This window comes from Lottia gigantea, assembly GCF_000327385.1.
Source record: "Lottia gigantea unplaced genomic scaffold LOTGIsca_44, whole genome shotgun sequence".
NCBI lineage: Eukaryota > Metazoa > Mollusca > Gastropoda > Lottiidae > Lottia > Lottia gigantea.
Window position 1 is genome coordinate 1,837,671 of NW_008709540.1, and position 72,089 is coordinate 1,909,759.

Sequence of the window (72,089 nt, forward strand, 5' to 3'; positions counted from 1 at the left end):
CAGCTGGTTGGTGGATGACAAGTTTGCATCTGCTGCTAGCTGGAGCTGATATCGCAGCCAGACATTGCTAACATAAACAAAGAAAAGTTGTTTTGGCATTGGCATTTTTACATGATTTCATTTGATATCTTTAGATTAGCTAACTTTTTACGATATTCATAAATTCACGCAACAAAATCTACACCAAGAGTTAAAACTGGGTCACACGTGCAACCCAGAATTTTACTTAATACACCAATCAACATACAAGATTATCAATACTTACATTAATGGTTTAACTGGTATCAAAATTTCATATCTAAATCATTACTTTCCCGGACTCCTATTTTGAGGAGATTTTCCTATTTCCTAACAAGTTCTTATGTGGTATAAGCATAAGCATTTATTTTCTTAAGGGAATCGAACCTATGGCACCAATAGTCTCACCACATGTTCATTACCAGAATTGTTAATTAATCCAGTCGACTGAAACTAAATGAGCAAAATGTTTTCTTATTCAGTTGATCATTACACCGTATTCGTCACAGTATAAGAACAATTCCAAGACGAGAAGAAATCCTTATTTGGTAATATTCCACAGAATGGCTCTTTTAACTTGTTCAAGAAACGCTTAATAAATACAAAGAAAATACCTCACTTTTCTGTCATTTTAACTGAAAGTGGACGTTAGTGACTGTGTATACTTTTATATAAGCACGAATCTTAATAATTTTATGAATATTGCTGTTTATACACAGTATTTTATATTTAATCCTCAAAGTACATTAAGGGGAAGAGATATCACATTAAATAACGGAACACAATATTACGGTATACTACTCCTGAGTTTTATTGTTCTATATTATATATGTCAGTGACGGTTTGACTGACATAAAAAGTGAAGAGTGAAGCAGTGTTCATGCTGAACCAGCGTGATAGACCTACATAGACATACATAGTTACCTACATAATAACGGCATGTGTATTGTCCGAAATAGTCTGTATGTATACCAGCTGTAAGAGGCTGACTGAGAGAATACATTAGTGTGACAGAGAAATTTGGGCAAGCAACTCCTTGGAAACCATCACTGCTCCAACCTTTCAGCACTTTCAGAGAGCAAAAGCATGAAAACAAAATTGAAACAATGCGGTATATAAGTCTTGACTGCTTGTTATTTTCTCATTAGCAATGACGCTTTGCAGTCTCTGACACCCAGACTTCCGTCACATATCATTCGTGCTCATGGCTAATAGTGCATTAGACGTTGATTTATAGGAGCATTGCTTTACATAGAAGTCAAGATTTGATGCAATATATAATCAGAACATTTCGGTCTATTCCCATTCCTCACAGCTGCTAAAGTAAGTTATTTTTAACATAATCATCTCATAAACTTTTAAATCAGCTGATAACCGCCTGTTTTCATATCTTTCATCTTACTCATTCATGTTCTGATATGACAGACAAACCAGCCAAAAGGGTAATAACCGTAAGCTGTAAATTTTACATTTTACTTGCGCTTTTGGTGGATTTGTCTGCGATTTCATATCGGTTAATAAATGCAAAGTTTCATGTTCTCGTACGCATGTGTAGTTTCATTCAGTTTTAAGGTCAAGGTGAAAACAAATCAGCCGACAAAACCGCCAAAAGGGCAAATGTACTGAGGCAACAATTCAATGGATACTTGAGATTTTGGCGTGTGTCGTTATTCAATATGTCTGTCAGACGAAACGTTTCAAGTTCATGTAATATCACGTGATAACTTCAGTCTCAATGTCAAGGTTAGGAATTTTTTTAATGACGGCATGAGGCAGGGTGAACGAACTAGGCCTTTATTATTCATATGTTTTATCGCGACCTATACTACGGTATGGTAAACATGTACATGCCGTTATCATTGATTTTCTGAGTGTTGTGCGTATATTATGTTAGAATGGCCTATATAAACATTTCGTCTTGTTTGCCATTCTGGTTTTAGGATATTTAACAACATTGTAATGAAATGAAAATAATTTAATTTTTACGTCCTACTTTTCTGCATCATGTATCTACTAGCAATGATATCACGTTTTGTCCCAAAAGATGATAAAATCTCACCAATCCAACAAAACCACGTATTACTTCCTTTCAGTTAACCTCGTACGCGTGTTTTAAAAAGGAAACAAATCACCGGAAAGATCTATGTAATGATCTGAGATAAGCCAAGCCAAGCTTTCCAAAAATATTTTCTATGCTTCGTTTTCCGGCTGACATTCATTAATTCGTTTCACATGCTGTTCTGGTTGCAATGCAATTATTATGATGACCAATAAGCAATCTGATTTTATGGTTAAAGTGACAGGTAGGCCATTTTTTTGACGAAACTGGAATTTTTTAGTTGAGCAATCAGCAATTGTTCAGAGCTCACCGTCGAAATTTGAGCCTTCAAATCCATGTGTGTCGAGAATCATTCGCGTTTGAATGTTAAAATGACGACTCGTAAAGTTAAGATACTTTTTAAAGGAATTATGTGACTTTTTACATATATTGAAGACTAAAATCTGTCCTTTTAACACATACTGCTGAATAGCCTGGGCCTGAAACGGATCATGAATTTGAATAGTAGCTGTTTACTGTATACTAGTCAACTTTAAGTTCAATGTCAAAAGGAACTTAAATCGGAAGTTGAAGTACTTAATAAGACAGGATTCATAAGATGTTGTTGTGTTACAATTCAGTCCTCATTGAAAAAAAACTGCAGTAACAAGTTCTGTTTTTATTCATAAGTCGAAGAGCATGCATTACGTGCTTGTAAAGTACATTCTACCATTTGCATGTTGTAACGTAGAGAAATCCCTTTTCGGCACGACAACCCAATTAACACATGCATCAATAACTAAGTCAATCAGTAGTTAGATTGATATGACAAGAATAGCATAGTCATCGAACGATATACCGGTATTTATATGGAAGACAGAGCATGTTGACAGCTTAACTGTCAAGTAGAAGGATGTTATTGTAATATACGGAGAAAAATGTTAGGCAATGCAATATACTCTAGATAGGAGATTATACGGCGTTTGCATTTTCAAAAAGCTAGAACAAATTAGTTGTACAAAACACAACATGACAGTATTGAAAGAAAATCAGTGAAAAACTAGATGAGTGGGTGCCCATCGACTTGAATGGTTTGGGGCCCAGTCCTGCATTTTTTTCTCGGCGTTGGGGATCCCTATAGGGGCGGCTGGCCATGGCCTTGGTTCAACAGGTCCATATTGTAGTTCAGCCACTGATGAAAATAGGCCCAAGTATACGACTGGACACCACAATACAAGAGCGTTAGTGATGCTTTTTTTTCTATAACTGAGGGCAAGAGGACATGCGGGAGCTGCATGTACACTAGGGTTCACCGAACCTCCTGATAAATGATACATCTAACCGAGTGAAACGGGCCATAAAAACTGAGACTTGATATTCATTGTCACCATTCATAATCCCTCTTCATCTGACAATAATACTACTTCGTCACGCACCAAACAATTTTGGCTATCAGCTTTTTGACAATTTCATTACGAAGTTGATTCATTGAACGTCTAGAACAATTTGTCATTCTTACTATATACGTTTCAGCTATACATACAGCTTTTACTGGCACTATTCTATTAACCAGTCCGGAGGGATACACGATATTTGTCAATATTTCCGATAGTGGTACAATAATCTTGGTTTTACTGGAATAACAGGAACATCAGACGGGATATCAAAACATTGCCAGATATAAACAGGCAAGGAAATGTTTCGAATTCGCGATCCTGTAACTCTTTTTGTCAACTTTATGAAGTTGGTACAAAAGGGAAGTGGCCTAATTAGAAGTCTTATAAGTTGTCTAAATAAAACTTAACCCCCCCCCCCCTCCCACCCCCTTCCCACCCCCTTCCTAGTCACTGCCTTTTTAAACCGACTGATCTTACGACTGATCAGTAAATGTTATGCAACAATGCAATGAGAGGCAGTTTCGACAGGATGTGGCAACAGTGATGCCACATAGTCCACAATGCTAACCTCAATCAAAAGTTTCTTGGCGAAAAGCAAAATTAATTCACATAAACAAACTAACAAATCTAAATTGGGTACATTGAACCACAAAACATAGCCAAAATACATAGATTATTATAGTGGGTCAGGCAAACCATTCAAAACATGCGTGATGTGATACATTATAGTGAATCGGAGTTGTGTTCACGCTAGCATCGAGTGATAGGAGGTGTTTACGTAATTGTTGAACTAGGTGATTGAATGTAGGTGTTGACTCACGAAAACGTAGGTCGTGGTTAGTAATGTACTAATGGAGAGAACTTAACATCTAACTGGCTGTACATCTTATTAAACTAATGATGCCACCAGGTTTATCAATAAAATCTGTTACCTCAGTCATTGATCAATAATCGATAATCAATCAGTCTATTCAGTTGTTATCAATTAATCAACAAGAGTTCTACATCATTACCTGAAGAGTACCAGCTGGTCAATATTGGCGAGCTACTTATATGGCTAGTGAATTACACCAAATGTATATCCCCTACATATATTATATCTTCGATTACAATGTACAGTCTGGTCAAACATCCGAGGTACTTATATAAAACACCAGATTTCATTACATCAGCTGGTCGAAATGGTCGAGCTATTGATGTAATAAGAGAACTCAATTACAAATGCATCAGAATATCAAGCCGTCCCCTACTTAAGTTATATCATCGAATACCATGTACCAGCCGGTTACAATGATTAAGCTACTTTGGTGGAAGTCAACTGCATCAGAACTGCATCAGATTCGGCTGATCCCTACCTTGGAAAAGGTGAAGATGCTCACCGAAATGATCCAAAAACTGTGATGGCAGTAGAGCAGTCAATGTTTCTTTTAAAAAAAAAACAAGTGTGCCAATACGATGGTGATCAACCGTGATCACACAGAGCAAAATTAGTAGTGCAATGGTCATTGTGACGTTATAATGGAACACACACTGTAAGAACAAACTGTAAAATTCTTTTAACAACTGAAAACAACATTTTATCATAATATCATTCCCAACAATAAAAACTCTGAGCAACATTCATTATCAAGTTTTTATAATAATAAAGGCTTTAAGTGATTTTTTATAGATTTGTAGTTTTATTATAGATCATAGATCATAAGGATGAACTGTATCAAAGTATATTGCTGTCACCCTCAATCGTAGAGTCATCAAGCGTTGAAGAATACTGTATTGTGCCCTTATATTATGGATCATACACGGTAAAAATAAACTGTTAAATACAGGCGTATTTATAACTGAATATTTGTCTCCACCATGTCGTGCTACGATCAATATTTTTCTCACTGTCACCTTTCCTTCAACCCGACTGTTAATTCTCTCTGATACAAAGTCAATAGAAAACAACGATTTTCTTGGTTTTATCATAAAAACTGTTCTACATTTTATGGCGAAAGAGAAGACGGAAATCTCCCGTGTAAGCTTATTTTATGGTGACAGTTTTTGAGGATGAGGTGCGGTTGATGGTGACATCTAAAACGTTGTGTAACACATTCTGGTTGCAACTTGTACGTTTAACAAATCTTAATATACTTATCTAGTCTTTCCACAGAGAATTGTCAAAACCAAACAATGCAATGTAAGGGTACCAAATATTATGTCTTAAGAATATTTTTAGGTTGGTACGTATATACCATGTTATTATAATATTTTTTGTACCTCCTTCCCACTTCATGTATATACATGGATTCGAGTTTCGCTGTTGACATTTGAAAGCGCATTAAGATGCATCAATGTTAATATGGCACAGAATTTAACAGAATAACATAAAAATTCTGCGATATAGAAATATCACTGTAAAAATATTGCTTAATACATCAATTATAGAGTGATATAGAAATACCATTGTTAAAATAGTATTCAATACATCAATTATAGAGTGATATAGAAATACCATTGTTAAAATAGCGCTCAATACATCAATTATAGAGCAATATAGAAATACCACTGTAAAAATAGTGCTTAATACATCAATTGTAGAGCGATATATAAATACTGCTGTTAAAATAGTGTTCAATACATCAATTATAGAGCAATATAGAAAAACCACTGTAAAAATAGTGCTCAATACACCAATTGTAGAGCAATATAGAAATATCACTGTTAAAATAGTGTTCAATACATCAATTGTAGAGCGATATAGAAATACCACTGTAAAAATAGTGCTTAATACATCAATTTTATTGTAGAGCGATATAGAAACACCACTGTAAAAATAGTGCTCAGTAGCCTACATCAATTGTAGAGTGATATAGAAATACCACTGTAAAAATAGTGCTTAATACATCAATTGTAGATCGATATATAAATACTGCTGTTAAAATAGTGTTCAATACATCAATTGTAGAGCAATATAGAAATATCACTGTTAAAATAGTGTTCAATACATCAATTGTAGAGCGATATAGAAATACCACTGTTAAAATAGTGTTCAATACATCAATTGTAGAGCAATATAGAAATACCACTGTTAAAATAGTGTTCAATACATCAATTGTAGAGCGATATAGAAATACCACTGTTAAAATAGTGTTCAATACATCAATTGTAGAGAAATATAGAAATACCACTGTTAAAATAGTACTCAATACATCAATTATAGAGCAATATAGAAAAACCACTGTAAAAATAGTGCTTAATACATCAATTTTATTGTAGAGCGATATAGAAACACCACTGTAAAAAATAGTGCTTAATACATCAATTGTACAGTGATATAGAAATACCACTTTTAAAATAGTGCTCAATACATCAATTGTAGAGTGATATAGAAAAATTACTGTTAAAGTAGTGCTCCACACATCAATCGTAGAGCGATAAAGACATATAACACAAATAGATTTTGTTAGGTGCCTATCACTGCATGTTTTGACCATAACAGTAAATATAATGCCCTTGGGTCTTAGCGCACCAGCAATGTATTATTAAAACAACGAATTAATAACTTTATTGGCAAGGATTTCGCATAACTGCCCTTTGATATTCTAATGTTTTTCGAGACTAAGCTTATATGCCCCATATTTGATAACCTTCTATAAAATTGTACTCTGTGTTGGCAATCCTTATAAACCGATCCTCTATAATTTGATATCAGGGTTCATCGAGATATAAAAGCAGTAGATAGTTATATTTATAGAACTGATTTCATAATCAGGCGCATTATTACATAAATTGCTTCCGAGAGGAACATTTTTCTTCAATAACCTTATAACTTGTAAGACTAAATCTCTCGAAAATTTAGTAACAAATCCCCCCTCCCCCAAACTTTCTCAAACTACCCACACTAACGTTATCAAACGTCATGTAATTTCCAACACGCAAAAAAATAGAGTCTTAAACGTTCAGCAAATTAGATTAGAATACTACTGTCCATTTCCTTTTTGCACACCCCCACCCCCATCTCTCATATCACCCCGCGGAAACATTTTGTTACGGTAACAATATGCCACGTAATTCAACTGACGGTATGTAATCATCACCCCAGGGAGTAATAAAGAACAATGACGATATTATCATTAATTTTTAAAATTTAACCTAATACCTGTCATTCTTATATTTTAATATACTAGCCCCTGGTCATCGTACCATATTTAGACAAACAATTACCCGTCAGCCCCAGGCAGAAACATGCTTCTAGCAGACGAGAAGGCAATTATCACTATCAGCTGTTAAACGTCATAATCATAAATATAATACAAGCAATATTGCCGGCTGATCACTTATCGGACTAAATCTATATCAGCAATTCGTTATAATGATTATTCATATTTAATCAATTTCCTCCTACCTTTCTAGTTTATATTTCCTATATATTCAGTCTCACTATAAGTCCAACTCAAGCCAGGTACATTCAGAATGTATACTGGCATTTACCAAAACACTCTACATTAGCTACATTTTCAAGGACGTTAACAGATACCACGTGACATCATAATACCTCTTCGTCACTGATCACGAACCCTTTATAAAGAATCAACCAATCAGATTCATGTGCTGAGAATTATCAACCAATGAAAACTCTAGTCTAGGAAACGACATTGACCTTCAAGGAAAGTACTATGTAGTCAATTGTTAGTATATACCATAGTGCTAGCTAACTGTCACTATATTGGTCACGTATACACGAAACCACGAATCATGCTTGTGGTTAGAAACTAGTGAAATATGTGGTTACTAGACTGATGAAATTGTCAGTATTTCGACCAAATTACATCATATCCCCTTACATGTACATTGAGGGCTCCATTATCTATATGTTCGACATAAGTTCCATTAAAAGGTAACAAGACGACATGATTCATGTTTGTGGTTAGAAACTAATTAAATCTGTCGTTTTTTCATTGTTTTTGGTTATTAGGCCGATGAAATTGTAAGAATTTCGACCAAATTACATCATTGCCCCATTATGTTGAAGGATCATTTCATATGCGATATAAAGTTTCGATAAAAAGTAATATGACGATTTGATCACTCTTTCAGAACACCCTACTCCACCCTCCGATTGGGTTTGTCAACTTATCTTTTTCAGCGAATTACTTATCTAATTAAAGACCTACTATTCTGCTGTGCGGTTGTGCAATTCACACGTAATAATTTTTGTCTGATACGGATTTATCCCCGAGTACAAATAGTAAGTTTTCGTTGTGGAATTTTACGGGTATTTTTTACAGTGTACTTGGATCATTTCTATGCGTATCCCAAATCTTTTATAAAAGGCTCAACTATATGATAAGGTGCTCGTGTACTTGTCCCCCCCCCCGCCCCCTCCTACCCCCCGGAAAATTCTTTTCAACATATCATGCTCTCCTGCATTTTTAATAAGGGTGGTGCCCCCTTAGGGGTCGGTGTCAGTGGGCTTAAATCAGTCCCTATAATAGTTGAGACACTGTTGGCTAGGTATATGAAAACGAAACATTTCTCTGGAAAATATTTTAAAATTTTGATAATATCTTCCTTGTTTCATTCATATATTCATTCACAAAACATTACAAGTTAAAAATTATATTGAAATTTAATCTTTTATAAATAGGACCTTCCTTTTCTTAATTCAATTGTAGCGTGGCAAGGAGTTTAGATTATTACGCAATTTTACACTTAAAGGGACAGTGCGCCACGTTGGGGGGTTGATTTGAGTTTTGAATATATGTAAATAGTCTTCAGAAGTACTAGAAATGTACGAAAATCACATTATTCCTTTAAAAATTCTTCAAATTAGGAATTTTACGCACTATTTTTATATCTATATATGGTATCTTAAAATGGCGAGTCGTCATTTTAACATTCAAACGCGGATAATTCTCGACAAACATGGATTTGAAGGCACGGCGACCTGTGAACATTATTACTAATTGGCTTCGCTAAAAAAAATCCCGTTTCTGATACTACAATTGGTAAAACAAAATGGCGCACATGTCCCTTTAAGGTATCTGTGCAATCGCTTACTTTGCATGGCCTGGTAAGGACTTTATGTCCAAAAAACAAGTAAGCACTTTAGCTAAGGTACATTTATATAAATAACTTGACGAATCAGCGTCTTATCGTCTATATGCATAAAATGAAATGAAAGGATTTTTACGTCCTACTTTTGTGTACCTCATGGGTTAATAAAGACAGACAACACAATGCATGCAGTGTACAATGAGGGAAATCTTGTCATGACAGCAGCATTGACCCTACATTTTTAACTGTCTGGGGTAGACAGTGTGATAAGATTATGGGGAGGGGCAAGTTGACAATCGTTTTAAGACCTTGACTGTGCCCCTAATGCATGTCCTTCTACTCAAGTTGAGTTGATAAATAAAGACAACTTGAAATTCTTTAACATTCAATCGTCACAGCTACAATACATGTAAAGTACACGCGTCCTGGTTTCAGTCTTTAGTTTCGTTTGTCCTAGTTTTAGTACTTTTATGTAAAACTAACTAGGTCGCGTTCTTTCTCGACCAGCTGATCTCGTTTTATTATGACATGGTACTCTTATAGTTCTTTTATTGAATGGACTTTAGCGTCTTATTTTTTCCAAATTTACTGTCCTTATTTGATGAAATTTAGTTTTTCGTCCTACAGGTTCTTATTTTGGATTTCTCGTCCCACAGTTTTGCAAATTAATAGACAACTAATATGAAAAGGTTCTTTGTTTTGTTCCTTAAAAGTTATGAAACTTGTACCTAAAAAAATCGTCTCTTCAATCTCCGTGGATAATTATTTCACTTTAGTAAGTAAACCCCATATTAGGGACTGGAGTTATATTCACAATTTCACGTCGTTTTCAATCCCGCCAATCAACAAGTTTCTTCATACGGTTTGTTTTGTAAATATAAACACACATAAAAAACAGCACGGGCTGCACCCCTCTCGTATGAAAAGGGCTGTTTTGATTGGTTAAAATTCACTGCATGCCTAATTGATAAGGAATGGCTTAAACAACGATGATCCATGACCATTAAGACAATATAGAAAAGGTTCTTTGTTTTGTTCCTTAAAAGTTATGAAACTTGTACCTAAAAAAATCGTCTCTTCAATCTCCGAGGATAATTATTTCACTTTAGTAAGTAAACCCCATATTAGGGACTGGAGTATATTTACAATTTCACGGCATTTTCAATCCCGCCAATCAACACGTTTCTTCATACGGTTTGTTTTGTAAATATAAACACACATAGAAAACAGCACGGACTGCACCCCTCTCGTATGAAAAGGGCTGTTTTGATTGGTTAAAAATCACTGCCTGCCTAATTGATAAGGCCCACCTTAAATAAGATTACCCAAAGAATTCTCAAAACTGAAAGCTTACCTTGGGGTTTTGGAAGAGAGTGGTTTTCCTGTAGTAACGTCGATATACCCATTCTGAATATTACACACTTTTAATGATTGATTGAATATCTGAATGTCAGCTACAACATAACATTTAGCAAGTCACTTGATCTGGTATTGCTCACACGTGTCCACTAGCCGATTGCAAATGTCAGTAATGAATTCCAATATCACATCAGTATTACACAAAAGTCTCTGATTCTCTTTAAAGAGTAATAAATTTCGTCTGATACTTTAAGATAATATATTATTTATATTAGTATAAAGTAGAAATCTCCAAATCAATATTTCTGCAAGTTTCTTCTTCTATGTCCATGTAGAGTAAATATCATAAATAAAGACAGTTACGAGAAATTTTAACAGCGTAATAAACTCACGTATGAACAGTTATCGGGAACAACTATTGGTTAATATCAGTCACATTACCTAATCAAATCATTGTTTTTATCAAATATCAACATTACCTCAAGTGTCTCATTTAAACTTTATACCCTCCCCAATCATGTCATTAAGGTTTTGTAATTTATGCTCACCGCAAAAATGTGACCGATCTGCACTTAACCCATGAGAACACGTTTGTCTCGGAGCTACATTTATTACCTAATAATACTATTACTACTTATTCTATTATTGAAAGTTGACTTCCGCAATAGTTGACTTCCGCAACTGGCGTGTGTGACAAGGTGCTATAGAAGCGTAAGCATCTATATATGATGAAACATTCTTTTCTTAGTTATATATGTTATCTTACTATATTAATACGACTATGTATTATATAACTAACATTACCCTCAAAAGAGTTGACTACCTCAATTGCAGAGTGCCATGTGAGGCCAGGTGCTGTAGAAGAGTAAGCATACATGATGAAGTATTGTTTTCTGGTAGTTGACCACAATTGCAGGGTGTCGAGTATTGGTAGGTGATAATGAAGAGTAAACAAACACGATAAAATGGTTATTGAAATGCTAAGCCGTGTGTGAAGGCACGATTGCAAATGCTGCTGAAAGGGTTTTGTCGATAGTTACGTCAGCTTTAGATGAATAACAGAGATCACAGACGTCTGACTGAAATTTGGAAGGATGAAAATCGTTGCTACTAGTGTCCCCGATACACTTACAAAATTCAGACATCTCTCTAAAACCCGTTTGAAAAAATCTACAGGTATCAAACCATTATGACGTCATATATTTCTCTTTTACTAGTGCTTCACATTTGCATTTTGAAGGATTAGAATCATGTATTTTAAATACAGTTGTGGACTTAAACCAAAAGTCTCATAAATGACCTTGGGGGTCAGTGTGCTTTTATTTAGACCTGATAAACACTGCATATTATGTATTATGTTTGCTCAATAACATGCAACAAGTGTAATATAATAGTCTAATATAAACAATAACAGTTTTATTATATCTCAGTTGTTTGTTATTGTAATTAATTCAGTTTTTATTATGTCAAGCAAATCCCAATGACCTATCTGTACCGGAAGTGAAAGGGCGAATGTCAAGAGAGAGAAAACATATCTAGTTCTTGTATTGTACACGTATATTAACACGATAAATGCACTTTAGCCTTGTTCTATTAACAACAAATCTAAATACAGAACAGACGTTTAGTGCAGAAAGTTTATTTATGGTTTGTTCGAGCTAATAAACCATACCTTTTTAAGATATAAGACTATTGAAACACAAACATTTTTTGAAACTAGAACCAATTTGGTACAAGAAGTCTTTAATTTGACCAACCCCTATACCGACCCTAAATGCAGTAAACAGTATAGTGTACAAAGTTAATGTACTGCCGAGCTTTTTAAATTCCATCGTACAAATGCTTGACGTAAAACTCCATTTCATTTCCTGCCAGAGCTTTTGGATCTCGAACCAATTTGGTCTGAGACGTCAGAACCTATACAATTAACCTATCCAACAACCGATCCTTCAAACAAGACATGTCACTAATTAATGACTCTATGATTATATTCATCATTGATTGGAGACTCTTGAAAATAGCCCGAAATGAATTTTGCTTTAATGCTGCTTATATGCGTGTTCAACATCTTGCATGATCAAAGACCTTAAGTTTAAGTGCATTTGTGTTACTGCTCGATCTACACAAATTCAAATTGCACGATTGGTGTCAATATGCAAATGGCCTGCATACGAAAATGTAGATAAAGTTTAGTACATATAGTTCATACATTATGTAGTGCAAATGCCTGGTTCCATATTAGTATAACAGATAGTTATGTCGTGGGGTAGTCCGAGACAAGCTGGCTCTTATTAGCTTATGATTGGTAATACCGATTCTAACGTGCACTCCTGTCTAGCTTTTGATAAAATTCAAGTTTGAAAGTTACGGACTCTTACCTAGTCTCTGATAGATATTATACTAGTCTGAAACTTACTGACTCTTACCTAGTCTCTGATAGTTATTATACTAGTTTGAAACTTACTGACTCTTACCTAGTCTCTGATAGTTATTATACTAGTCTGAAACTTACTGACTCTTACCTAGTCTCTGATAGATATTATACTAGTCTGAAACTTACTGTCTGAAACTTGTTGACTCTTACCTAGTCTCTGATAGTTATTATACTAGTCTGAAACTTACTGACTCTAACCTAGTTTCAGATAGTTATTATACTTGTCTAAAACTTACCAACTCTTACCTTGTCTCTGATAGTTATTATACTAGTCTGAAGCTTGCTGACTCTTACCTAGCATCTGATAGTTGTTATACTAGTTTGAAACTTACTGACTCTTACCTAGTCTCTGATAGTTATTATACTAGTTTGAAACTTACTGACTCTTACCTAGTCTCTGATAGTTATTATACTAGTTTGAAACTTACTGACTCTTACCTAGTCTCTGATAGATATTATACTAGTCTGAAACTTACTGACTCTTACCTAGTCTCTGATAGATATTATACTAGTCTGAAACTTACTGACTCTTACCTAGTCTCTGATAGTTATTATACTAGTCTGAAACTTACTGACTCTTACCCAGGCTCTAGTAGTTATTATACTAGTTTGAAACTTACTGACTCTTACCTACTCTCTGATAGTTATGATACTAATCTGAAACTTACTGACTCTTACCTAGTCTCTGATAGTTATTATACTAGTCTGAAACTTACTGACTCTTACCCAGGCTCTAGTAGTTATTATACTAGTTTGAAACTTACTGACTCTTACCTAGTCTCTGATCGTTATGATACTAATCTGAAACTTACTGACTCTTACCTAGTCTCTGATAGATATTATACTAGTTTGAAACTAGCTGACTCTTACCTAGTCTCTGATAGTTATTATACTAGTCTGAAACTTACTGACTCTAACCTAGTTTCAGATAGTTATTATACTTGTCTAAAACTTACCGACTCTTACCTTGTCTCTGATAGTTATTATACTAGTCTGAAGCTTGCTGACTCTTACCTAGCCTCTGATAGTTATTATACTAGTCTGAAACTAACTGACTCTAACTTAGTCTCTGATAGTTATTAGAAATTAACGGTCGAACAAGTCTGTATTAGTCAAGGTAAGTTCAGTAAGTTTTGGACTGGCTTTAGGACTACTATTTCCGTATCGTATCTAGCACATGTAGGTTAAGAATAACTCAACTGCATTGATATGTAAACGTGCAGCACAGTTTTAGTGTAGAAAGGTGAAATAAATGTTGTAGACATTGAGTAATAGCTGATATGTACTGTAAGGTATAAGTGCACTTACAGTTGTGAAGAGTTGGTATGATTCTCAAATTGCGGAGCCACACTCACACATTTGTAAGTGACAGAAAATTGTAAGAGCAGAGTTGGCCCTTTGATACAGGACAGTTTTTTCCTCCCACTTTGAGAATGTTTGATACCTTTATTGCACCCCCCACCCCTTTTTTATTAGCATTATCATGTTGGTCATTCCTTTGAAGCCGAGTGGAAATGTTTGATCATGAAATATGACTGTATATGACATATATTTAGTCTCTAATATAAATATAAAATATTGACCTGTTCTCGATATGCCTGTATATTATAATAACAATTATTGTATTCTGTCGAGACAGCTGTTTGAATCTGACCCGAGCACAGTTTACTCATAGATGACTCATGAACATAAGCTGATCTTCTAGGCAGATACATGATAGGGGGTGAACTTGTTGCTCCCCACAGTCCTCGATCCTGGACTACCCTCTCTTGGTCTTTCTAGGTGTGTCCCATCTTCTTTCCGTCTACCCTAAGGTCCTGTCTGTGTAATATGTTTCATTGCATATATGTTAAACTAACGGTTTGTTACTGTACCAATGTAGAATACGTGATCAGAAAGTGATATACATGTAAGTGTTGTTTTAGGCTGTGAAAGTTCGCTGATAAAAATATTATTATTATAAACTTCAATTTAAAGAGATTTTTTGTGCAATATGGAAAATAGAATTAAATGGAGTTTATACATTGGGTTTATGTAAATGGGTGGAGTAATGGAGCATTGTGTGTGGACAGCCGCATTAGCCTACTAGTTTGCTGAGATCTGAAATTTTTTATTAACAACTTCAATTGAAAGGGACTTATCAACAAATCGTTTTGTTATTTAATATTTTTTTTTGTGACATACACACAAATAAGGTGAAGTTTTCGCCTCAGTATACTCCATCTACTCCAGGTATTTTTAAGACAGCTGGCTTAGAACGGAAGGGGACGTAACTCCTTGTTTCTGAAAGTGACGACAGTCTTTATTGTTATGGTAGATCCAGGAGATCTAGAAGTGATATAGATAGCTGAAAATGAGTTCCATCAGAGGGTCATGAAGACATTCAAATATCTGTTTTCCTTTCAATAAATATTTCACACATCAACTAATGTCATTTTAAATCATGAACTGGATGTTACTTAGTCCGAAACATCTGCTTGTATTCAAGCCTCTGATGGATATTTTGATAGTTGTCGGCTCCACTAGGCTGGAATAGAGACGAGAGATGTTTCGGTCTACATGCTACTGTACATGTATATGAAAAGTTAGCATTTACATAGACATTTAAATTGAATGATGATAGTATCCATCAACACAGTTAAACCTGTCATGTTGGTTAATATAATTACATAATAATACATGCACATAATTTAAATATATTATACACGTGACCTCACTTTGAAGGTCATCGTCAGGCAAATGTCATATACTAGAAATATACGCAGATGTTGTGAATTGGTAACAATAAGGAAGTCAGAGTTGCATATTTTTCACTTCCTTGCAAAAATAAACCTTTTGTTGTCTGAAAATTGTTATGTAGTTGATCATTGAGGAAGGTTCATGGTGTTTATGATTAATACTAATACTTATTCAATAACTAACTAGACTTTTTCACGAAACACATAGATCAGTGACAGTGGAATAGCTAAGTCGAGTTGGATTGTGCCGTTGGTACGAATCATATCAAGGTACATGAAAAAGATGTTATGGCCGATGCTTTTAAAAGTCAGCTTTCAATCTTTTTCAAAACGGTTTGTACGAAGTTATTCTATTTTCACAGAGATCCATACATCTAAAAGATCTTCATTACTTCTCAAAGATCTCTATTACTTCTCAAAGATCTCTATTACTTCTCAAAGATCTCTATTATCTCTATTACTTCTCAGAGATATCTATTATCTCTATTACTTCTCAAAGATCTCTATTACTTCTCAGAGATCTCTATTACTTCTCAGAGATCTCTATTATCTCTATTACTTCTCAAAGATCTCTATTACTTCTCAGAGATCTCAGTTATCTCTATTACTTCTCAGAAATCTCCATTATCTCAATTGCTTCTCAAAGATCTCTTTTATCTCTATTACTTCTCAGAGATCTCTATTATCTCTATTACTTCTCAAAGATCTCTATTACTGCTCAGAGATCTCTATTATCTCTATTACTTCACAAAGATCTCTATTATCTCTATGACTTCTCAGAGATCTCTATTATCTATATTACTTCACAGAGATCTCTATTATCTCTATTACTTCTCAGATATCTCAAAGATCTCTATTACTTCTCAAAGATCTCTATTACTTCTCAAAGATCTCTATTATCTCTATGACTTCTCAGAGATCTCTATGACTTCTCATAGATCTCTATTATCTCTATTACTTCTGAAAGATCTCCATTATCTCTATTACTTCTCAGAGATCACTATTATTTCTATTACTTCTCAGAGATCTCTATTATCTCTATTATCTCTATGACTTCTCAAAGATCTCTATTACTTCTCAAAGATCTCTATTACTTCTCAAAGATCTCTATTACTTCTCAAAGATCTCTATTATCTCTATGACTTCTCAGAGATCTCTATGACTTCTCATAGATCTCTATTATCTCTATTACTTCTGAAAGATCTCCATTATCTCTATTACTTCTCAGAGATCTCTATTATCTCTATGGCTTCTCAAAGATCTCTAATATCTCTATTACCTCTGAAAGATTTTCATTATCTCTATTACTTCTCAGAGATCTCTATTATTTCTATTACTTCTCAGAGATCTCTATTATCTCTATTATCTCTATTACTTCTCAGAGATCTCTATTATCTCTATTACTTCTCAGATATCTCTATTATCTCTATTACTTCGCAAAGATCTTTATTATCTCTATTACTTCTCAAAGATCTCCATTATCTCTACTACTTCTCAAAGATCTCTATTATCTCTATTACTTCACAGAGATCTCTATTATATCTATTACTTGTCAGGATCTCTATTATCTCTATTACTTCTCAAAGATCTCTATTATCTCTATTACTTCACAGAGATCTCTATTATATCTATTACTTGTCAGGATCTCCATTATCTCTATTACTTCACAGCGATATCTATTATCTCTATTACTTCTCAAAGATCTCTATTATCTCTATTACTTCACGGAGATCTCTATTATATCTATTACTTGTCAGGATCTCCATTATCTCTATTACTTCACAGAGATATCTATTATCTCTATTACTTCACAGAGATCTCTATTATCTCTATTACTTCACAGAGATCTCTATTATCTCTATTACTTCTCAAAGATCTCTATTATCTCTATTGCTTCACAGAGATCTCTACTATATCTATTACTTGTCAGGATCTCTATTATCTCTATTACTTCTCAAAGATCTCTATTATCTCTATTACTTCACAGAGATCTCTATTATATCTATTACTTCACAGAGATCTCTATTATCTCTATTACTTCTCAGAGATCTTTATTATCTCTATTACTTCACAGAGATCTCTATTATATCTATTACTTCTCAGAGATCTCTATTATCTCTATTACTTCTCAAAGATCTCTATTATCTCTATTACTTCTCAAAGATCTCTATTATATCTATTACTTCACAGAGATATATATTATCTCTATTACTTCTCAAAGATCTCTATTATCTCTATTACTTCACAGAGATATATATTATCTCCCTTACTTCTCAAAGATCCCTATTATCTCTATTACTTCACAGAGATATATATTATCTCTATTACTTCTCAAAGATCTCTATTACTTCTCAAAGATCTCTATTACTTCTCAAAGATCTCTATTACTTCACAGAGATATATATTATCTCTATTACGTCTCAAAGATCTCTATTAGCTCTATTACTTCACAGAGATATCTATTATCTCTATTACTTGTCAGAGATATATATTATCTCTATTACTTCACAGAGATATCTATTATCTCTATTACTTCTCAGAGATCTCTATTATCTCTATTACTTCTCAGATATCTCCATTATCTCTATTACTTCTCAAAGATCTCTATTACTGCTCAGAGATCTCTATTATCTCTATTACTTCCCAAAGATCTCTATTACTTCACAGAGATATATATTATCTCTATTACGTCTCAAAGATCTCTATTATCTCTATTACTTCACAGAGATATCTATTATCTCTATTACTTGTCAGAGATATATATTATCTCTATTACTTCACAGAGATATCTATTATCTCTATTACTTCTCAGATATCTCCATTATCTCTATTACTTCTCAAAGATCTCTATTATCTCTATTACTTGTCAGGATCTCTATTATCTCTATTACTTCACAGAGATCTCTATTATCTCTATCACTTCTCAAAGATCTCTATTAATTCTACTACTTCACAGAGATCTCTATTATCTCTATTACTTCACAGAGATCTCTATTATCTCTATTAATTCTCAAAGATCTCTATTATTTCTATTACTTCACAGAGATCTCTGTTATCTCTATTACTTCACAGAGATATCTATTATCTCTATCACTTCTCAGATATCTCCATTATCTCCATTACTTCTCAAAGATCTCTATTACTGCTCAGAGATCTCTATTATCTCTATTACTTCTCAAAGATCTCTATTACTTCACAGAGATCTCTATTATCTCTATTACTTCTCAAAGATCTCTATTAATTCTACTACTTCACAGAGATCTCTATTATCTCTATTACTTCTCAGATATCTCTATTATCTCTATTACTTCTCAGAGATCTCTATTATCTCTATTACTTCTCAGATATCTCTATTATCTCTATAACTTCTCAGAGATCTCTATTATCTCTATTACTTCACAGAGATCTCTATTATCTCTATTACTTCTCAGATATCTCTATTATCTCTATTACTTCTCAGAGATCTCTATTATCTCTATTACTTCTCAGAGATCTCTATTATCTCTATTACTTCTCAGAGATCTCTATTATCTCTATTACTTCTCAGAGATATCTATTATTTCTATTACTTCTCAGAGATCTCTATTATCTCTATTACTTCTCAGATATCTCTATTATCTCTATTACTTCTCAGAGATCTCTATTATCTCTATTACTTCTCAGAGATCTCTATTATCTCTATTACTTCTCAGGGTTCTCTATTATCTCTATTACTTCTCATTAAACCACAACGATCCCCATTACTTCCCAAAGATCTCAATTACTTCTAAACGATCTCTATTACTTCCAGAAATCCCAAAGATTGTCATTTGTTATTTGATTGTCTATCAAATCGATTGTCGTTTTTGGGGGATGCTAGAAATATCAAAGGAACATTATAAGGACGAAACTGGTGAAGTCTATTGCAGTGTGACATTAGGTGTTTCCTTCATGATATTTAACTTTCAAGTCAATTGTTGTGAATAAATCAGGCCTAGAATGAAAGTTAAATTTATTAACACTTTATGTTAAATGTATTTATCTAATATTTTAACTCTGAAGACAAATACAACTACTGTTGACTGAGTAAATGAATTGACAAATTCCACGGGATATGTTTGTTTTTGTTTACCGTTAGCTCGTTTGGGTTCACTGGGACTCTGAAAATGAAGTGAAAGGAGAGAACATGGAGATAGATCAGGAAAATTTGGATTAACTTCGATCAACGTGATTAAAATACAGCTACAGATGTTCAGACTCGCATATACGCCTCTACTCTAGGATCCACATACATTTATAAGAATGATGCGTTCACTAGTTCTACCACTCAGATACTGAGGTCTTTCAGGGGTACTCATAGTTGACAATCCACATGAAATATATATTCGAGTAAAGTAGAGCAATATCTGTTCACCTTTAAATGAAATAGGTCAAACATATAGCAAAAAACTTAAATTAGATGTATCAATGTTACCCTTTGTTAGCTTATATTGGTAGAAATACTACTCTTTTTGGCAATTTTACAAAAATGTTCCAGCTATTTATAATCCTTATTGACAGTTATTTGACGAAAATAAAACCGCAATCGGCTCACAGAGTAATACATGGAAAGTCAAAAAGTCAAGCAGAGCTTAATTATAAGGTCAATTGTGTAGTTGTGAACCAGGATATCAAAAACTGTCTGGATTGGCCCAATCTCAATGGTTTGAAAGTGTAAGGATGTAGGGTTGGCTCTCGGGTGGTTAGGACAAGGTGGTACGGTGGTAAGCCTATTTGATTTCATGGCCATAGGGTATAAAGGGTTTCTATTAGCTCAGGGTGGTAAGGGTATTTGATCTAATGCCAATAGAGTGGTACGGGTTTGTGATCTATTGGCTTTAGGGTGTTAAGGATAATTGATCTAATGGCTAAAGGATGGCCTGTTGACCTTGACTGCTAAGAGTATTAACTAAGAGCTAAAGGTGGTAATGGTGTTTGATTTTATGGCTATAGGGTGGTAAGGGTTTGTGATCTAGTGGCTCTAGGATGGTAAGAGTTTGTGACCTTTTGACCTGGGGTGGTAATTGTATTTCATCGAATGATTATAAGGTGGTAAGGGTTTGTAATCTAATGGTTCTAGGATGGTAAGGGTATGTGACCTTTTGACCTAGGGTGGTAAGGTTATGTGATCTAATGATTCTACGTTGGTAAGGGTATGCGTTCTTTTCACCTAAGGTGGTAAGGGTATTTGGTCTAATGGCTTTAGGGTGGTAAAAGTTTGTGACCTTTTGACCTAGGGTGGGTATTGATCGAATAACTCTAGGGTTTGTGACTTTTTGTCTTAGGGTGGTAATGGATTTGTGATCTCATATTTCTAGGGTGGTAAGGGTATATGACGTTTTAACCTAGGGTGGTAAGGGTATTTGATTCTAATAGCTCTAGGGTGGTAAAAGTTTGTGACCTTTGGACCTTGGGTGGTAAGGGTATTTGATTCTAATAGCTCTAGGGTGGTAAAAGTTTGTGACCTATGGACTTTGGATGGTAAGGGTATTTGATTCTAATAGCTCTAGGGTGGTAAAAGTTTGTGACCTATGGACTTTGGATGGTAAGGGTATTTGGTTCTAATAGCTCTAGGGTGGTAACAGTTTGTGACCTTTGGATCTTGGGTGGTAAGGGTATTTGATTCTAATAGCTCTAGGGTGGTAAAAGTTTGTGACCTATGGACTTTGGATGGTAAGGGTATTTGATTCTAATAGCTCTAGGGTGGTAACAGTTTGTGACCTTTGGATCTTGGGTGGTAAGGGTATTTGATTCTAATAGCTCTAGGGTGGTAAAAGCTTGTGACCTATGGACTTTGGATTGTAAGGGTATTTGATTCTAATAGCTCTAGGGTGGTAACAGTTTGTGACCTTTGGATCTTGGATGGTAAGGGTATTTGATTCTAATAGCTCTAGGGTGGTAACAGTTTGTGACCTTTGGACCTTGGGTGGTAAGGGTATTTGATTCTAATAGCTCTAGGGTCATAAACCATTTGTGACCTTTTGACCTGGAGTGGTAAGGCTTTTGATTTAATAGTTCTAATGTCGTAAGTGAAGTTGAATTTTTGACCTAAGGTGGTAAGTGTTTGAGGTGTAACGGCCATAGGATGGTAAGGGTATTTGACCTAATGGACCTTTAGTGTGAATGAGTTTTCGGCTCTTTTTGGCTCTGGGGTGGTAAAGTTATTCGATCGAATGACTGCAGAGTTGCAAGGACATGGAACTTTTTTGAACTAGTATGGTAAGAGCATTTGATTGAATGGCTATAGGATGGTGAGAGTTAGGTGATCAGTGACTTTGGTCGGCAAGGGTTTTCGATCGAATTTTTCTAAAGTTGTAAACTTGACCTTTTGACTTAAGGTGGTAAGGGTTTGTGGTTTTATGGCTATAGGATGGTAAGGATTATATTTACATATTGGAATGACAGAGCCCAATGTAATATCTTATTCTGCATTTAGTCATATTGCATACATGTGTGTTAAATTACATAGTTGTAGCTTTCATGTAAGCAGAATAGAACGAAAACAATTTCCATGCTAAACATGACGAATATTCCTCTAAACCATGTTCTATATTGACTGACAGTTCAAGGCCAATAATATTTTTATTATGATATATTGTATAAATGACCGGACATAGCGAAGTAAACATGCTATATATATAACTACTGGCTACTGATTGATCGATATCTCATAGCGGATTACAAACATATTTACATGTAACTTCTCGTATGATTTTTACTATCAAAATAGGATAGCTTATAAACATTATTTAAGAAATTAAAAATGTAGACAAATAGATCAAAACATGTTTATGGCATCATGGCTCTCCGAAATAAATGTCTAGAGGGCATTTCTCTGATATTAATAGCATTATCTAATAAACAACGTAGGCCTAAGTAATATTGTTTGTGAGGTATTTATTATGTATATTATTTTGTTTCTTACTGGGCTAATAGAGAGAGATCAACGGCATTTAGAATGGAAGGGTAACTATGCCAAAACACTGACGCCAAGTCCACCACTACGATTACCCAACTGTTCTGTTACTTGGCAAATGGAGAGGGGTTAACACCCTACAGTATGGAAAGGAAACTGTGCCATGACAATAACAGCAAGTCGTCTCCGATTACGATTACCAACTATTCTGTTCCTTATTGGGCCAATTAAGAGAGGTCTTATAGTATGGAAGGGAAACTGTGCCAAGACACCAACGCAGGCTGTCTAATATTACGATATTCAACTAAAATTACAGCTATAAAGTACCCAATCAATGAAGAAATCGTTTATCATATGAATAACTCTATACCTACCTTCTAACGACTTTGAACTCATTAATGGATAATCTGGATTATCTTTATCCTTTGTAGTCTGAAATTAGTAACTCCTTTACGAATGTGTTTGCTTACTCCGAATACACATAGCACCGTAATTGAGCTCGGATAATCCGGGAAAATCAATGCCAACAGTTTTGATCAAGGATCAGCTGGTAGACAGGATCCTTGTGAACTTATGTTCGTATCTTTAAAAACTTTGTAACAACCTCCAAGGTGGCTTACCGCTCTCCTTAGTATCAATGATCCTCTTAAGATTGGCTGTCACTTAAGCTATCCTGCAGTTGACACTTAGCTTTGTGCGTCTAAGTAGCAACAACAAACAACACAGTTTTTTTGTCGCGCACGTCCATTATATGCGAAATTAAAGGAAAACAATTCAGCTAGTCCCATAGAACACTTTTCATCTTCCAAACCGACTTGCTCCTTCTTCACTACTTTAACCGGGATGACAACCGTGCCAAAATATGTTAAACAGGATGCTCCTAACACTGTTAAAGCCAATAGTACAACATGAAATGATACCGGTAGGCTATTATTTCAAATCACAGTAAAACCACAGCAATAACATTCCTATCGTACATGCATATAACATGATATAGTAATTAGCATTATATATAATACATGTGCATTAATAAGTCATTAGTCACTATGTTAGGATGACAAGTTTATGTTGGAAATGTTAAAAAAAATCTGATATCTGTTGGCAACTTTTGTAGGCTTATATACACTGTAAGAAATATACGTTGTTGCTGTTTATAAAACATATAGATTATATTAACATAGGTATATAAGCATAAGGAATGGATAAACTAATATCTACTTATACTGTAAGTTCTTGCTGATTACCATATTATACAACTATATGTAACATTGTTTGACAAACGACATCCAACAAGAAAGGTACGTTGGTTTTTGCCCTGATTTGTTGCAGCCTATAAATAATACTGGTATACTTTGAATGACATTTAGTAATCGGTATAATTTTAGAAATAATATACTGCTTTTGTGCAATACAATTACTATCTTTATAATTGTATTCCATAAGAGCAGTATATTATTTCTTAATATAGCATATGTCTGGGTTTCAGAGCTCTCTGCCTCGTGTAGTTCTTTACACAACAATATTACTGTATATCCTGGTAGTTTGACATTTTACAGAGCTGTCTGGTCGTAGATCGTATTGCGAAGATAATGCTACAATGTAAAAGTTAACCTAACAGCTTACAGTACAGCTCACTTACAAAATGTTGCAATTAAAGTGAACTCATCTCGTGTGCGAATATTCTCAATAATTTTAAAAAGTATTTCTGGCAGCTTCTAGAACTTTACGCCATTTGCATGCCTTACAGCTAACAGTAGTCTACTGGATTTGTCGTTTCACACAATGTTAGATCGAAAAGATAAGTATTAGCCACCTTATTATGTGCAGTTTAAAACAATGATTTTACAGTGTAGCTGCTCTACAGTTCTGCACCTGGTTAAATGATGACAGGCAACATACGATATCCATTGAGGAAAATTTTGCCGTGAGAATGGCTCAACAGTTGGGAATTGAAAAGAGAACGATAATGCCACTGTCCCGGCAAATTGAATTTTGTTGTACACAGTATGACGATGCCCTTCTCCCTTAGACCAATCAGGTGCAGAAATGTAGGACATAAAACTACATTTCATTGAGCTGTCATACTTTAAATGTTATTTTTACAGTAAGTGATTAAGAGTGTAAGAGACCTATTATAGCGTATTGTAGTTAATTTAGATAATTTATCTGACCTGTATTTAGACTGACAGTTCGATAAGTGGAGGCTAATCTACTACACTGACCATATCACATTCAAGTTGGAATCACCTCTTTTAAGAAATAGTGTACAGCCGTATGGTCATTTCCAGAATATCTAGCTTTAAACAAAGAGTTTGTGATAGCTTGACATCGAAATACATCGTTAAAACAATGTTCGAGAAATAAGATTAATTGACTGGAAAAGGACTGTACATCATCGTCGATGATGAGCATGCAAAAACGTTCATTAGCTATCGACAAACGTTTGACCCTTCATTATTGAACCATTATGAGCGGTCTATCTCTGATCCAGTGTGTGTATATTATATATAAGCTGAATGTGTGACCTATTAAAAATGCACGTGTATATTTAAAAATATATAACATATCAACGATATTGTGAGTCACTTGTCGTTTGTCGAAGTCTGTTCTTTTAATTGCGTTATTTCCTTCCAAATTGCAATACATCATTGAAATGCTAATGTATTCTATTTTAAGACAATAGTTATAATTTGCCAGTTGTAGAGAAAAATGTTCACGATTCTCAAACACTCTGCACTCTTGCTTCTCTGCAACTTCGTTTGTCGCCCCAAGCCCCTTTTTCTTGTTCACATAACTGATACTACAGAATATAACAATATTTGTCATACGCCAATCCAACTTGAAACAAGCATGAGAAGATATGTAATACATGTTCCACTAATTAAATATAACCTGTTATCACGTGACCTCACCAATGACCGGAATTTATCAACAATAACAAACAGAGGTCAGTAGATCACGTGATTTGTCATTCCCATCCAGCGTGGCCAGTGTCACAGATCGATTCCAACTGACCACATATTGTGTACCAATTAACGGTCAACCCTGAATAAACACAATTCCCTCTGAGAAATTTACACCGAAAATGGACATATTTTTGCCGAAAATTATCCTCTGTAAATAAAGTTCAACATAATAAAACATGCCAAAATGTTATTTTAGCAATTCTTGGACTCTACGTAATGTCAACAAGTCTTCCTACAAAACGAGAACAGAATGTCACCAATGAAAACACATATACAAATTCACCAGTTTCAAAGTTTTAAAAAAATTTTTTTTCAAAATGCACGAAATATCTGTTTGTCTACAGCTTTTGATGAATTAGCACATTTTATCCACTAAAATGTTTGTTTGCTAAGAGTTAAAAGAATTTATAGTTTTTCTCTTCGGGGGTAAAGGTTGTTCATGATTTCTAAACCATTGATAGATCAAAGACAATGCACCCCCCCCCCCCCCCCACACACACACACAATTCCTTTAATCCCTGTAACATCTTCTTTCATTATCTCGATACCGTTGTCACTTAGGTATGTTGCAGTATCTCCGAGCATACCAAAAATTACTGCTTATATAAAAGGGATTAGAAAGAGGTTTTCTAACCTTTTCATCTGTACCGGGAAACTAAAATAGTTTTTTTTTAAAACGGTGATAATGACTTCATAAAACACGTAGTTTTTGTGGAATTGACAGACCCACACACTTGCCCGTCCATAGCCATGTATTCGTAATCTGAGCAAGTAGAAAATAGTTCAACAGAGGTTGTCTCCCCTTAATTTAAAAAAAGTATTTTGAAATGAAATGAATGGAGTTTTACGTCCTACTTTTCTGCACCTTGTGGGCTAATGAAGACGGGTAACGCCATGCAGGGTGCCATGAGGGAAATTTTGCCAGGACAGTGGCATTAGCCTGCTCTTTTCGATTTCCAACTGTCGAGGGATCTTTAACGTGCACAGCCTGTAGCACACGGGGTCTCGGTTTATTGTCCCATCCGAAGGACTAGACGATTTTTCCATGTCAACCCCTCTTACCTGCGTCACTGACAGGGGGAAACCGGGTTGAAATATCTGAAGGTATTATCTCGACCTATGCCGGGATTGAACCCTGAACCTTCAGGTTAGCGAAAAGTATTTTGAAGGATAACACCATAGACATGTATATAAAAAACAATATATGGATAACACAGACATGACAGTGTACGGGGAAGCATACGTCTTATCAAATAAACATGCCATTTTCTGAAACCAGGCAAATTAATAGGGGTTGTGTTTCAAAATGAGCAGGCTGATGCGTGACCCATCATCAGATCAAACTGAAAGATGCGGCTACATGATTTACATGAAAAATGGACGACCATTACCATTACTTCCAACTAAAGACCTTACGCCATTACCTCTCCATATATATTACTTGTACCCAAGTCTGGCTACGGGTTTACAGTTCAGATACTATTTATCATAACTGAATAAGTTCCAGAACAACCAGAAATTGCCTCACGAAACACATTGGTGTACAGTTGGTCAGTGCGTGATGAGGTCATGAACTTTGATAGTAACCTACTGACCAATTGTTATAATCGGGGAATATTACGTCATCGAATTACGTCATTTTACCTGGTGATACACCTGAAGATAATTATCAATATAAATAAATACATAGCTATACGTATAAAATGGCTGATAACAGTCAACAGTCTATAGGGCATGCATGTAATTCTGATTGTAATAAGGGTCAAAGGAGTAAAGACTTTATCCCATATCAATATCAATACCAATGACGTCATATCGCTAATATCTGCATGGAAGTAAAATGGTGAAAAACACTTGGAGATACCTTACATAACATTTAAAACTGTATATGCAGGCACATAGTTCAATTTAAAATACTTTACCATGATAGCGAAAGTATAGGGCGTGCACGTAATTCTGATTGCTAGGATATAGAGATATTATCCTAAGCAGTTATTTCATATGACGTAATATATCGGTAATATTTGCATGGAAAACTGTTGGAGATTCGGAAACTATGTATGACTGATATCGGTAAGCCTAGTAGTAAAGGGCATGCTTATAGTTCGAATTGTTATAAGGATCAAAGGATTTAAAGACATTATCCCATGTAGATATCACTAAATGGCGTAAAAATATCGGTAATATCCAGATGATCTGGAGTCTCAGGATACCTTATAATAAAGAGCTGATATCGGATATCCGTAGGAATAGAGCATGTACCGTAGAGTTATTAACTCTATGGCATATACATAGTTGTTATAAAATATCAAATGATATAAATAAAAAATCAGTACAGGGCATGGAAAAATCGAGAGTAAAAGTTGTTTTGTTATGGACTCCTCCAAAGAGAAGTACCATCATTTTATTCGGAAAGAGTCCATTATCCCATGAAGATATCACATAATTATGACGTCATAATATCAGTATCTGAATGGAAGAAAGTTTGTTATGGTAAAAAGACTCAATTAATTTATATACCTTAATAGGTATAACACGGTATAACTGATATTGATAAAAGTATAGGGCATGTACATAATAATGATCAGATATAGGATACACTATCCCACGAAGATATCACACCTAACGTCATAATAAGTAATATTTCAATGGAAGAACGTTGATAATGGCCCGGCGTCCCAGAAAGTAACCCAGGGCATGTAGTTCTGATTGTTATACATGTATGTAAATACATTAACCTAATTAACCCATGCAGATATCATCGGTAGCACCATTATCAATATTATTTGAAAAGTGTCAAGAAAGACTAGAGATCTCTGGACTGGGAATATTTGCTGGCACCTTTTATATCATGCAACCCGAAAACTTCCAGTATTTAACAGAAAGTTTCCTACAGCCTGGTTAATCACGGTCTCCTCCATTCTCTACTCCGAATGTCACTAGAACCTATCGCAAAAGCTGCTGCCTTTGTGATAGCCACATCATATAACGCTACCTAGTTTTATTGGAATTGCAGGAACCACTGACGCTTGACTGAAAATTGTAATGGTGCAAAATACATTTCTTAACAATTCCTTCAAAACTAAGTCGATTAAGTCCTGTATAGTTCAGCAGGTTTAGTTGACAACCAAAGAATTTGACAGACGTTCAAGGATCAAAGGGCGAGAACTCTTGAGAGATAACCAAGCAAAACCATCGTGTCTCCACTCTCCACTCCGTTAATTAAAATCTCGTTCAAAGTATGGCAAAATCGAGAGTAAAAGTTGTATAGTAGTGGACTCCTACAAATAGAAGTACCATCAGGCGTTTCGGAAAGAGTAAGCACGTCTGCTTCGCGAGCGACACCCGCCACTACTATACAGGTCAACACCATGTGATACAATCGGATAGCATAATTAGAATGATAGCTCAAATCAGACTCTACCAACTGGATAAGAAAAATAATATTCAAACTAATGTATCACTGACTAGGCCCCCTAGTCGTCACAATTAGTCGAAATCGTAAGTCGTATTTTATTCACCAGTCGTCGTCAACTAGTTGAAAACACTTATGCAAGTAATTGTATAATATAACATGGTACTCACTTAAGTAATTAAACTTTTTTTAGCACAGCTTTCTGGCAAGTTATGTTTAAGGGTCCTAAAGAGAAGGTGTCCTTTATTGATTTTGAATAAACATTCAATCTTTTATCATGCATCGAATATGACGTATTAGACTATTAGTGCCATTTTACATCATAAATTAAATGTATATCTTTATTGAACAGTTAGCTGAATACATTCATTCATACCTTTCTGCGTAATATATGCAGTAGTTTAAGTGATACTATATTTTAGAATGAAAATAAAATTTAATTCTCAAGAATGGTCAGTATGAGTTTATATTTATCAGTGAACTTACCTGGTGTCATAAAGGTACTACAGAATCCCTGTAAAATCTGGAAAATTGTAAAATTCATAAAACTTAGTAATTATTGAAAAACGCTCAATCTTGATATTAAGCGTTTTTCAATAGTTAATTGTATATTTATGGATAATTACTAAATTCTTTGGATTTATTGGATTATATAAGGATCCTGTTATATCTACTGGCTCTTATCCGCCAAGTTTAAAATTCTTAAATTTTATGTTAATTCTAAGACGTAGTATCACTTTAACAACTGAATATCACAGTGATTTATTTGCATAAAAATAACAGTTTGTGACTGACTTTGGGGTCTATCACTGACATTCTTTTGAGTAACTGCAATTAAGAATGTTGTTTATATATAGTAATCCACTGAAATCCAAATTTCCAAGAATGGTCAATGTCGTGATATCTGAAGAGTCATTAGATCTGGCATTGGCCAATCGAACTTTTGTAGCAGATTATAGCAGCCCCGTCGTTAGGGTGGGGTACGTGGGGCTGGGCCCCAGCAAGTGAGAATTAATCCCCAGCAAAAGCTTCTTCATTTCAGCAGAGATCGATTCATTTCATTTGTACAAAATGAAAAAGATATAGATTTTGATACGTTTTGGCACCCAAAATTGTCAGAAATGAGTTTTGTGGCCCTTTAATTCTTCAAAATTTCCGAGTACAAAATATGAGCCCAGCACCAATTCATTCCGGGCGACGGGGGTGGAACATAGGTTTCCTTCAATCGATCCCATTATTTTCTGCGTCTAATATGAAACATAACTTCTTAGGTGGCACTCGTCGAATGGTTAGAAGCTGATGTCGCAGACTAGTTAATAGTAGGTAGATGACAAGTTAAAGTCTGCTCAGAGGGGGCATAGGGGCAGAGGCAACCCCCCTCACCCCACACCCTCACAGCCAGTTTTTCGGGCAAGTATCTCATAACTGGTTGGAAATTCTGGCAATCTCAGCTATTTCACGACGTATACTTAGTAGATGAAAAGTTAACAGATAAATCAGGTGCAGCTGATACAAGTAAAGGCCTTCATCCACTGCTGTGGCCTTTTCATTTTAACTCGCGTCAATTGCTTCGTCGTATTAAAAACAACAGAGCTGCCAACGACGAGTACCGGCCAATAACCGGAAATGAAATGAATGGAGTTTTACCTCCTACTTTTCTGCACTTTTCTGTGCTACGGCTACGGGCCTGGGACAGCGGCATTAGCATGTTCTTTTTCGATTTGAACCCTGGACTTTCAGGTTTGCGAGCAAGCGTCTAACTCACTGGGCCACCTCGGCTCCCCAGAGATGTTTTTTTTTGCGGTAGTGGGAGAAGGCTTTTAAGGCGTCAAATCTGCAGTCTAGACTGTAAGGGTGTTATATATACATGCAGACTTTACCGCACTATAATATTATCGTGACAGAATGTTAAAAGCTGGTGTTTGGTGACAGTACAAAAGGTTTTTTGTGAGATATTGATTTAGTTCAATAGAAAAGGCGTGGTGTCTGCTCAATGACCGAATTTTTCGTGAATTGAAACAGGAGATTTAAAGGGATTGTAATGAGGATATTTTCTTTTCTTTTTTTTAAGTTTTTTGGGGTTGTGGGAACACTAAGAACATGGATTTTTCAATTTTCAATCAGACGTCTGTGGGTTTTGCTATTCCACTAAAATTAAACCCATTATGGCGTCACTTTCGCAAAGGCCCTTAGCAAGAACTACAGACGTCTGACTGAAAATCGATTCTATTATTGTCAACGATAGGCCTACACACAAAAAGTTAAAAAAACGTTTTACAATCCCTTTAATAACAAGAATAGTTCGATTCATCAACCACTTAAAAAACGCATTCAAAGAATTGAAAAATTCGTGAAATGAATAGCAAAGATTACTCAAAAATAAACATGTGTGTTTGTGAAGTATTTAAAAAGGGTGTAGTTGTCAACTCTTTACAATAGTCAAGCCCACATTGTGGTTAATGGAGAAATTAAATGTGGTCTGATTGTCGGAAGTGAGGTGTTATGGGATAGGTTGAAATTGACGTGTTATGTTTACATTTTACATTCGATGTGCCATCGTTCGGCTGGCTCGACGTGACAGACGCTTTGCTATCAAAATGAGTGTTTTAAAATCGGATTATTTGGATGTTGGCAAGATTGAGAATGATAAAATGATATATTTTCCAGCGGCGGATAGGAATAAAGATCCTATATTGGAAGTTCTTCAAAAATATTTTCCGGTGCCAAAAGTGGGCGTTGACCAAAATGAAAGTAGCAAAGACGGTGCTTTGAAGGCTGTGGAAATTTCTTCAGGAACAGGACAGCATGTGAGTCATTTTGCCAAAAGTCTTCCACATATTATATGGCAACCTTCAGAAATTGATGCCCAAAGCATCGAAAGTATAAAAGCCTTCATTGAACATTTTAACCTTAAAAATGTCTGTCAACCAATTCGTGGAGACGTTCTTCAACCAGTGGAATCCTGGATTCCTCGTGCCTTCAAACCATGTGACTTTATTCTATGTGTTAATTTGATACATATATCACCATGGCAATGTACATTAGGACTAATGAAAATTGCAGGAAAACTGTTAAAACCTAATGGACACTTGTTTTTATATGGGCCATTTGCAATGCATGGAGTGATTGCACCAGAGAGCAACGTACAGTTTCATCAAACTTTACGATCACGTACGTCTGCTTGGGGTCTACGCGACATCGATGATGTGGAAAAAGTAGCCAATGAAAATGGAATGAAAATTTTAGAAATTATAGACATGCCTGCGAATAATAAAACAGTGGTGTTCCAAAAAGAGTGAGCCGTCATTTTTATGGCTTATTTTAAACAGACTTGAGTTATACATATCAGAGTGCTTTTATTTAGGATTTGTGTTTGCTTTTTAGTAAAAGGGTGTACTAATAATCAGGTTATAATATGAAATACTTATATCAAATCTTAAAGCAGGGGTTTTCAACTTTCAAAATTTTGAAATTTTTCAGGGGTAACGAGGAGCTTTATCATCAAGTTTAACATTTTGGGACAATCCTAATTAAAGTCTATTCAGTCAGGCTATATTCTCAGATATTGAAGAAGATTGCAAGGAAAAACTAAGATAAGATCACGAAATAGTAAGGATTTATAAGGGAAAGGGGGGTAATGTAACTGATCGAGGATCTTGAAAGGGGTAATGGAAAAAAGGTTGAAAACCCCTAGCCTAAAGGAAGAAATGTAAAAGTAATGTAATGTAACTTTCGAAATTCATATTGTTTTAGAAACAAAATTATTCACCAAATCAAGGATTATAACCTTTACTGACATTCGTGAGAGAAATGAATTAACTTCAAATTATTAATGAAAGCTATATGTATCATATGTATTGGGGCTGGGTGATATTGGTTCAAGTTGATATCATGATATTCAGCATTAATATATCAATATAATATTACGAAATTATGTAGTATAGTTTTTACGGGTTTTTGATACAAAATGTTGTTTTTCTGTCTAAAATTCTTAAATGTAAGAGAAAACAGTAAATATCTCTACCATATAACTACTATGTATCATGTAAGATATTTCAGTATTTTAATCAGACGATATAAATTCCTATACAGTACCAGTATTTATTGTGATACCAGTATATCGCCCAGCCCTAACAGAAATGATTTTATTTCGTCACAATTCTTGTTTATACGACATTGAATGTCTCTTTTATTCAAATGGTGCTCTTAAAATAAATAGTATGAAGTTGCGAAACTTTCATAAGAACGATGATGACAAAACCAGGAAATCATGAAAACCTTTGAACACCTTTTAAGTTTGTATAGAATACACAACCTGGGGCCTTATTCTAGAAAAATTAACAAAAAAACCATTAATATTTTAATGAATGTAGTAATAACTGGATAATAAACTGATTGTTGTGGGACTGGAGCACTAAAAAACGTTTCAAGTTAAAGGGATTGTAAAGAGGTTTTCAATTTTTTTTGTGTATAGAACTGATAGCATCAATTTGCATCACTATTTTCAACGTCTGTGGTTCCTACAATCACACTAAAAATAAGTGTTTGATGACAAACTTATCGCATAATTTGATAATCTCATAAGCTCTTTGGCATCATCAAAATCTTCATTTTCGTGGAATTGCAAGAACTACAGACAAAAATTGGAATGGTGCAAATCGATGCAATCAGTGTCCTCGATACACATTAAAAATCTAGAAAACCCCTAACAATCCCTTTAAGTTTACAAGAATAAAGCCCAAAGCTAGAAATTTTGAGTCAAGTGCATAAGCACTTCAAATTGCGAATACAATATTTGTGTTCATTGAAGGAAAGCTTGTTTACTAGGTTAATTTCTCAAGGCCGATGTCACTCAAAGATTACAGTAATGTATTTTTATTGTACCCAAATGGGTAGTTATTATAAAATTTTAATGAACTAATATTTTTACATTTGTTATTTCTGTTAATTCTTTGACTGAATTTGAGAAAAGTCCTAAAAAAACTGATTATTTAACGGAGTGAGTAAAGGACAGGAATAATAATTGAGGATTTGTGTCAAATTCATTCCCTAGATCTTGTCAGACATGATTGACCAATTGTTTACTGGGTGGCTGAAAACGTGAAAACAAGTTCCAATAAATTACTATTTCTATAACAATCGCTCTGAAACTGATAGATATGTGCCCAGACTTGCATTCTGAAGGCATGTTATTATAAAATCTTTGGGCGTGATGCATTTCACTTGTATTGTGATCCTGGAGATGTTATAACGCTTGTCTTAAGACATGTGCTATTCTGTTGCATTCTAACACTATTATATGGGGACAATAGCGCCCCCTGACACTTTCTTCGCACTAGTAGCACGCTAATGGCAAAAAGTTTATAAATCATATACATTGCTCATACATAAATTATAAAATTCTATCAAAATCATTAAATAAATAAAAGCACTATTATAGATATACTTCTCCATCCTTTAATTTCTGCAACGTTTCAATTCACATACAGGAATCTTTATCAAGCTCAAAACATTAATTACAGTGATACTACGTCTTAGAATGAACATAAAAATTAATTCTCAAGAATGGTCAATATGAGTATATATATTTATCAGTGAACTTACCTGGTGTCATAAAGTTACAACAGTATCCCTGTAAAATCTAGAAAATTGGAAAATTCATAAAACTAAGTAACTATTGAAAAGCGTTTAATCATAATATTAAGCGTTTTTCAATAGTTAATTGTATTTTTATTAAGTTTTTTGGACTTATCAGATTATAAAAGGATCCTGTTATGTTATTTATGACACCAGGTATATCTTCTGATGAAAATATGCTCTTATTGGCCAATAAATTTTTTAAAATTTTATGATTATTTTAAGACGTAGTATCCCTTTAAAGAAAGGAGTAGTATATCTATAATATTTTTCATATTAATTTAATGTTTTATCTACTTCTATATGTCATTTAGAGATTCTATCAAAGTAACTTCACAAGTGTTAATTTTCAATATTTTAAAGCTGTTGGCACTGTATATTAAATAAATTCATTATCATATTACACCTGAATTCTGTGTTTCTTTTAAAAAATTAAATAACAATTTCATGTTATTATTTTTGGTTGGTCTCACTCTAATTTAAAAAAAAAAATTTATACCAAGGTTGCGTACTGTTAACGTTCATCTCAACCAATCACAGTGCGTCACGCAGAATCTGTGTCTAAATATCGACTATGAATTGTGGGATAGCACATAGGAGATGAGATTATAAGAGTGTCCATACTCGCTTGTAAAAGTGATTCTGATTGGCGGGAGATTGGCACGTGATTGTCTGCTATAAATGGCTTGATACATCATGAGTACATGACCTTTGGTATAAACCTTTTTATATTACAATATAGGACGACAAAATAATAATAATGAAATGAAATTGTAATCTTATTTGAAGTGGATTGGATCATCAATGACAACAGCATCAGGGAAAATCTGATGGAACGTCTGAATTTAGTCAACCCCCAGGGCAACAAACCTTTTTTCATACTTAGCTGAAATTTTACTCAAATTTGAAACATCTATTACAAGTGTATAACTGATTGTATCAAAGAAAAAAATATATCACTTTATTCCAAAGTATTCTGGCTTTAGTCTTCAAATTCTACTTTATCTTGATGCTTTATGATTTGATTAAAACTGAGTTGAGAAAGAGAAATATTTTGTTGCCCTGGGGCCAGAGGAAAAATTGTAATTGATGTCAAATGCTTCAATTGCCAATCATGTTCTAGTTCCTACTAAGTTTGTATCTAGACATAAATACATTCACAAAAAATAGCTTATTTTATTTTAATCTGAGCAAAATCACAGACTGTTACTCAATAAAAAAGGACAGAATCAACAGCGTGCTTGTACAATGAGTAGACACTGATGCAATGAATAGACACTGATGCAATAAAAAATACAGTCAATCAATAGAAGCAACATTGTTGTACATTGTTACACACTGTTAGGTAATTAAAATATTGGCTAATTAATATACATAATTATTTGTACACTGAATATAATAAATTCTAATTTGGGACAACAGCTGATACAGTCTCTTGTTAACAAACAGCACAATAAAATTGTTTTTATATTATATCATGCCATTTGTCACTTCTTGTAATTGTCTTATTAAAGTGATACTACGTCTTAGAATGAAAATAAAATTTGAGTTCTCAAGAATTGTCAATATGAGTATATATTCATCAGTGAACTTACCTGATGTCATAAAGGTACTACAGAATCCATTTAAAATCTGGAAAATTGGAAAATTCATAAAATATTATTGAAAAACGCTTAATCTTGATATTAAGCGTTTTTCAATAGTTAATTGCTTATTTATGGATAATTACTAAGTTTTTTGGAATCTATGGATTATATAAGGATCCTGTTATGTTATTTATGACACCAGGTATATCTGCTGGCTCTTATTCGCCAAGTTTAAAATTCTTAAATTTTATATTAATTCTAAGACGTAGTATCACTTTAAGTAATAGCAAGGACATAGTTTCAGATGTCTAAGAATCCTGGCAACATATTCTCGAAACGATCTAGCTTTAGGATGTCCTAGAATCTATGATAGAAGATAAGAACCTATGTCGTCCTAGTGCTAAGATCGTTTCGAGAATACATGGCCTGTTGTGGAGTAATTAACATCAACAGATTAGGGAGTTTCTAGACATATTATCACCTTTCATTTCTATTTGGGACATTCAAATTCTCCGATGCCTGTGGTTCCTGCAATTCCAGAAAGTGTTTACAGGAAATGATGCAGCTCCCCCAAGAGAATTCGTAACCAACCTAACACCAGACCACAATAACATAAAAAGGCTAGAAAACCTCTTTACAATCCCTTTAAATCTTTGAGATTTTGACAAGGCAATCTTCATACGTGACATACATCAACCTATAACTGCTTTTCATATTGTAGTTTAAGGTGTTGTCCTAGTGGCCATGTATAACAGTAACTAATAACTAGATAAGGCAGACCGTTCCTACAAGGGAGCAAAGAATGGATTGCCCCCCTAACAACCGATAACTTCCATCCATTACTGCAACTTAACACCATACACCATTGTCCCTCCGAAAATATAATTGTCTCTAAAACCATCAAGTCTCGCTTCGGTCCTGAAACACGGGACACTGCTCCAGAATAATAATCTTCGGGATATCACAAATTATAGACATCAGCTGATAATATTAATGAGTAGCTGCGAAATCCCTAACCCTAACCCATCCTAAAATTCCTAACCCAACATTAGAACAAGTCCGGTTAGTTTTACTCTACTGGTAGGGAACTCTTTACGAACTTTGTGGGGTTTCTGATGTTAATCAGTTCAAAAGTGCCTAAAATTAGTCTTATTCTGGACTAAATAAGGGATACTGCTCCAGAATTAACATGTGGTGCTAAAGGTCTATATCTCATAATGTGTTGATCATTTTTCTCCAAGTCAACTATCTCCTCCCTGCGAATAGAAAAAAAAATATTGTCATGCTAATACAAAATTTAATTCATTGATTACAGACTTTCTGTCAAGGTCTCTGATTGGTTGCATTCTCAAGGGTACAATCCAATCAAATTATTTCATTAACAAACTTCTGTGATACAAAAAAGGTAAGGCAGTCAATTTTGTAAAAACTTTATATTGTGAGCATGGCCCTTCTGTTTTTAAGGCTTTCTTAAACTGGGTAAAAATTTCTTCTATGTCATTATCCTATAAATAAAATTGTCGACTTGTCAACTACAAACTTTATATCTTTTTATTTGATAGCTACCACCTGTGATGTAAATTGTAGACATGAACTAGGTCAGATCAGAATGGTTTATTTTCAGCCAGTTCTAGGTCAAGGTGGAATGTTCTATTATGTTACTATTGTTAAACCTCCAGGAATTTTGTGTATCAGCTGATTTGAGAATTGCCAACATTCGCAATTACCGGTGAAAAATTTAAAGAAATATGCACATGTTTTTTGGCATCTTCATAATATCAAGCTATAAAAACTGTGTCTAATACCTTGACTGTTACTATTGTTAAACCTCCAGGAATTTTGTGTATCAGCTGATTTGAGAGGTGCCAACATTCGCAATTACCGGTGAAAAATTTAAAGAAATATGCACATGTTTTTTGGCATCTTCATAATATCAAGCTATAATAACTGTGTCTAATACCTTGACTGCAATAGTCACCTTCCTTGTTTCACAGAAATTGGTACATGCAGTGATTTGATTGGATTGTACACTAGTGAAGACAACCAATCATAGCCCTCAATAAAACGCGCAATCATATTATTTACACCATTTCTGTTGAGAGCACTCATTGGATGTATTTGTAAGTGTACAATGCAATCAAATTGCTGCCTTTACAGCTTCAGTGATAAAAGAAACGTGACTATTGTAGTAAAGATATAATAGACACAGTTAGTAATAGCTAGAAGTTGAGTAGATGACTGATCACTTGCTCAGCAAATATGCAATTAAGTTAAAGAGACAGGTTCACCATCAGTATGACCAATTGTACCTTAGTCTCAGAAATACAATTTTTTAGCTTAGCTAATCAGTAATAAAAATACATACAAGAAAGACAATTCCATCAATCAAAAATCTCGTCCAAAGAATGGCAAGATTGTAAAGGTAGTACAGTAGTAGATCCTCTAAAGAGAAGTACCATCAGGTGGTTCGAAAAGAGTAAGACAGCACACTGTCGAAATTTGAACCCTCAAATCCATGTGTGTTCAGAATTATCTGTGTTAGAATGTTAAAATGACAACTGGTCTTTTCTTGAGACTCTGCCATATACAGAAGAAATGAAATGAAATGAATGGAGTATTATGTCCTACTTTTCTACACCATGTGGGCTAATGAAGACGAGCAATGCCATGCAGTGTGCAATGAGGGAAATTTTGCCAGGACAGCGGCATTAGCCTGCTCTTTTTCGATTTCCAACTGTCGAGGGATCTTTAATGTGCACAGCCTGTAGCACAAGGGGCCTCATATACAGAAGAGACATATAGAGAAATTTGTGTGAAATTCCCAGTTTGAGGTTTATTTAAAGGAATAATGTGATTATCATGCAGTTCTAGTCTTTCTGAAGACTAAAATTACATATATTCAAGACCAAGATCATTAACAGTCATTAAATTGACTAACAGAGGGGTCTCAGAATGCAGGAAAACATGGTTAAAAAGAATATGGCAGGGGAGAGGCTAAACCCACCACATGTCCCCACTCATCTTGTTACTACAACCTTTAACAGGAAAACTGACATGACTCAACTAGAAACAAAGTGACTAACACACATACAATGGCTAGAAAAACCCCAAAATTTAATAAATTTAACAAACTATGCTACACTTAATAACAAAAAGAAAGACATTCAAAATTTTTCAAGGATCTGCCAGGTCTACCAGGTACTTGGTCCAATAACTGTAGGCATTCAAATTATAAAATCTACAAATTTCAACAGTCTATTGTATTGCTAGATCTTTCTGAGATTTAATTGACCATAAAAATAATTTAAAATATTTTGACACAAAAAAATTCTATTTCATAAATTTTATAGGTTACCTTGATCTACCCATAGATAAACATTTGGTGACAAAATGCAACAAGCTAGTATTATATACAAAATATAAGTATGTATACAAGACCTAACTATATACTATATTTTATCTACAACTCTATTCCATGTTATAGTATGTTATACCAAATAAATATGACTAACTATGGGGATTATATCAAATACATAGATTCAGGGCAGGGTTCAGTTTAGATTGAACAATTTTACTAGCAGTTTATCACACAAAATTTCAGTTTTGGCTAATCAAGTATATTTCTAGATTGGGTTTAACAGTTTCACACAAAATATACAATTTAATTTAATTTAACATGCAATCTTAAAAAATTCAAATTTTAATTTTTGCTAATCATAGCAAATATTGGATCATAAAATGGGTCGTTTTGACATGCAAACTGCGATGCCATACTGTTTAACTTGTACCCTGTTTGTAGAGCAGTTGGAAGCATTGAAAACTGGGGTTGGCCGAGAAAATTGTTCAGCATTTTCATTGATGGCATACAATGCTCGCCCCTTGCAGAGAGTCGGGAGAGAGCTCCCTCACCAAGAATGCTCTGAATACATGGTTTGATTCCTTGCATCTATTTGCATTCTGGAAACTATTCCCGTTAACAGCACATAATGCTAACCTCTTGAGGAGGGTTCGGAGAGATTACATGAAAAATTACATGAAAAGTGCCTAATGATGTCAAGGTGTTATAACAGCTTGACCTTGTGAAGATATTATCTTGTTTACAATCAACAAATTTATCAAAAAAAAGGCAGCAAAAGAAAACAATGTTGTAGATTAGTTTAGCTTGGATGAAATTCAAGGACAAGTTAGGTAAAAAGATGTGTTGTGATGAATTGCTAAATACTGTACAAACTTTGTTAACTACCAGATAAATACTAAAATAGCCCTGTACAATCACACAGCAAGTCAGTATGAACTGGTCAGGTCATCATACACCAATGTCTAATGCAATAGGCAACATAGGCTTTATCTAAGCTTTGCTTTTCTTTATCGTGCTTGTCAACACCTAAGGGCTGTTGATTTGGCTATGTTTGCCAGTCAGGTCATCATACTCCAATGTCTAATGCAATAGGCAACAGAAGCTATGCTTTGCCTGTCTGTATCCTACTTTATCAACACCTAATGACTGATACAAATCACCAAATCAATAACGTCTTTTACAACTCCTTCAAGTATAGACTAGATAAGACTAGTAACAAACTTTAGATAATAACATGTCCATAATATCCCTAGTGAGTTTTGACCTATACCTATTATTATTATATATATTAATAGAATACTATATTGACAATAGGAATATTGTTTTTCTATAACATCTGTGACTTGAGAGGTAATGGTGGTCAATATCAATAAGTCTTTAAAATACAGTAAAACTACTTTGTGATCTATGTCTGGGCTTTTATAGGAACTAATTCTATTCTCATATCACACCAAGCAGTGGCGGAGCCAGGTTCATGTCCGAGGGGTGGGTGAAATATTTGAGATTGTCCGAAAAACTAGCTTTAGGGGCTGCGAAGCCCCCTCATTGGCTTCGCCACTGACACCAAGACCTATAACACCATGTTGTGTTTTATATAGAAATATTTCAAAATTGGGCTGACAACTTCAATCAACACAAGTTTTATAAGCTGGGGGCTCTACCCCATGAGAATTTGAACATTAGACCCATTTTTTAAAAAATGATTTTAAGGTGCCAAACACCTTTTCAAAATGTCAAGCAGTTTTGTATGAAGACACGAACTGCTGAACTGTAGAAGGTTTTACTGGGGCTTAATTCTCACTTGCTGGGCCCAGCCCCCCCCCCCCCCCCCCCTTGAATCCACCCTAACAGTGGGGCTGCAAGCATCATTAGAAACACCTTAAATACATACCCTGTTTCCAATGTTTCCTCTTCAATCAAAATACCTTGAGTTTCTTCATTCACCTGCAGAAATACATAACTATCTAGGTTGGACTTTATTACTGAAATATACAGAACATAGAAATACATAACTATCTAGGTTGGGCTTTATTACTGAAATATACAGAACATAGAAATACATAACTATCTAGGTTGGACTTTATTACTGAAATATACAGAACATAGAAATACATAACTATCTAGGTTGGGCTCTATTACTGAAATATACAGAACATAGAAATACATAACTATCTAGGTTGGGCTTTATTACTGAAATATACAGAACATAGAAATACATAACTATCTAGGTTGGGCTTTATTACTGAAAAATAGGGTCAAAATTGCAACTAGTCAGGATAATACTTAGAGTGACAGGTGTTCCAATTTATGGGGTTGATTTTAGTCCTGAATATATGTAAATAGTCTTCAGAAGTACTAGAAATGTACGAAAATCACATTATTTCTTTAAAAATACTTCAAACTAGGAATTTCACTCACTATTTCTATATATGTCTTTTCTATATATGAGTATCTTAAATTGACGAGTCGTCATGTTAACATTATAACGCAGATAATTCTGGACACACATGGATTTGAAGGCTCAAATTTCGCAGGTGCGCTATAGCCATTATTTCTGAGTGGTTTAGCTAAAATTCCAGTTCCTGAGACTAAAATTGGTCAATAAAAAAGGGCCTACCTGTCCCTTTAATCCAATTTTTATTTGATATAGAATGACATTCTCTTCATTTGATTGGTCAATCACTAAAATTTTTTTAAAAGGACCACAGTCTGAAAATTTTATTTTTGCCTAAACTTTGTAAGGATTACTTTAAATTGGTAATGAACTTTGTTCATAATATACAAGAAGTGCAGAAACAGAATTTTAATTTTAACTGACATATTCATTATTTGGTGCATTTGTCAATTTTGATTGACCTATTTTGAATTTTGACTTTATGGTCTGAATTCTCAGATTGTTAAAAATGTGGCAAAAATATACAACTTTATGTTAGTATTTGTAAATGTCCAAAACTGGTTCTAACTTTTTCAGCAGTAGCCAAATAATTACCAACAGTAGCTAAATTAAAACAAATCTACAAGCAATATTGATTAAAGAAACCTAATCAAGCTAGTTAAATATATAACGATGGCAATAATACCTTACTTTTTAAAGTGAGTGTCTTAGATCCGTTGAGACCAAAACATTTTTTGGAGTTATATAATTGGAGAGTGTTCCCCTTTAAATTTTATTTTGTTATACCAGTGGTTCCAAACCTATTTCAGCCTTCACACCACTGAAGCAATCACCTGGATCTTTCACACCCCCTAAAATTTGTTTCATCCACATTTTCAGCATGTGATGATGTGAGGTGCTCTCTCAATTCAAAATAAATTCTTCTAATACACCAGTTGGCCTGACGCCCTAGTCCCACACCTCACTTCTAATACATCAGTTGGCCACACCCCTTACACCCTTGTCCCACACCCCAGGTTGGAACCAGGGCACTATACCATCAGATTAGAAGGTGTCCTTAAATAGGGATTTTATTTAAGTTAAGTTTTCGAAAACAAGACCCAGGCCCTGTTCTCTCACATAACATGCATGAAACTTTATCTATGTGGTAGAGATAAAACTGTTTATAATAACCAGGTAACTAACAGTAAGATAATCCTTTAGCAATATCATGGGTAAGAGATCACATTAAAAAAGGGAACAAGATATCATCATATAATACGCCTGGTTTTTATGACACAGAACATCTCAACAATTTACATTGTCATTAACAGGTATACAGTGTCATACTTCCCCAGTTCACCTCATAATGACAATGTAAATGTTTCTCTGTTGTAAACACTGATTATGTTTTTATCCACAGTCCAAGTTTTCTTGCACTTGAAATTTTGTCAATATGGGGTTTATAAAACTCTTTTTGATTTACCATCGAGGAGGTATCCTTTATTAGCAACATGTTGAGAAGTTAGCATACATTAACGTGACGTCTTACGCACGTCAAGTAGCTGATACACAATGTGACGTCATTTTGACTCTTTAATGTTGGAATCTGTAATCTTTTGGAGGTACATGCCTGATACCAAACGATTCTGCTTCTTTGTATCTTACACAATATTTTAGTAGATTTTATGGAATAATAGAACATTGTAGCATTTTAAATTTTAAGGTATACACCTATAGAGATTTTTTGTACAGAACTAAAAACAGAAAACAAATCAGGTCAAATCAAGGACTGTTGTACTTTGATACCATGAAAAATACATATTTCATCTTTATCTGAAAAGTGCATATCAAATTGCAAATTCACAATCAGAGCACGTAAAGGTGAAGGTCAAATCCTGTATTGAAAATACCTCCCACCAACAAGATAGTGCTCGGTAAAAGTCACAGTAAAGGTTAAACACCGTCATCAAAACAAATCAATGAAAACAATAAGACATGTAAATTATTCCTGAAAATATTTCTAAAGTATGCTATTTATATCTTTGTATCTACTTTAATTTGAACTACAGGTCTAATACGTCAAGGAACACATTCCTCTAGATTGTTGTGTATAGTTCTCACACATTCAATCAAAAATATTTTCGACCTACAAAAAAAGTGGAATGTAAGATAGAACACTATGTGATTGATTAACACCCACAAATGTTGCTCTCTAAGCAAATTTACTCTTTCTCTATAGAGAAATGAAGAGATCTTAAATGCGTATAATCTGAATCACCTCAGATTGCATTAATTGGGAAACCTTGACCAAAAGAAGAAAAAAACAACAGTCTTTTAGCCAAATTAAATGAATATTTTCCAAGAATGGGAATCAGAAATTCTATTGCAACAAGCAAAGAGTTAAGCAGTCTTAATAAACATATTTCAAATTTTCGCAAGTTTTTCCTACCTTTGTTAGCCAATAAGAAACAGAGAAATTATTATTTTACCAAAGAATATGAAGAGGAATATGGAGCAAGTTCTCTAGGCATTTATTTTCAGGGATTATCTGTACCCATTTACAACTGGGTTAACTGGAATAATGGGAAGAATAATGGTTACAATACAAGTCTCTAGTTTTGAACACCTTATATCTAGGTATATAAATATACATGCATATATATACAGCGCTTTGGATTACCGTAATTTGGACACAAACATTGGCGAACAAAGTGGGGGCTGAAAAGTATCAGCTGGAGGTTCAGGGGCAGCATATATCTCCTACAAGGAGGCTACAGATGCATTTTCACTCATTCAGATATCTCTTTTATTTCATTTTAAACCCTATGCTGAAAATGGTTGCAAATCATTATAAAATAACAATCAAATTCAAATTAGATACAGGTTATACCATAATAATATTTTTAAGTCATTGACAACTCATGATGTAAAAGACTACTGTTTAGACATGTAAGAAATGCAATAGACCTGAAAGACCACTACGCCCCCTGTTATCGAAAGAGGTAAAGCTGGCTTTTAGTTGGACCCCGATAAATTGCCAAACACATAACGGTTTGGCAATTTGCCCAGCAGGAACACACGAAAGCTTACTTAAAGCCAGCTTTTTCCCTCCGTGGAAACACAGTAATAATGTCCTTACTAAGATGTAAACTATAGCCCTGATATATATCTTTTACATATTGACATGCAGTCAATATCATCAAAATATGTAGGTAGGCAAGAAACTAATAGAGTTTTTTTCTTGAAAATATCTTAAACAAACTATCCTGACCTTGACCTTAGATCAACAAATGACCTGACCAAAGAGCTCAAGGTTATATAAATATCATTTGAATTTTATAACATGTTTCAGTTTGTTTGTTTTTATCAAGTGTTGGACAATCCTATATAAGCTTCTGTAATCAAAAGTGTTACTTGTTAGACAACCTTTATCAGCAACTTGAAATACATCACTAAAAACTTAAAAATTAAAGATGGATTCCCTTATTATCATTTATGAAAAAGAAAATGCTAATATTTATATGAATAGAATGTAGAAGTGTTCTAATGACTTGGAAAAATACCAATTAATTAATTGATAATTAGCTAAATTAGAAGAGAATTACCAGCAGAATTCCAATGAGTAGACCGATCAAGAAAGGTCAAAAGGTATTTTGTTTAACCAGACTGTACTTACATGGACATTTATGATTGGTTAAAACTTTTAAATATATGCAATAAAAACATTATGATATGATTAAGAATACATGATTATTCATTAGAAACATGAATTTAATCAAATAGTTTGCTTAATTTGACACTAAAAAATAAGGGAACCCATCTTTAAAAAAAACTCATATTGGTAAACTGAAATTTGCAACTGTTTGAGACAAGTTGAAGAAACTATGCTTGTACATGTTAAAATGTACCAATTATAACAAATACTTAAGAAGTGAAAGAATATTGAATAAATTACCATAGTTGGAAGTTTTTTATTTATAAACAAGAGCACATCTCATATTGCCGTCAGGTTTCAGATATTAAAGGGATTCGGGAGAGGGGTAATATAGGCGAAAACCTGTTCCCCAATCCTTTTCTATATGAATAAAATATTAAAGGGATTGTTAATAATCATCAGGACGGCTATCTTTAGAAGAAGAGATTTTGTTATATGCTTACGTAAAGGGATTGTAAAGAGTTTTTCAATTTTTCTTTAATTATCGGGAAATTGATAGCACCCCAGCAAAAGTCTTATGGGATACAAGCAACTTTTGCAGGGGCGACATCATAAAACACTTAGTTTTAGTGAAATTGCAGGAAGCACAGAAGTCTTATTGAAAATTGGAATGGTTTAAATTGATGCTATCAATGTCCCTGATAAGCATAAAAAATTTAGAAAACCTCTTCACAAGTCAAACACTATCTCCAAAAACACCTTAATTTAGTGACCCACAGATGTTCATGTCAGTTGAAATCCATGCCATCAGTGACCCTAATTAACATAAAGATTAGAAAACCTCTTTACAATAACAGTCTCTATACAATAGATGTGAAAAAATCGAGGATTTGTCATGAATAAATAATATATTTTAATATTTATGTTTTAATGTTTGAGTACGGTATTAAGTGTGTTCTTAGAAATATCAATATTGACAAAACTACTGTATGTAGTCAAGCAGGAAACAGAAATTTAAAAAAAATAGATATTGTTTTTTTATTTGTAGCTGAATTGAGTAAAGTTCTGAGGCTTTTTTCACTAAAACTTTGTCTGATGATTTGTCAAAATCACAATGTCAAGCTATAAATTACTTCGTCTTATACTTTGACTGCAATAGCCACCATTCTTGTATCACAGGATGAAGTGATTTCATTGGATTGTATGCCACAGAATACAGCCAATCAGAACCCTCGACAGAAATACTGTAACCATATGGCTGATTAATGCTGGCGTACAATACAATCAAATGGCTTCATTTACAAACTTCCGTGGTACTAGAAAAGTGCCTTTTGCAGTCAAGGTATATAGGACATTGTGAACATGATTATTGGTCAAAATCTTCAAATCATGTTCAGTAGAATTGATACAGACAAAAACGCTATCAAGACAACTAAAACAAGAGACTGGCCTCAAACACCCACTTAACTGCACAGTTTTGTATCCGTGGTAACACAGGTTTTCATTGGTATTTTTCATTAGTTTTAGGTCAGATTAAAATTGATTGGTTTATGTAAGTTGCACAGATGACAGAATCATAAATTTAAACTATTTAAAAATAATCATAAAATAAAAACTTCTGAAAAAGTATTTTATTCATGTCAGCTGCAACAGATGCTTTAAATGACGAAACGACATTAAAAAAATACCATCATTTTATAATCAGTTATTTTGGTGATGAATGGGAGTATCTAAATAAGTATAAATATTATATAATATTTCTTCAAATAGGATTAAACCTGACACTTCCTTGGCTGAAGGCAAACAGCTCCATCATAGAAAACACAAGGACAGAGCATGCCAAATACATGACTACAGCATGACATGCACCAAACTTAACTTGAGAAGGTGAATTGAGTAAGTCAATACAATCTGTTTCAAGTAGATATGTGTGCAAATTTAAATTGCAAATTTTGAAATATCTTATGATAGCCCATGGGCATACAGTATGTAGAAAATGGCTCATGGTAATAGGAGGGGGAAGAGGGGGTGTGATTTGGACAAAAATGAGAGATGCCTTTCTTACTGAGAAAAAATTCATGGAGTTCCCATTGACCATTCACAGGCATGAGGTGGTTTGGGGGAGGGGGAGGGGGAGGGGGAGGGGGAGGGCTGGTGGCCTTTTCAATGATTTGATGGAACTTAAGATGCCGTCTGTTACTTTCATTTTAAAATTATAAAAAAAAAAACATATATCATTCAAAACTTTAGCTAAGATGAAACACAAATAAATCATAGACTCATCATAGTTTTTCTGTTTGTCAAAACTTTGATTTTAGCTTGTACTAACAGACTTGAATGATATTTAGAAGAGAGTAGGAGTACATATCACAAACACTAGACAATATTATATAATAAACACAATTCTTTAATAAAATATTAAACACATAACAGTTTCAACACAAATTACACGTGTCATCATCAGTTTAAATAATGAGAGAATAAAATATAACAGAATATATAACAAATAAAAATAATAGATTTTAACAGGGTTATAAACAACAGAGATTAACAGGGTTATAAATAACAGAGATTAACAGGGTTATAAATAACAGAGATTAACAGGGTTATAAATAATAGAGATTAACATGGTTCATTGATTAACAACTGTTATTCCATAATATTGTCTTGTATTTATGATATAAATATTGAACAAAATATTAATCATTTACGTCCACATGGATATAAGAAACACTTTATGATTTGTTGACTTTCCTGTCACGTTTGTATGATGATTTTCTTCATTCATAAGTGTCATGCAATAAAGATGATATTTCAGCCACGCCTTATGGCGGGTGGGGTGTGACATATATCAAATATAAAAGAATTGCACAAAATCAAGAGACTACTATATGGTATAAAGACATCAATCAGTCTACATTTGAGAAAAATAATACAATATTTATAATTTTCAATTTTTTAGAACCTATTCACCCAGCTTCTCTATTCAACTATAAAAATATTTTAGCTTATTATTCTCAATTTTGTATGTTAAATAGCTCGATACTAACTATGTTAAAACTTCTTTTACATTATATAAATCTATGAAAGGACACTTATACTAAATTCTGCACTAATAAAACTCTGTTTAGTGAAGAGATAGTAAATTTGTACATTAATATGATTTAAAGAAACTTTAACGTTATGGTAACAGGTGTTCTAAATTTTCTACCAGTACATCAGGTACCCTTATAGCATCAATTTCAACTATTCAAATTTTCAGTCAAATTTCCTGCCATTCCACAAAATTTGAGTGTTGGAAGACGTCACTATCACAAAAGCTGCTATTGATTTATAAGGACTTTTGCGATAGTGATGTCATAAAACTCATAGCTTAAATAGAATTACAAGAACCACAGATGTCTGATTGAAAATTGTTTAAATGGATGCTATCAATGTCCCTTATACACATAATTTTTTTTAAAAAACAACTCTTAAGTCTTTTAAAAGGACAGTTGCACAGTTTTTTTGACCAATCATACCTTAGTCTCAGTTTTTTAGCTAAGCTAATCAGTAATAGTGGTAATCGTGTTCACGGCTCACTGTCCAAATTTTAGCTTTCAAATCCACATGTGTCCAGAATTATCTGAGTTTGAAAGTGGAGACTGTCATAGATATAAAGATATCTATAGAAAGAAGAAGGGAAATTCCCAATTTGAGATATATTTGCAGGAATTAAGCACTTTTTGTACAGTTTACTAGTGAAACATTCTAAATTTCTACAGAAGTTTTAAGAAACGCTAATCAGGATTTAAATTGATTAGTCTAAACTAATATTTGGTGTGATAAATTGCTAGTCAAATTTTTCAATCTAAATTGAACTCGGCCTATGAATCATTTATCAAAGGTCCTATAAACTAATGTTGCAATATTTGCTGATATGACAAATCTAATGATTTTTTAAGTTTGTTTTTGCAGGTTGGGCTGAACTGCTATTGTTAAAATTTGTGACTGATGTAGACGTATTTAAACCCAGTATAAATGTATACACCCATCAATAAAATTTAAAATAATTGTTTATTAAGCCAATGTGACATGCTTTTATTTTGCCTCAAGTGAAATTAAACACCTTGAATACCTATATGTATATCTGAATAGTTACATTTTTTATTGGGTGACAAGTGCAGGGTTTCTGATTTCACAGCCTTTGCCAGTCATATGTAATAGAAGCTTTAATATGTCCGGCCATGATATCTGCTTTTTTAAGATAAGATTTTTTAATTTGTGATAATGCTGAAACATAATCCCTTGCAAGATGTGAGAGCTAATGATTGGGATAGCCAACGAAATTTTGTCCACTTCATCAGAAAACTAGTCTTAATTAAGTTTCCACCATCCTCAATGCAAAAATACAGGGCAATCTGAGTTTGTATTAAAATTTATCAGGTGTTGGGCGGGGAAGAATACTTTTACCGTTGCTAGAGACAATCAATCTTACTAAATTAAAACGTACCAAGAATAAAGTTCACACCTATCTCACTAAGTAACATGCACAAAGAATTAAATATAAAACACACCTATCAGATCATACATTAACAGAGCAAATATAAATTTCAATAAATAATACACGTTATTTAGTTCAATGTTTTTTTTTTTATAATTTTTAAGAGTAGTATGAAACTTTATTGTGTACCCAGATTCATCAATTTGTTTTTTAAAGGCATACTACCTCTTAGAATAACCAAAAAATTAAAATTTATATGTTTGGCCAAAATGAGTGCTTTTTCATCAGTGGAATTACCTTGTGTCAAAACTAGGACAGAATTCCTCTATAGACCAATAAATCAATAAAACTAAGTAATAATCCATTAAACTAAGAAATGTTGAAATGTTTTTCAATAAATATTTAGTTTATGGATATATCGTATTATATAGAGATTTTATTCTTTAGTCAGGGTACCTGGCAAATCTAACTGATGAATATATACACTTATTGACCAATTTTGAGGTTTTAAATTCTATGTACATTCTTGGAGGTAGATTATTTTAAAAATCATTATTGGTTTGATTGATTGTAAAGGGAGTAGTTTTAGTATTCAATATTTTTTTTCTAGTGTGAATTTTAATAAAAACATGTTTAAACTAATATACTTCTGTATTCAGTAATAGATTCCCAATATCAATACGTTCGTGAGGAAATGTGTTTTCTCCAGATCACCATTCATCTGCGTGTGATTTCGTTCAATTCTCATTTACTTAGAAATTTTCACATTTCCATGTGAGCATATCAAATATATAGACCAATTGATCCAATATCATGATGAGATGAGATTTACATTTCAGTTAATCATTAACAAATGAAATTGAAAATGAAAATGAAATGAATGGAGTTTTACCTCCTACTTTTCTGCACCATGTGGGCTAATGAAGATGGGCAACGTCATGCAAGGGGCAATGAGAGAAATTTTGCCAGGACAAACAGATAAAATTGAAGTGAAAGTTTGAAGAACCTACCTGTAAGTTTAGGATCTAGGGTCTGGGAGTTGGCTGGCATGTGTCTTAGTGCCAGGGTTGAAAAATGGCCTTCAATACTGTTCTGATATCTACAAAAATATAACCAAATTTTAATACAAAATCAATAAAAGTTTATCAATATCGATATCAAGTTTATATCAGTTGTGAGAGCTTTCAATGAAACCAACTTTTTAAACAAAATAATTAAATTTTAATCAAATTTCTGAAAAAAACGGAAATGAAAGCTTCAACTTCCTTGACAATTTCTAAATCAAAATGTAATCATCATTCTCTGTTTCATTGTAAAAGTAACATAAATTATTTCTGATATCTTCAAATAAATAATGATATAATTTTTAAAATAATCTTTAATTTGTAGGCCTTATTTCTGTGATGGCCCTTTGTTAGAAGTACATTAAAAGGGACATAACTCCAGTTTTAATAGCGAGACTACAGACCACAACAATTGTGGGGATATTTTTTACAATCCACACCAGATGTTTCTGACATCAAATCTCCAAATAAGGAGCTAAAAATGTAAATCTAACAGTAGTTTTCTTTTACTGGTCAAATAAGAAGTGATGATTGTATTTCATCAACCAATTATGAAGTTCGACAGTAGAGTGTATGTAATGCTAAATTTCATTATTAATCTTTGCTCTGTAAAATATTGTGACTCCTTGGTGAAATCTTAGATGAAATCCAGATAAAGTACTGTAACCTTATTGGATAATAAAACTTAACTCAAAATGGATTTTAGTGACTGGCCAATCAAATACTGGAACACTAACATCATTTCAAGAGAGTAAGCACCTCCTGTCCCACAAACAATGTAATTTTTTCAGAAAAAAAATAGAAATAAAAAATAAAACATACTCCTTAGCAAATTTAAATTCTTCAGGTGACAACAATGGAGAATCCTCATCCTTTCTATTACATTCTTGGTGTAAAATATGGGCTGTAAAATTCTCTATCTGAAAAAAAAAAAACAATTTATATTCTTAATTTGCTTGCTGAAAAATAATGGCTTATCGAATAGCAATACGGCACCATACTTCGTCCTTGTTTAAACCATGTCCCCTTATCAATAACTAAATGTGACCATGGTAAACTATATCCAAATAGCTTGGTATGAAGATGTGAATTTCAAACAACCATTTGCATATAGTTGAGTTGCCAGTATTCATAAAATATTCCAAGACTTCCTTAAGTGGGATTTAGTAATTGGATAATTCGACAGTTTCGACAAAGGTGTTTTATATCTTTATCAAGCAATGATACAAAATAACAGAGCAATGAGAATAAATTGATTCCTTGTAATTTAATCAACTCGAATACGTGTTTAAATATTTATTTAATATAACAACAACTTAAGGCACTAAATTGGCGCATAAATACATAAAATTTCAACATAACGCTAATGAACTGATACGAACAATAGAGAATGCATGTGACCTCTGTTATCCAATCAAATGATACCGTGTAAACGGAATCATGATTTAATCATTTCTATATATTCTCATTGTTCTGCTATTTTCTATCATTGCATAGGGTCATATTTACAAAACAAACCACAAAAATATTCTACAATACCTTTTTTAATCGAATCCTTAGATAACTACTTAAAACATATCTTATTCTATCAATCTGTAAAAAAAAATTAGAAAAAATTTCTGAAAAAATGGTAAATCCTGAAGACTAGCATGGACTTTGATTGATCCAGCGAAACAATTTACAAGGCCCAATCATTCTTTCATTCTAATCTTAATGCAGAAACCATGTGAAATATCAAGTTTTGAAATAGGATTCAGCATTTTCTGCCAAAGTACTTATGCTGAGGGGCTCCAATCAAAAACAAAATAATTTGTAATCAGTGATTAAATAGCATTTATAGGGGTTTTGACTTTAGACTATTTGCCAGACAGGGCAGCCACAATGGCTGAGAATCACAATTTATTGCAAGTCAAAAGCTAGAAATATAAAGATACATCCTCATATGAAAAGTTCATTAGCTACTACCAGTGTTTTGCGAATATGTTGTTTTGGATTTCAAGTTTCGTTTTGTGTTTAGGATTGGTGGCACTTGGTATATTTATTGTTTATTGTTCTCTTACCTCCATGCGATGTATACTGACTTTAAAATCCCCTTTCTTGGCCCGCTGTATATTTTCTTCCATTGCTGTTATCTGTTCTAACATACATTCTACTAGATCACTTTTACTTTCCAATATCTCAGGTGAAAATTTCTCATTTAACCATGCCTATAGAGATAATTGGTGGAAATGTCACAAAACTTACTATAAAATGTACATATTCATGTTTGATAGAATATACATAACAAAACATTGTCACGGTTTAAAAAGTGCAATTTTAGAATCTAAACCATTTAGGTATTTAACCAGGGCTATAAAAATATATGTGCAATGTGCAAAATGTGCTACGCCGGCAAGTCGGTAACATTAGCCTAGGCCTACGCTTAGTCTGCTTCCAAATGAGTCACTCCAACAGCATCAGGAACACAAGGAGATAGATATAAGCTTGTATGTTGAATAGTAAGTATAGATAGCTAACTACAGGAATGCAAATTTTTAATTGAATAAGCATTATTGCATAGAATGCATCTGTACAATTCTTTTACTTTTAATTCTAGTTTTTAACGAATGACATGTAGAATGTGGGCTACTTGACTAGTCTATTTGGCTAAAAGTAATAAGAACCTATAAATCTTTGAAAATGGTAAGATCAGGAAGGATAACCTGGATGTCAATCGAATTGTTGATTGTAAAAATCGACTGTCAATAAAATGATCATGTTATTTTAAAGGTAAACTAACAGCCCAAGGCCATGTGCTTTCTTATTGTCAATATTATGACATGTCACGTGATTCAATCAAGACACGCCCACAACAAATCCCTTTACCTCTTCCAGTTTTTCCAGGACTTCTCCTGCAGTCATAACTTCCTCGTCGCCATCTTCAGTCATTTCGTCCAGTTCTGATGACATCTTGGTTTGAGTTTTTACAATCACAAGATTGGATCAACGTCAAAATCAGTTATTTAATGAATGGATTTAATCAAGTCATAAAAACACGTGTGTTTTCCCGCGCTATACAGAGTGACAAGTGTCTTTATCTGTGATTGGTTGTTAATTAATTCAAATCATAAAGTTTTTATAAGCAGAGCTCAGTGCCCGTAAAGTTGGTTTATATTCGAGTGAATTTCTGAAAAATTTTTATTACCGAAAGTTTAGAGTCGAATTTTATATCGAGGTTTATTTTTGTATTCAGCACAAAATTTAAAATCTAACAATCTCTCGTGATATCTCGTTCAGATTCGAGATTATGTGTGACAAAGATGGCTGCTAGTCGAAGGGCTGCATTAACAAATGATTCAAATTTATCGGCCCAAAATGAATCAGGAAGGGAATTATTTGAAGCCTGTAGAAATGGGGACCTCGGCAAAGTTAAAAAGTATGTTACAACTCAAAATGTGAACGCCAAAGACACTGCTGGTCGGAAATCTACGCCATTACATTTCGCTGCTGGTGAGATATTTTTCATCTTTTTCAATTTTTTTTGTGATTTTTTCGCTGTTTTGTGTCTGTAAATTGTTTAGATCTGCCACTGCAAATTTAATATAGTCATTGGTGAGATTGTTTCCTTTTACTTTTTTTTTTTTATATTTTAAATGTTTGTTAGTTTGAGTCCAGCAGAAAAGAAATGCCAGACATATGATTTGTATTTTGTTTTGATCTATCTGATTCAGATTTATGTCTTCAGTCTTGTATTTTATTATCATCTCTGATGGATTACTTCACAAGATGTTCAGGATGTGGGGTATATTATCATAACCAGACCTTTACACTTGATCAAGAGATCAGCTTGCTCTTCTAATTTGATCTTGTTCAGTACGGTACGGTATCACTGTTGATTGCTTGGTTACTTTTGGTCCTAAAGTTGTACCGTATCATCTAGTAAACCAACGTATAAATTTTTTTGACGTTTTTGGCAGTAACTATTGTCTGTTAGAGATTACTGTACTGGTGACATGAATTTGTGAGGTTCTGAGGAACTGATCTAAGTGGAGTATTTGTATGAACAACCTTACAGAACTAGCTTAGACGCGTAATTCTTGAAAGTCATAGACTTTGTATAAGAAATATAACCTGGATTGAGTGTGTTCTTCTTTGGTGTGTTTTGGATTGAAATATTTCAAATCATCAGAATAGCTCTGAATAGATATATCTATAAACCAAGTTATGAAAGACGTCTATCCTCGTTCTTCATAACAAAAAATTTTAAATAAAACAAATCTCGAAGTGTTTTAGGTTACATCTAGAAATTGGTTGGCACTGTTTCTACTTTGCGCAAATTCAACTACATCGTACAGGTATATGTTTTATATACTGTTTTCATGTCAATTTGGCTATGAAATTGGTTTACAGTTCTGGTAAAGAGAATGGGATTATTTGATTTCAGAGATTGTTTCTTTTTGATTTAGTAGCTCAGTTTTGATTTAGTCAGTTTTAAATTCATTTTTTAAATGTGATAATCCACCTTCAGAAATATGGAACAGCAGGCATGGTGTTACAAAAGACCATTAATGACATGTGAAAATCAGATTAAAACTGAGAATTACTGAGGGAATTACCAGTACAATTTACTCAATAAGCCTCATATAAATGTCTCATATTTCATTCATGCCAACATCTTAACATTGTTCTAGTGTCACTGACACAACCAATCAAATTATAGAACTGGGATTACACTCAAACCAGTTTATCATTACTGAAATTGGATTGGTTAATATCTGTGACACCTGCCAATCAGATCTGACCCCCAAGTATTAGTTAATGATCCATATCAATTAATTGCAGGTCAGGTCAAGGGTCATCAGTTTTTACCATGTGGTAACTACAGAGTTAAGAAAGTTTCTCAGACAAAATTTTAAAAAAATCATCTTTTATTTCAGTTTGGTTATATTTGGTTGAATTTTATAAAATTTTGATAATGGTTTTGTTAGCTTCCAATGACAGGCTGTCAACTTTTATTCTTAGCTCCAAAATCATTCAGTTGAAAGAATAATTCGATATTTTATAGTTTAATAAGTTTTTATTCACACTTATTATCTTTGGAGTGCATTTAATGTGAAATGATGACATAAAGATGTCCTCAGATCTAGACTAACTAACATAAATTCTATGGTAATTAAATGGTATTCTAAATGTATTTAAAACATTCAAACAAGCCCAATGTCTAGGAAATAAGAATTGTATCATCCACTCATAAACTTCAAGAATAGATGAAAATATAATTTAAAGCAATCATTCAGATTTCAGCTTATAAAACAGGAGATTAAAATAGGATGTTAGGTTTGTTGAAGCAGGATTAGGAAATTAGTGAGACGGTTTTATGACATGGGTTTAGCTTATAAATTAATAAAAACATTTATTGTTATAATTCTTAAACCATGTAGGTATAGACCCTCCTGGACCATTAAACCTTAGATAAATATCTAATGTTATTTACCTGCCCAGGTTTAAACCTGCCCCTCCCCTTTGTTTTGATCAGTATATAAATACTATAAGACAATGTTTGGTAGGATAACAAAAGAGGCGTAAAGTGTCACATTAAGGAGGAAACTGGCTGTGTCTAGTCAACGATATCCCCTGCTACAGGGGGGTAAACAATACTGCCCTAACATTACCTATATTACAACTATTGTTAAGTAGCCTGTCAGGGGTTAATGTTAGTTTAGATTAAGGGTTACACAGGGTTAAAGCCTCATTAGATAATATCATCATTGGGTTAGCTTATTAGTCACAGTTGTACACATGTCACTCTTCAAACTATAATTCTTTTACTTACTAAGGAGAAATTAATTGAAATTTACTTCATATCTGCCATTTTGACTGCAGGTCTATTTCCCCTTTCCCCTTTCCCCTCTACCTTCCAAGAAAACTATCAGAATATTTGTTTTTATGAATTTTGTCTCATTGTGATTTGATTTCATTTGTATTCTAAAAAATCTCTCCAGAAGTAGGTAATTTCCTATCAAATTGATGTATTCCAATGCTGAAATCCACAGTCCCTACTTGTGACCAAGGCCAGTGCTTCTATAAGAGAGTTTCTCCTCTCTTATAGAACATTATACTAAAAGGTATCAATATCACATTTTCTTGAGTATATTTCTTTGCGGATATTTTTATTTCATAAAGCATAATTGAAATATAATTAAATTAAACCCCAGATATTTATCTTAAATTGTTTTCTGTAAGTTACACGTATGTCATGCATTCAGTTTCCATAAAAGTCTTTGTAACATTCTAAACAACAAAACAAAACTTAATTCGTATTTCTTATCTATAATATTCTTCTATTCGAAATAAGAATTAAATTGTTCCTGAATCCCACATAAAGCTAATTGTCAAATTTTAAATTATTTCAGGAAAAGGTTTGTGAGAGATGAGGTGTTATCTATTTCATTATGATTTATCTTCATCTTTATATCACCCTGGGGGTTAGTTTGAGGAACATGATGTGGTGCTCCACCCCTGGGGTTTATAGTATTTTAAGCCCTGTAAGGGATTAACTAGAACATGTCAGCACTAATCCCTGGGGGGTTGTTTAATTGTATAATATTGTAGTTTGAAATTTATGGTTCTCTGACCTTTGGGGATATTGAGGTCATAGGGAACTTGAGCCCTTTTTTGTGACATTTATTCATTTTTATCGAAAAAAGAATTTGGAACTTTTCTCAAAGATAACTTTTCATAATTCACCTCAATTTGATTTATAAAGAAGTTCAGCAAACAAATGATTTCAAATATTCAAAAAAAATTTTGAGAAAAAGCAAAATTGAGGAAAAGGCAAAAAGGCTTTTATTCAACTTATTATCAACTCCTTCATCATTTCTTCCACAAGTAATACCTGGTCTTAATATCTGTATTATATATTGCAGGTTTCGGACGTAAAGATGTCGTAGAACACCTGTTAGATAATGGAGCTAATGTTCACGCTAGAGATGATGGTGGTCTCATCCCACTACACAACGCCTGCAGTTTCGGACATGCTGAGGTTGTCCAGTTATTGTTACGTCATGGAGCAGACGCAAATTCTCGTGATAACTGGAATTATACCCCTTTACACGAAGCAGCCATTAAAGGCAAAGTTGACGTCTGTATAGGTAAGGGTTTCCTCTTCATTCAAAAACATGTATGGATGTCATAAACAACTATCAGTATTATTTATCATTCATTATGCTTGGAAAAACATTTGTCAGAAGTGTGTCCTTCGATAGTACCAATTCTATGTTTAAGAAATAGGTCTTCACTCCAAAATGTTTCTGTAATTCTAAAATATTGACAGTAAAAGCCACAATCGATTATTTCTGTGATTCAAATTGTTTTATTTTTTCAGTTTTGTTACAACATGGGGCTGATCCTAACATCAGAAATACAGACGGTAAAACAGCTTGCGAACTTTCAGACCCGTCTGCTAAATCTGTTCTTACTGGTAGGTTTATTTCTGACCACATATATAGGAATCTGTCATACTCCAATCCAAAGCTGGTCTATAATTAAAATCCAATAGCTATCAAAACCAATAATTGTCTAACTGTATTTTACTAACTATCTCAACAGTTAATATGATTTGAGATCCTTTGCAATAGCAACAACATTAATTGTCAACAAACAGATGTCTGATTGAAAATTGGTGTCCCTGTAGTGTTACACATATAAATTTAGAAAATATTTTTACAATCCCTTTAACTTAAATGAACATCTGGATACCCGTTTGAGCACTATGCGTTCTCGAGGTCACCTATTTAATATTCGTAAGAAACATAGATGTAACCTATTTGTTAAATATTAATTACGATATTATACAGGTGAATATAAGAAAGATGAACTACTAGAAGTATCACGTAGTGGTAATGAAGAGAAAATGATGTCACTGATTACTCCATTGAACGTAAATTGTCATGCCAGTGATGGAAGAAAGGTGGGTGTTTCATTATCTTTCTACTGATAATTCATAGAAGGAGTTTGTTTCTCAATCGCATAGCTTACATTGTAGACCCAGGGCTATATTCTCTTAAGACTTAATGTGTATAATTCAAGATTTTCAGATCTATAGTAATCTTATTGGATAATAAAACTAAATTTGAAATCAGATTACTGGAACGTCAATCATATTTAGTTATTGTAGTTGACCTAATGGTACATGATACTAATTGGATGGTAGGGAATTGAAAAGAATAGCTAATAATTGCCCTGAAACAAGAAAAATTAAAGAGTTTGACATGCGATATGTGTAAAAGATAAACTAACTATGATATTTAATATAATTCCAGTCGACACCTCTACACCTAGCTGCAGGATATAATCGTACCCGTATTGTACAGTTATTATTACAACATGGAGCTGATGTTCATGCCAAAGACAAGGGGTAAGATATTATATTCTCTTACATCAAGGGCTGTAGGTTTTGTAAACAAATTTATCTTATCTTTTTGAAGAGAACATTGAAAGTTCTTGCACATTTATACTATTAACCAGTTACAAAACTAAAGATTCTGAGATTTTTGTCATAATTTGCTAATTTCAGATTCTGTTTTTTTTTTTCTCAAAAACCTGCAATTCTATTTTTAAGTTGACCTCTACCTTGTAAAATTGTAATTAATTGTCTGGCCAAATTTATCTGTATGGTATTTTCAGTAAATTTTGAATGTTTCATTTATATGTTTTTTTCAGTGGGTTAGTTCCCTTACACAATGCTTGTTCGTATGGCCATTTTGAAGTTACAGAAATGTTACTGAAGGTAAATATGTTTATTACATGTTGTTATGCCGAATAATATGCTGTTTTATTTATATACTTGATAGGTTTTAAGAAATATTGAAGCTTATTATTTTAGAAACTACTTAATGTGTCTTTATGTAAAAACCCTTTTGTCAATGAAATGGCTCAGTTAGAAACAAGTTTGAATATAATAAAGAAGAGACCTAAAGAAAATCTGATGCCATGACCTGTGTATTCAAGTCAATTTAGTTCTAAGTGCAACCTGTTTCATCTATTCAACACTGTTGTTTATAATTTCAGCATGGTGCTACAGTAAATGCGATGGATCTCTGGCAGTTTACACCATTACATGAAGCAGCATCTAAATCACGATCAGAAGTTTGTTCGTTATTAATAGCCCACGGTGCTGACCCTACCCTAGTTAACTGTCATTCTAAAAGTGCTATAGATGTCTGTCCTACTAGAGAGTTACAGGAGAGACTACTATGTGAGTTTATTAAGAACATTATTTAGGGAGAGGGTATCTGTTGTAGGTATAAATATTTCATATTTTTGAAGAGATTCTGTAACATGTGGAATGGGTCTTTCTGGCATCATACACTTACAACAGAAAAAAATCCTTATGTTCTTTGACACTACTGGAAATTACTTTACAATGTGTTTCTTTTTGTAATTTCTCAACAAATGACTTTGAAAGCCTTTGCTGTTAAGAAGTATTGTATTGTGTATATAGACAATATTTGTGTAATATTTCAAAGAATTTTAAACATCTCAACCACAGATTATAAGACTATTAAGTTATCTCATTTCTCAATATTGGTAAGGCTAAAGTTAGTGCTGTTCAAATTTCTTAGAGAATATTTTGTTTGAATGTTTGTGACATCTTGTGATAATTGATTACAATATTTGTTTATTTCTAGATGAATTTAAAGGTCATTCATTATTAGAAGGATCAAGACAAGCTGATTTACCACGTGTTAAGAAATATCTAACAACAGATACTGTTAATTTTAAACATCCTTATTCTGGAGATTCACCCATGGTCAGTGTGCTTTAACTTATTAATTTGAAGATTTCTATTTATCATATTTGCCAGTTGAGAAACCAATAACCACAAAGTGAGATCATCAAACTATGAGCTATTATAGATATCATAAATCACTGATGGTCTAAAATAATGGTTAAGACATGGCTTTAATTCGCATAAATGTGGAATTTTACATTGAAAAATACAACAAAATGCAAAAACTGTTTGTGTGTAGGTTTTAAATTTATGTTTTTTTATAATGTTTATTTCAGCACTGTGCTGCAGCATCTCCCTTCCCTAAACGTAAACAAATTGTTGATCTGTTGATCAGAAAGACTGCCATATTGAACGATAAAAATAAAGAGTGAGTTTCTATTACATATATAACATCCAATCTGTCATATATAGACAGTACTTTGTTATACAGACAAAATGTCCCTCATTGCACACTGCATGGTACCCATATATGTTAGCATTAAGAAAAGCAGAAAAATAAAATGTTTAACTTTTTGTTCATCAAGATTAGAAAATAAGTCCTTAAATTCCTTTATATTTTGTTAAAGTCACAATTTCTTCAACTGGTCTTCAGAAATTAAAGATTTATTTTTGCGCTGAGTTTTTAATTGGTGTTTGTTTTTATTATTTTCCAGTAATTTAACCCCTCTCCATGTAGCTGCTGATAAAGGTCATTTTGATATCATGGATGTTTTACTCAAACATGGCTCCAAGGTAAGTTACATCTTTTATTTTACTGTGAAAACTCATCCTGTTCTTCCCTGTCCCTGGCTTTGAATTTTGGATGTATAAAGGTCTTCTTATTTGGTTGTATTATTTGATAATGTTCTCTTAGCTTTTCATTGTGTTAATTATGTCCTAATAATTCAATATTAAAGTAATATTCTATTTTATAGGTTAATGCGTTAGATAGACTAGGTCAAACAGCCCTACATCGTGTCGCCCAGCAGGGTAACGTACAAGCGTGTAGATTATTAATGTCGTATGGTATTGATACTAGTATTATGAATATCAATGGTTTCACAGCGGCCATGTTGGCTACGGAAAATGTACAGAAACTTCTTCAAGGTTAGTCGTAGTATTTATTGTTAAGGTTGAGGGAGTTTTTCTATAGAAACATACCTTAAAGAGATTGTAAAGATGTCAACTTTTATGTATATTGAGAATATTGAAAGCATCAATTTACACTATTCTGATTTTCTGTGGGTCTTGCAATCCATTACTACTAAGCGTTTTATGATGTTGCTATTGCAAAGGCCCTTACAATCTCTTTACAATCCCTGTATCAGATCTAGATCAAGATAAATAAGTTTCATAGTATTCCCCACTGTCATCAACTCAATAAGCAGTATTAGTCTCATACTATGAGATATGTTTACTTAGCACATTTATATCTAGGTATAAAACAAGGAATCAGCTAGATGTACAATTGATTATTACTTTAGAATTTTTGAAAACTAAAACTGACAATTGTTTTGTATTTTCTAATTCCAGAAGATTTACCAGTTGGAGGAACTGATGTTGATATTCAGTTACTGGAAGCTGCTAAAGCTGGTGATCTAGAGTTAGTCAAGGTAATAATTATCAGAACTTGTTGATATGTAATGGTATTTATCTCAGTTATATTGACTAGAGCTCTTATTATACTACTGGTATATTTTTTAGGTGCACAAGGTTATGTTTTACTGGCTTTGACAGTGAATTAATTTTATAGTCAGTGCACTGTCTGTTTTCTGATCTGGAGCACCAGACATTTCATGCCAAAATCGATATGGCTTTTACAGTCATTAATGACCTAACCAGGTGCAGTAAAGAAGGAAGTTAAACAAATATTATTGATAGATACTTCTAGAATATTTATTACTATAAACTTTTCAATGTGGTTCTCATACCAGAAGGATTATCTATTTTGATGTGAAAGCTAAATACTTTATTTTAATTACAGAAATTAGTAACAAGTAACCTACATGCTGTTAATTGTCGCGATTTAGATGGACGACATTCAACACCGTTACATTTTGCTGCGGGCTATAATAGGGTTGCTGTGGTAGAATATTTATTACAACTGGGAGCTGATGTTCACGCTAAAGATAAGGGGTAAGAAAAATGATATGATATATTCTCATAAATTTATGAAAAATAGAGAAATCTAATTAAGCAGGTGCTTTAAGCCATGATACATTATCAGATTATGTTATTATTGCATTTTCAGTGATATTGCAGCATCATTCTTGAAGGCATTTCGACAAATTATATAAAATCTTAAAGTATATGTTTTTGTTGTTACAGGGGCTTGGTTCCATTACACAATGCCTGTTCTTATGGTCATTATGAAGTCACTGAACTCTTGATAAAGGTAAATATATAAATAATACTTTTTGGTGTATATTATTAAACATTTGATATTTAGAATTGTAACAAGTTACTTGGAGGATAGAATATTTTGTTTGGGGGGGAGCCACGGTAGCTCAGCGAGTTAGACGCTTGCTCGATAACCTGATGGTCCAGGTTCAATCCCGTCATAGGTCAAGATAATACCTTTGGATTTTTCAACCGGTTTCCCCCTGTCAGTGATGCAGGTGAGAGAGGCTGACATGGAAAAAGCTGCTAGTCATTTGGATTGGACAATAAAACGAGATCCCGTGTGCTACAGGCTGTGCACATTAAAGATCCCTCGACAGTTGGAAAATGAAAAAGAGCAGGCTAATGCCGCTGTCGTGACAAAATTTCCCTCATTGCACCCTGCATGGCGTTGCCCTTCTTTATTAGCCCACATGGTGCAGAGAAGTAGGACGTAAAACTCCATTCATTTCAAGACTTTAATAATAACAGCTTATCTCTAGAAACGACAAATATTTATATTTTATAATAAATGTTGTATTTTATTCCAGCATGGAGCCTGTGTTAATGTAGCTGATTTATGGAAGTTTACTCCACTACATGAAGCAGCTTCTAAAGGAAAATTTGAAATATGTAAATTATTATTAAAAGTAAGTGTTTTTAAGGTTTATTCTTTACTCTATGGAGATAGTAAATATCTTACATGACTGTGACCTATGACCCCTGGCAGTGGTGGGTTGCTGTATTGGTACATTGAAACATGATCTGTGCGTCATGAAGAAGATCATTTATCATTTATGTGTATACCTCAACATATTGGCCTTGTATTGTTAAATGAGTTATAATTAGTTAGAGTTGATGAAATGATATTCATGTTACTTGACTTTTTTCTTATCAATTCTATCGAATGAAGTCATATCAAAATCATTAATTGTTTCCATCTATCTTAATATATGGATCTTTATTTTTTTTTTATTCAGCATGGAGCAGACGCAAACAAAAAGAACCGTGATAGTCACACACCAATAGATCTAGTCAAAGAAGGAGATCAAGATGTCGGTGATCTGCTTCGAGGTAAGCATCAATTAATTCTGATAGCAATATAGCAGTGGTTTCCACACTTTCTCAGCCTTCAGATCCTTAGAGCAATCATGTGGACCTTTCACACCCCCTAAAATTTGTTTCATCCACATTTGCAGCATGTGTTGATGTGAGGTGCTCTCTCAATTCAAAACAAATTCTACTCCTACACCAGTTGTCCACACCCATGACACCCTAGTCCCACCATAGTCCCACCCTAGTGAAAACACCCCAGGTTGGGAACCGGGGCAATATAGGAATATTTCTAATATTTCACTCCAGGAATCTTAAAAACTCTCTCCTTATATCAAGACAGTAATCTCATGTATATACAACTATGTTATTAAAGATATTGTCGGAAGATTTTCTTTAATTTTGTTTGTCTATTATGACGACTGATAGCATCAATTTGCATCATTTCAATTTTCAATCAGACGCCTGTGGCTCATGCAATACCATGAAAATAAGCTAATTGAAAGAAACGCAGACATCTGAATGAAACATTGAATGGTTTGTTTTATATTCTGACCTTTTTTTGAAGGTGATGCTGCATTATTGGAAGCAGCTAAGAAAGGGAACCTGGCTCGTGTTCAGAAACTGGCCACACCAGAAAATATCAACTGCCGTGATACCCAGGGTCGAAATTCAACTCCACTTCATCTTGCTGGTAAGACTCACTTCTAGTTATACAGCCTTCTCAGTGACCAGTCTGACAATATCAAGGTGCCGAATAGCCTAATGCTGACAATCTTGATTTATTGTAATTCTAGATTGTGAGACAATTTTTTCAAACTAACTGATAATCTTAATGTTATAGGCTATTTTCAGTTAAAAACTTTTGTAGTTTAAGAGACATTTTTTGCAAACTTAGCATTGCATTTGTTCAAATGAAAACTTTTCTTACATTTCTGATAACTGTCATAGTGGAGGAACAAAGTATGCAATTCACTTAATATAGGCTTGTTGACAGTGTTAAAGACTTATGGTAGAAAACTTGAATGAACAATTGACAATTGGAAGTATTTATCTTTATATTCACTCAGAATGTAAACAATTGTTGTTGTATTAGGATGCAGAAATTATTGAGTATTTGACATGTCATTGATGATATTGACCTCTATTATATATTTTATTTCACTAGCTGGCTATAATAATGTAGAGGTATCAGAGTTTCTATTAGAGAATGGAGCTGATGTTAACGCCCAAGATAAGGGTGGTTTAATTCCATTACATAATGCTTCTTCTTACGGGGTACGTTTATTTTTATTGTCCTGTTTGTTCATCAACCATCATAATTTCTTATTTGTCTTGATATCTCTGACTGTCTGAAGTGACAGTCTGCATTTTTCTTCGGCTTTAAACAAAAAGACCATGTCGCAAAAACAAGTGGACTAAGGACATGGCCCTTAATTTTTTACATTTGCATCAATACTGTAGTGAATTTTACTTTGAAAATATATTCAGAGTGATTAAATGTTTATCTTCTATCTACCTTATGGATTTTTTTTTAAAAATTATTTTCTAATTTTGAATTTTTTTTCTCCCGACAGCATGTAGATATAGCTCAGCTGTTAATCAAATTTGATACATGTGTGAACGCTCAGGATAGATGGGGTTTTACTCCGTTACATGAAGCTGCCCAGAAAGGTCGAACACAGCTCTGTGCTCTACTGGTAAATATTTGGTTTTATATTTCATCAGGAAGTCATATAGTGAAGGGAGTTAACTCTTTTATGAAGCATTAATATAACTATAATGTGATTTGAAGTTATAGAGACTTTACATGTTAAAGATCTGTAGATCGAAAGAAATAAGCCATAAACTTATGCATAATACCAAAATATTCAAATGTATGGGTTCATTTCTTCATTAGTTCAATCAAGAGTGGCAAAGTCTGATTCAAATTTTCTTTTAATTGAATAAGAATGTAATATAGAATATTAAGATGAAGTTGTATTTTGTAGTTGGCCCATGGTGCAGACCCCTCCATGAAGAATCAAGAAGGCCAAACACCTTTAGATCTCTCTACTGTAAGTCAGTTTTCATCATAATCTTCTTTTCTACCTGAATAGAAATTACTTTTACAAATTATATTATAAAAATTCTTACAAGCAAAATAATTCTGTTTATCAAAAATCTCATCCAGAATTATTTATATCATTTTTGTTTATTGATGGCATCAAAGCACAAGTTTCTGAAAAGAAACTGAAAATTATTCATTGGAGTATACTATAGCTGAGCTTTCTATCTCTGCTTTTTACTTTAAGAGAGTTCACACACCTTAAATTGGTACTTTGATTTGTGTCCCTTTCATAGATTTCATGTTGAACAGTGGTTCCCAACCTTTCTCAGCCTACACACCCCAAAAGTTTTCAGCATGTGTTGATGTTAGGTGCTCTCTCAATTCAAAACAAAACAAATTCTTCTCCTACACTAGTTGGCCACACCCCTGACACCATAGTCCTACACCCCCAGGGGGTGAAAATACCCCAGGTTGGGTTATTATTTTAATGATGAATAAGACTATAAGGTGAACAAGTATATTCAATAAGGGCTTATTTATTGTTTGTTTTTTTCTCTTAGCGCTATATATATTTTTGTAACACCATGTCTTATTGAATAATGTTAATGTTTATTCAACAGGCTGAAGATGTACGAGCGTTAATAGAAGATGCCATGCCACCTACCACCTTACCTCCTAGTATCCCTAAAACACAAGTTATTAATTTAACCTCCAGTAGCTCTAGTAGTACCAAGTAAGTTTATACAAGCCTCCTATTAATCAAAACTTGATATTTACATTTCTTCTATCTCTACCTTCTATGAACCAGTTTATTTTGATAAACTGTAGTTTGTCATGTGACACTAAGAAGACGTCAAAGCACAACAATGACGCAATTTAAGATTTGTGGCAAATTCAAGTAACCGAGCATATAAACACAATTGATCACGCCACAAACATTGTCAAACATTCAGTTTGTCACGTGATCAATTGCATTTACACACCAATAATGCTAGTGAGAATAAGATTAAATTTTTAAAAAATTACCTCTGATCTGAGCAGATATTCCTATTATTAATACAGTAAAAGGGTATATAGAACACTGTTGATGGCAGCAAAAGTTTTGTCAATAAGAACAAGCCAATCTATGATGTGAGACAATCATTTAACATAAGTATGTTTTCTCTATTGTAGTAGTCTGTTAAACAGTTCATCCGAGGCTATAGCTGGTGCTGTGGGAGGAAGTCCACAGATAGGAGACGGGTGTATGATGGAACGTTCAGCTGGGGAGGGAGAACGAAGTCTGGAAGCTCTGAGTGTCAGTTCTTTCTTAACGAATATCGGACTAGAATCTTTACGTGATATATTCGAAAGAGAACAGATCAGTATGGATATATTAGCTGAAATGGGTCATGAAGAATTAAAGGATATTGGTATCAATGCTTACGGCCATCGACACAAAATACTTAAAGGTGTCGAGAAACTCATGGCATCTAAAGGTACGTTCAAGAATCAAATCTTTCAGTACTTTGGTAGTAATGTGTCATATTGCGTTGGGTTTGTGTGAGTTTGCCTTCAAATAAGTTTTTATTAAGATTATGAAGTTTGGAGTTTTAACAATTAGATATGGAAAAAGTATGGTATCTACATGCTTAAGATATAACAAAACACAAGACAATATTATGGAATATAACACACTTCTTTAATAATACATGTTTAAGATATAACAAAACACAAGACAATATTATGGAATATAACACACTTCTTTAATAATACATGTTTAAGATATAATAAAACACAAGACAATATTATGGAATATAACACACTTCTTTAATAATACATGTTTAAGATATAACAAAACACAAGATAATATTATGGAATATAACACACTTATTTTATAATACATGTTTAAGATATAACAAAACACAAGACAATATTATGGAATATAACACACTTCTTTAATAATACATGTTTAAGATATAACAAAACACAAGACAATATTATGGAATATAACACACTTCTTTAATAATACATGTTTAAGATATAACAAAACACAAGACAATATTATGGAATATAACACACTTCTTTAATAATACATGTTTAAAATATAACAAAACACAAGACAATATTATGGAATATAACACACTTCTTTAATAATACATGTTTAAGAGCCTGAAAATTGAGAGAAACAGCAATTATTGCATATAAACTATCAGTCATCAAAATTAATGAATGGTTGATATATCTTGTATATTCTTCATAACTTCAGTCTTTGGCCTAAAATGATAACAGACATTAAGAATAGAACTTGTGTAGTTAGTGAAATCATGATTCTTTGTATATTTTCTCAGCTTTGACTCCCAAGATGTTTATCAAAAACTTTTGTTATGTTTACAGGATCTCAGGTATTTTCTGGGCCACCAAATCAAGGAACAATATTAATAGATCTATCTAATGATGATGCTGAATATATCTCAGTAGAAGAACAGGTATTTACCAATTTTGTCATATCTCATTTTCTTGTTACATTTGATAAGGTGGTAATAGACAATGATAAGATACCTGCACCAGTGTCTTTTGCAGGAGTGACTAAACAATAGAAAATAAACAAACTAAATACCTGAGGTACTTTCCCCTCTCCTGAAATATTATTTTGTCATTCGTGCCTTAGTTGTTTTGAAAATTATGCACACTTAACTGTCAATTTAAAGGTTTTCATACAATTGAATTTTTTTTCTGATGTCTTCAATATTCGATTTTTCATGCCTCATATTTAGGAAACAGTTCTAATCCTAAAGCGAGTAAAATAAACACCAATATTTTATGTTTTTAGATGCAGAATACGATCCGAGACCATAAAGAGAATGCTGGGGGTATTTTTACTAGATATAATATTCATAAGGTAAGGGATTTGATTTGAATTTATCTGTAGACTAAATTTGATTGATAATAATCTAGGTGTGGTTGAACATAAATCTGAAAATTTCACTTTTAATTTGAATACTGTGATACCAAAATGCTACAATCATCTAGATATTGCACAGAATGACTACAGCTCATCTCATGCTGCCTTCATGTGTTTTAGATATATAATCTTCTTCATGACTCCTGTCATTTATCTATTTATAGATTCAGAAAATCCGAAACAAGAGATTATGGGATAGATATTGTCATCGTAAGAAAGAAGTAGCAGAAGAGAATCACGGTCATCCTAATGAACGACACCTATTCCACGGCTCACCGTTTTTAACCACCATTGTACATAAAGGTTTTGATGAGAGACATGCCTATATTGGCGGCATGTTTGGAGCCGGTAAGATATCTGTTCTTTCTAAAGTTTGTTGTTTTTGTGTTGGATATTGCAAAAAAAATAAATATTTTAGACATTAAAGGGATTGTTAAGTGGTTTTTCGGAGCATTTATATGTAATGACATCAGGATGGAAAAGCGTAATTGGAATTGCAAAATCCACAAACAGCTGACTGACAATTTTAAAGGTGCAATCTATGCTATCAGTGTCCCCAATATACATATTAAAAATTTTAAAAACCTCTTGTTTCAATCCCTTTAATTTTATTCATAAATTTGGTGTTAAAGAACTTATTCTCTTTAGGGATTATTTTCGACCTTGATGTTTCTGATGCTGTTTTGACAATATTTGGTGTATGTATCAAACATATTTTGTTGTATATTCTAGGTATATATTTTATTATAACAGGATATTTTGTTGTATATTCTAGGTATATATTTTATTATAACAGGATATTTTGTTGTATATTGCAGGTATATATTTTGCGGAGAATTCCAGTAAGAGTAATCAGTATGTGTATGGTATAGGAGGAGGAACTGGTTGTCCAATACATAAAGATAGGTCTTGTTATATTTGTCCTAGGTTAGTTTTTAGCTGGTATTTTTTTAACATAGCATGTCTTTTGTATGGAATTCAAAATGGAAAGTTTTACATCCTATTTTTTTCTTAAAGATATGCTTATAACAAGAGGTATCATAATGCAGTGTGTAATGAGGAAAATGTTGCTGAGACATGTAAATTATCTAGTGATATTAAACGTGCACAAACAGCTCAAAATGCTGAAGTTTAAAGCACCATTTTAAGAACTTGTGTTACATCTGCTATGAGCAAAATGAATTATATAAAACGCATTGAAAAAACCAAATCAACTACCTACATTGAATTACTTTTCAATTCCTGAATGCAATCTAGAATGCCATTTTAATTAAATGATTTTTTTATTTCAGACAATTATTACTGTGTCGGACGACCCTTGGTAAATCATTTTTACAATTTAGTGCAATGAAGATGGCTCACTCGCCTCCTGGACATCATTCAGTAATAGGTCGCCCTAGTACAGGTGGTCTGGTATTCGCTGAATATGTTGTCTATAGGGGAGAACAGGTAAATATATTTAATACTTAAAGATTTCATTTCTACCATAGATATCTAATCAGCATTTAACTTTAATCGAGTCTATGCTTATATCAAAAAACAGATAGCTAGTCCCCTACAAGGAAATTGGCTGTCAAGTTCCACTTTAAATGCAAAATTGATTACTAACAATGGTTAAATGCTATGATTTGTTTTGGAAAATGTCTATCATAGGAAACGAAGGACTGGTTTCTACGTTCTACTTCACACTGTTATGTTCTCTTTGATATCTTTCTTTAACCTTTTTTTAGTGTAAAAACATACAATTTGAAATGTTACACCTAATATCTGAGTTGAATTGATTTAAAATTATAAGAAAATTTTGTTCCTTTATTGCAGGCGTATCCAGAGTATCTGATAACGTTCCAAATAGAGAAACCAGACGCAGATCCTGTGACTTGATGTTTCCGCCGGTGCCATCGGAACCAACTATTGTGATAAACTGTATATATATTGTATATAGTATGTATGTATATTTATAAAAACACAAAAAACAACCTCAAAACATAAACAAACATTCTGCCAAAATTCATCTTTTTATTGAGTCTGTCGGTCGGTTGGAAATATTTATGTACACCTGAAGACTAGATTTAGCTGTGATTCAGATGTGCGTAAATATTTTTGATCGTGTATTTTTGTCTGTGTGAATGTCTTATGACTGAGAAATGTGAAAATTTTTCTCTCCCCTCAAAATTCTTCTTTTCTCTCCAATTCTTGCAGGTCTCTTTTTCTCTTATCTACTTTCCAATATTTTCAATAAATTCATTGTGTTTTTTAAAAATTAAATCAGGTTTTTAAGTTTATTGCATGCTTCTTGAAAATCTTGATGTCTAGAAATCTTCAAAACTCTCTTGATTTAAACTTATTTTATTACTAATTTACTGAAAGGCAAAAGATAGGTCATCAATTGAATTGAAGGCAACAAAAAGAAGTAG

General features: G+C 33.4%; 2 protein-coding genes across 2 annotated transcripts; one reads left to right on the forward strand and one right to left on the reverse strand.

The window, feature by feature from the left end:
• Positions 1-31,989: 31,989 nt before the first annotated feature.
• On the forward strand, positions 31,990-32,637 carry LOTGIDRAFT_123440 (hypothetical protein; the record flags this gene model as incomplete). Its single annotated transcript, XM_009060816.1, has 2 exons — positions 31,990-32,073; positions 32,113-32,637. 2 exons carry the CDS (start codon positions 31,990-31,992, stop codon positions 32,635-32,637), a joined length of 609 nt encoding a protein of 202 aa, XP_009059064.1.
• A 5,083-nt stretch (positions 32,638-37,720) lies between these two features.
• LOTGIDRAFT_164323 (hypothetical protein) lies at positions 37,721-54,447 on the reverse strand (the record flags this gene model as incomplete). Its single annotated transcript, XM_009060817.1, has 7 exons — positions 37,721-37,817; positions 41,811-41,901; positions 51,445-51,533; positions 52,321-52,418; positions 53,038-53,091; positions 53,559-53,705; positions 54,364-54,447. The coding sequence occupies 7 exons, from the start codon at positions 54,445-54,447 to the stop codon at positions 37,721-37,723; spliced, it is 660 nt and encodes a 219-aa protein (XP_009059065.1).
• Between the last annotated feature and the right edge of the window lie 17,642 nt (positions 54,448-72,089).